The following is a 72089-nucleotide window of genomic DNA, read 5'->3' as shown; positions in this document are numbered from 1 at the left end:
TCCTCTCAGAGAGTCGCCCCAGCCCTGAGGTCGCTTCCCAGGACACTGCAAGCTGCAGTGCAAGAGCTTCCCACTCCCTGCAAGCCCTGCCTTGCATAGACCCGGCCCCAGAGCCCCGCTCCGGGGTGGAGCATCTGGGAGGCCCCAGCGGCTCCACCAGCAGGGATTTGGCAGAGAGCGCGCCCGTCCCTCATCACCACATTTTGGGAGCTGAAGTCTCGGGGATCCCGACAGTAAACTGAGCTGGAGCATTAAAAAGTACAAACTGTAAACTCAGGTGGAACCAAAGCGGGCTTGGAGGAAGGGAAACTCGGGGCAAGGGAAAGGGGCGGGCGTGGGGGAGAGAGTGGAGACAGGAGAGACGGGGGGGGGGGGGGGGGGGGGGGGGGCGACCCACACCCACTAATGTATGCAGTCAAACCACTGAAATGGTTAAAATACAACCAAGCTGGAGCAACACATTCCCTACACACCCATCAGTTATTGTGTAGGGTACACACCCCCTCCTCGAGCCCCTCTCGCCGCACCCCTAAGAGCGCAAAAGCAAAGGGAATCCAAAACCCTAATGGGCTGCCAGGCTTTCCCCCACCACCAAGGTGCAACCCCACCCACCCCCGCTGCCCAGCGGGAGGAACGGCCTTCCTCGGCTACGCCTCCCGGATGAATATGCAGAACCATTCAGTTGTGTCAGGTTTCGGAGGAGGCCTCGGTTAACCTAGTTTCATCACCCAAAGGCAAAACCCGGCCTCCAGTCTGACTTCTGCAGACGTCACTTCGCCACCACAGAGGGCTCTGCCGCGGCTCCTGCTCCCCCACACTCCGCAGAGAGGCTCCCCAGTGGGCCTTTGTGTCTTAGCCAAAGATTTCAGAAAAGGGTGCAACAAATATTGTCAAGCAATCTCCAAAGGAATTGCTATTCTGGAAGACACAACCAATTCACTCAAACATCACGCATTCATTTCCTGAAGTAATAGCCAGGGGAGATGGGGGTGTGGATTTCCTCAGCCTCGAGTTACTGTTTGGCGGTGGACTCGACATCGCAACCCAGGGTTCAAGCGCCAACAATCCTGCCTTCTGCCTCTGGGATGGGAAAATTACCTTCCAGCAATTAGAACATTTCTGGGAGGGGGGCTTCCATCTATAAAAGAATGTTTCTAAGAAAAAAATTACTCGGTTTTAATAGTCTTACTTTAAAAAAAAAAATCTCAGTGTTTGGAAGGGAGGAGTTGGTAATTTGTGGAGTTTGGGAGGTTTTTGTTTGTTGTGGTTTTTGTTGTTGGGTTTTTGGTTTTTTGTTTATGGCTTTTTTTGGTTTTTTTTTTTTTTGGCATCAGTATGTATGAGTAACTGTGCACGTTGTTAAGTTTCCAAGCAGGAATCAGTTTAAAATGCATGGATTCTATTATATGTACAATTTAATCACAAGGTATTTAAAATAGACATTCCCATCTAAAATCCAATCAGAAATCAACATAGTTCCTCCAGGCATTAGATGATCATCTCGATTTTGCATTTGTAAACTGGGAGAAATAAATGTGACTTGTGGATACCAAGAGGTCAAGTACGGCTGCTCAAATATTTTTCTTACAAAATGACGGATTTATTAGACAAATAAGTAGCCCGGCTGATGCAAAACCCCCAGTGATTGAATTTTGACGTTAAGTCAACAACAACTCGAACTACATCAGTGCTTCAAGATTTAGTTATGATGGTAGAGATTACTGAACAAATAAGAGCCAGAAATGAATACAGATTTCTGAGGATCTGCCCCTGGCACCCTCTTCTTGACATTCTCCTCCATATGTTCCCCCTATTCAGACTGTATTATAATTAAAGGACTTGCCTGTGCCTTGCAATTGGAAAAGAACTTTAAAATAATTAGGCATATTTTTCTGTTCAAAAAAAAAGGCAGAGGGACAGGCTCAGGGAGAAAACCAATTGAGTTTCATTATAAATCCCTGCTGCCCTGAGAGTCACCCACTATTAGAAGGGAGGGAGCATGCTGTGCTTGGTTCAGTTTTGTTTTGTAAAGATCTTGCTTTCATTAAGAGTTTTGATAACCTACTCTCCTACCCTTTCCTCCCTTCCTTTCAAAGACCTTTTCTAAAAGATTTGAGGATTTGGGCCCCGTCTGTATCCCACTCACAGTTCGGAATTCATTGCTAAATAATTAAACCGATGGAAGAATTTCAGCAGTGTTTAGATTTTTACCTTCCCTGGGTCAATGACTGCCTCCCACCCCCTGCCCGAAACCCCCGACCGGCTTGTGAGGGGTAAGGCAATGACTGCTGTCCAGGAAGATCCCACGTGAACCTTGTGGGAGGAGAAGGCACCACTCATGGAAGCTTTTGCTCCTCATGAAAGGGGGTTTAAATAATTGAGATTACATTTAAGCCTAAAACAGTCCATTTCTCATCCTTTTCATGGAGAAAGAGGTTGATCTGCTTCCAGTGTGAAAGCTGTTATTTATTCTCCCTGTGACTTCCGTGTTGTAGTAAAATGGGTGACTCAATTTCCATTTAAGTCCTACTGAGCCAGTCAAGAACTCTTTGCTTCCACCTCTTCCTTTCCTTATCCCAATTTTTGCCGGCTGTCATTGGGTTCCCCTTAGTCTGTGTGATTGCTTATTTTGAAAAGACAAATACATATTTGATTTTAAGGTTTCAGTTGACCAAGGGCTTGAGACAATTTCTCTTTGTGACTGGAAATTTGCTTTCTGGATACCAAGACACAGATTGCTAGAGGCAGTAAACTGGTACCAGATCTTTTCTCCAGATTTTATGTAAATACAGTAAAAAGGTCACTCTGTAAAATAAGTTGCCCATCCAGGTTCCACTCGTACTTTGTCACCACCCCCACCCCGCCACGTACACACGTGTGTACTCATAATTTCTTCAGATGTTTTCACATGACGTGCTGCTATTTTTCTAGTCACCTATTGTATACTTGCTTTCCTAGTAACTAAAACTGAAAATACAAAATTGTTAGCCTAAGTGGGAATAGGAATGCATAAGTAGAAAGAAATGTGTCATGATTATTTTGCCATTCCCAGGGCTAAAAAGTTGCGCAACTGAAGCCCTTCTCCGGAGGGGTTGTACATTTTCCCTTCTTCCTGTTTTAATACTGAGTAATACCTTTAGTCCAATAGTGCATCTGTTTGCAGTTTGTCTGGACTTGTTTCTAGACTTATATTTCAGTATGCTCTTTAGGATGCAAAATTTCTGTCAAATTAAAGAGTGCTCATGTCTTCCCGCTTCCAGCAAATCACTTGCAGCACCTAATAAATCCAGCTGGGGTCCCTTCCATAGCCCAATGCTGCAGAGAAATCATTATTGTCCTGCCTTGTTTCATGTCAGAGGCCTCTTCGCCTCATCTGTCATGAAACCAATTTCACTTTATTTACATCCATTTGCTAGTTTAATTACTGTGCTGATGAATAGCCTGAAGGAATTAAGTTACGAGTCTTTGGAAACCCAAAGCGACAGATATATGGGCTACCTTTTAACTACAGGGAAAGAAATGAAGGCTAGAGGCATGCACCAAAATTTAAAGATAATAAGTGTTTCTGCCTAGCTACTCTTGGAATTCCGGATGACTCTGTCTTTATGTTTTCATCATTTCCTGGATGAAATATAATGCTTTGGAAACTCTCATATTTACAGATTGACTGCAGTTCTCTACAATACAATTATCTGCTTCGGATGTATTTACTGAAAGAGTTACAGATGACTTTCCAGTCAAACCAAATATTCTAACATAATGCTAATATTTTTAGTTAAAGGTGTCAACCAGTGTTAACCTTTCCTTGTAACTGGGAACTTATTTCTGTATAAACACAAATTGGTGCCTTTGTGAAAATAAAAAATATTTAATAATCTAATATAATACACAAAGAACTTCACTTATATACTATAAATAATGTAACATGATTTTTAATCGTTCAGCACAATTTCAACAAATTTCTTTAGTGTATTTTTGAATCACAAATAAGGATATTTTAGCTTCCTCTCTCTTTTGTATATCCAATATAATAGACTACGAGGAATCTATGTTAATGACAAATATTTTGTGGCATGGGGAATCTGTGTTCCCATATGTAAGGAGTCAATCATTTGTGTGTGTGTGTGCGTGTGTGTGTGTGTGTGTGTGTGTGTGTGTGTAAACCTAAGATCAATAAAGTTTTCAGTCATTCCATTAGCCTATAAATCAGCTACTGTAGTATAAGTCAACTAATCATGACACTATTAAAAATCATGCCTACTAATCATGGCAGTATTAAAAATCATTTTCAAGAGTATTCTTTCCCAAAATTTATCATTAATTATAAATTGTAAAACATGAAATTGATAACCAGAAATTAAGTCTTCATATGATTCATCACTGACTACCAATTACAATAATAATCTACCTAAATTGACATTGGATTTCATATTTTCTCCATCCTCAGGTAATACTGCACAAGAAAAAATACAACTTTAAAATCTAAGTGCCTACATGTTTTCTTTTATTCTTCTGTTCCTGATATTTTAAAATCAGTGCCTTCATTATATTTCTCTAAAAAATGATGAGTTTATAGCACATGACAAATATATCACCATTTCAGAAATGAATCTAAATTTTTTTCTTATACATTTTATATACTCATTTATACCATTTCCACTTGAGGACATACTTCTAAGATTGTGCAAACTTTCCAAACTATTTATCTTAATAGGAATTTAAAAAAAAAAAACATTCAGGACAAGAGATACTTCTAAACAAAGCAGAAATGAAAAAATAAATGAGGGAATAAGTGCTTTCTCATTTCCTGTCTTCCTAAAAGAATTAAATACTTTTTGCACCCTGCAGACTAGTTTTATTTATCACAAAGCCAGTTTATGGGAAAGAAAAAAAAATGTATACACTTTACATTTACTATCAGAAGACCTGATGGTGATGAAAACTACACTGTCTGTGCAGATATATATTAATAAATTATATATTCATCACAAATCCCCCAGGCATCTCCCTCCATGCCCCCCACAACCTAAACACACATTTGTTCCATTTCCCCACCCCTTGCACTTTTAATAAAACTCACCTACAAAACAACAAACATAACAGAAACAACATTTTTATACGTACAGTCTTGCTTATAAAAGTTTTGCAATCAAGAAACCCTAAACAGAACCCACCAGGTAAAATCTCACTCTGTTTTAATTGAACCCAATACAATTCCAATTATATTTACTAGAAATTTGTGAGCAGTCTTTAACTTGACAGAAAGGAAATCTGGATTTGGTTGAGTTGTCTTCAGTGATTTTTTATACTTTTTTTATGAAAGAAATGGAATGGTAGGGGGTTTAAAATGCTTTCTCTTTCTATTTCCCCTCCCCCTCTGCTCCCATTCTCCCCTTTTCGAAGACCCTCTCCAGCTCTTTTTGATTAATAGATCCATGTGGCTAACGGCCTGACATATGGTGTGCGAAGCAGCTTGAGATAGTACCTTAGGCATCCCCTACGGCCATTAACATATTAGGGGCTTATGTGCAGTCAGACAGTCAGCCCTCATCGAGAGCCTGCGATTTCAGAAAGGCTGCACCCCAGAGCTGTTTGATAGAGAGTTTCAATAATGCACCACTCTTCAATTTTAAGGGAGTTGCTTCTGGTGCGGAAACACTGGGACTGAACTAGAATAGAGTTTAGAAATAAGGACTTACATTTAACAACAACAGTAAAAAATGTGCTTACATCTGTTTGTAGATGGATATGCACGTGGAGACACAGCTTCAAGCTCACAAACACGCACCAGCTCCTGAGTATTATCAGTAAACAGGCAACGTCAGCTGCCTGGATTTATTTTGTTTAAAGATTTATTTTGTTTAAAGTCCTCTTTATACTGAGAACACTAACAGTGCAATAACAGTACAGTTACTGCGAGAGATGATCCAAATGCAAAAACAAAATACAGCATACCATTCAAGAAACTGCTCTGGATCATGGAGCTTGATGTTTTGCCCGAGTAGGATAAATTACAGGTATTTTAACATCTATAGGCTTAAAATGAGAAACAGAAAGGAAACAATGAAAATATTAATTTTAAAACATGATTAAAGATATAGTTGCAGATCAAATCCCTGGAGAGTTAACTCTTGCTGTACAAAATGTGCAAGTTTACAAACAAAAAGTCTTAAAAACTCTGAAAGGTGGGGAAAGCCTCTGGATGCACATATATGCATATGTGTTATGCTATCTAGAAATATACAAGTACGATGGATATTTGTATAAATTGTGAGAGAGATGGTTTTCGAAATCAAAGCAGACATTCCATTTGAAGTTTATTTAATTCCCGTTAACATCTTAACTGAGGCTTGAAATTCTCTGAGCCCAACGTTCTTTTTTCAGCCTCCTGCTGATAAACCACTGTACCTCTTTTGAACTGTATTCTGACTGTTTGCTTGGCAAATAAATGCTGTTACGCCCTATTAAACCTTTTAGGTAGTTTCATCTTCGGATTTCTCAAATACAGAGCTAATAAGGAGATGCTTTGATGCTGCTTTACTTTCAAACTATAGCCTCGAGGCGTTAAAACGCGCAAAAGGTAACCGAAAAAGTAAATTGCCACGAGCAAGGCGCACCCTCCCTTTCAAAATCGCTCCGACCCTCTGCAGTGCACTGCATGGCAGCCGAGAACCGCCCGTTTCTATGCAGAACTAGGTCCCGTTGGCAGCCCCTGGGGTTCTGAACCCATGCCACGTTACCAGGGGGATCTGGAGAGGAAGCACTTTTAAGTTTAAAAGCTCTAGGATCCCTTGGGGGCGGTGATGGACGGGGAGAGAGAGGTGGCAAAGCTTTCCCAAAGTTGATTCCAAGCAAACAAATATCAGAAGGGAAGTGAAGACTAAGAAATGGCAGCTTGATTAAGCAGCCAGTAATAAAACTTTTACATAGGGCAAGAAGAGCAAGATCTTGCTCACAGGCTCTAAAGCTTGTTTCTAATCTCGGACTCTGATTACACTTTGGAGGGAAGACCCCAGGGCGCGCTGATGCCTGGCGCACACTTGATTCCCCCTACACATGCAGACGCACAGAAGCTCTCTCTCTCTCTCTCTCTCTCTCTCTCCCTCTCTCTCTCTCTCTCTCTCTCTCTCTCTCTCTCTCTCTCTCTCTCTCTCTCTCTCACAACTCGGTGGTTGAATATAAGCAAATGAAATAATTGAAGCACCTCTGTTATTTTTAAAGTGGGGTGAAAGTCTCCCACTTAAAACCATCACAATCCGTCTTCCTTAGGTACATTTTCAGCAGAAATGCAAGCCTTCAGGAGTTACCTCTGCCCAGAGTCCAAAGGCTCCTACCTGCTTTTTTAAATGCCTGTATTTCCATGGCTAACTCATAAAACACATTTAAAGCGGGACAGTTGAGCTCCAATCTCAGCCTCAAAGCGCCTTGTCACATTCTGCTTCTCTGTCTCTTCCCTTCATCACAGCGCTCCGGTAAAGTCGCATAAGTGATCAAAATTAACATAAATCATTATTAGTTATTAGGATTTGCTCTAAATTACACTGTGAACATCGCACCAGCCCCATCTGCCGCCCCTGCTCTCGCAGCAATAGATTGCAGATAAAATAAATGTCCTTACCCCATTAGAAGGTTCCTGTCTCTGTAGCCAAAAGCCAAACAAAAGCAATAAATACCGGGCTTTTTTCTCTCCACTATTCAGCTGTGACTCTTTTCATCAGCTCTTCCTCTAGAAAAGCTCGATAGCTGCCTGAAAATATTGCATTTTATATCACCAAAGGGCGATTAATATTGCATTAACTGTATTTAACATTGTTAAGCGCGAGTAATCTACAATGAGTTAGTTTCTGTTGGTAAGTTAAGGAGGCATCAGAACCACTGCAGACCACTTAAGATATTCTTAGAAACGTATTATTTGTCTTACACGTTGTTGTTGTTTATGTTAGACTGTAGCGCGCGATGTTTGAAGTGGAAGGAGCCGTGCTAATGGTCTGCTTAAAGGATTCTGACACTGACTGGAGACAGCCAGGTCCCTGCCTTCATTAAATGTTTATTGTCAACACTTGGCGGGGTGGGGAGGGGGGACTAGACGGATGTAAGTGAATTTCCAAGGCTGGAAATTGTCAATACTTTGTTTTATTCTGATCCACACGTACCAAAGTTTGTATACATTATGCGACACTGAAGCCAGGCGTCAGAGTCCCCAACTTTGGTTTGTAAAAGCGCGCCTGGGACGGGGGGCGGCGGGGCGGGCGCTCGCGGGGCCCCGGCCGGGCCGCTGGGGCGGGATGCTGGTGCCGCGACTTGTGATTTACGGGTTCCGCTCGGACCCGAGTTTTTCAACCTCCGATTTGCGATCCGAGGTTCCCCTGGATTGCCCGGGAGGAGAACCCAGCGGGCACACTTGCTCCTGCCCAGGTAGAATCTTTGCCTGATAAGGTCAAGTTCGTGGAAGCGCTTTGGCGGTGCGCCCCCCCCTCGACTGCAAAACAAAAGCCAAGCTCTTTTTGCTCCAAATTCCTTTCCCCCAAAATGTAGACCCGTTTTGAAAGTTTTGTGGTGTTCTAGGCGTCTCTTGACTTACTCCCACTGGGGAGTGGAGTATTTTTAACCACTGCGCGATACTGGTAGTCCCTGCGCTCAAGGGCCCTTCTCAAGGGCCCTGGCGGGGTGCGAGCGGACCTCGGGGGGCGTCTGGTCCCGGGCTGAGCCCAGCCGGGCCGCTCGGAGGGGCCGCGGCGCTCGCTGCGCATGTGCGGACCCCGCGCGCTCCGTGCGCGCCCCTCCCGCCTCGCGCTCCCCGCGGTGCGCCCGGCCGGCCCCCCCTGTGCACTTGCTCGGGGCGCTGCGGCCCCAGGACCTTGACCCGCTCCCGGCTTCCGCCGGCGCGGCCAGCTCGGCCCGGGGCCGCCGGCCGCGTCTATCCCGCCGTCCGAAAGGAGCTGCGGCCTCGGGCCGCGGGCAGCCTCGGCCGCGCGTCTCCCGGCCCGGGGCGCAGAGGTGCAGACCCGGCACCGCGGGGTCCTCGGCCGCGTCGCGCACGGTCCGGGCGCTGGGGGTCCCCGCGCGCTGGTTTCGGGGGTGTCTCCGCGGGAGAGCGAGAGCCCCGCGTGGTCGGGGGAGGGCGGTCCCCTCCTGGCTGCAGATCTGATCCAATCAGCTCCGCCAGTGGTTTGAAACGACACCCGCCAAGCCGCTCGGCCCGAAGTCCCGCCGCGGAGCCCGGCGAGCTGCAGATGGCCGGCGGGCAGCCGCAGCAGCCCCGCGAGGCCGCCTCCGAAATAACGTCCCGAGGCTGGGGTGCGCCGGCAGCTCAAGTTACGAGGCCCTCCCGGGCCTGCGCCCCGCCCCGGGGAGCGCCCAGATTTCCGGGAGGGGGAGCCGGAGGCCGGCCCGTCCCCCGTCCGGCTGACTTGACAACAATTAAGAAAGTTTTTAATTAGCTTCTTGTTATCATCCGTTTTATTAATTTCCAGAGCTCTCAGACCATGAATTATTCAAGGCGCAGGCCGGCCGAGTGGGGAGCTGCGCGCCCCCGACGCACGTGCCCGGCCCGGCCCGGCCCGGCCGCGCCACTCGCCGGCTGCCCCGGAGGGCGAGAGCCGCCCGGCACCGCCGGCCGCGGGGGCGCGGAGGTTTGATCAAATATTAAATAACGTAATTATGGCGACAAGGCTTATCTCGCAGGTGGAAAAGAGGCGCCCCGTGAGAATTAAAATTCGGCTATTTTTAAAAAAATCAATTAAGCTCACGGTCTCCTCTGAAACCGTCCGCAAGGACTGCGTGGCTCTCACAGGGGGGCTAGGGCCGCGGCGGCCCCCGCACCGTGGAGCAGAACCGCACCAGACAGCAATTGTGCGCATCGCCTTTATCCACCTGCTGGCCACCAGCGCCGTGGCGTGGGGTGCGCAAGGCCAGGGGCAGAAGCCACACCATTCCAGCAGCTCGGACTGCACTGCGAAAGCCCCTCCACGTGGAAGGTGGAGCAGGGGTGCGTCGTGCAGGGTTGGCGGGGAGGGGTGGGGGGAGAGGCCCAGGCCAGGCGACAGGGCTGGGGATGGAGGGCGGGAGCTGGTCGAGTGAGTTCTGGGCCCAAGGTGCCCAGTGCTCTCTCACGTGGCCACGTGTTGGAACCAAGTAGTAGTATCACAAGAAAGTAAAAATCGATGCAATCATGGCAGTGGGTGCCTACGGTTTATTTATGAGTGTAATCGAAATTGAGAGCAATTTTAGAACACGCATGAAACAAACAAAAATCTATCCAGAAGAAGATAGGTGTGTCTTGAGGACATTTTTTTTTTTTTTAACCTATAGAAGTAGCAGGGCCCGGGGCTAGGACTGAAGAGGAAAAGAGAAAATGTAGGACGAATGGATGGCATAAATATGGCAGGTGTGTTTCATGCTTATTTTTCTTTTGGCTTCCCTATTTCATCGCCGCCCGAGTTTCCTAAGAAGTTGAAATACAAGTGAAGCACAATTTCACACTTCTCAAACTTACTATGCAGTTATTCTTGAAAAAGAATCACAGGCACACGTTGTACTTTTTCACACCCAGTGAGTGGTGCCGCTTAGCGTGAAGTTCTGCTCTTCCGAACCTGAAAACTTTGAAAAGTCAACCGCTGAGTGGCAAAGCTTTACACTCTCTTCAGGAGGACGTTTGTTAGTTTGTTTCTTCGTGAACTGACAGTTAAATGCCTTGGTATAGTCTTATTATTCGTCCCGGCGGCCTTACACAGATTCATTCACCAGATAGCAAAGACTATTTCGTTTTGCATAGTTTCCTACTGCATAAAATAGGAAACTCTGCAAAGCATGTATTTTCATAATCTGTTTTATTACCATAATATTGTCTTCTTTTTTATTTGGTAAGGAATTTACTTAATACAAAACAAATGCTTAAGTTCATATTACATACATTGGTCATTCTATAATACAAATGTATTTGCCTGCAACATTTCCGTTTGGGGCAGATTAAAAAAAAAAAAAACAGCCTCTGTAAATCTTTTCATTTGTTCATTTTCTGGTTCTCCAACAATGAAATCCGGTCATACTTTTCTATAAAATAACATGTCTTTTTACAAATGCATTTTATTAAAAACTTTGATGACATTTCAAGTCAGTAACAACAGAAACAAATCAATTTCAATGGAAGAGATCTATTTTTAAAAATACCTCTAGTGCTTATTTTTAACATGAACAACTGTTTAAAATTACAGCTTTTTAAATGTACTATTTGTTTTTTGAACATCAAGCGTTTTGTTTCACAGATCTGCCGGTGAAATTAAAAAGATTTGGCTAAAATAGGATGATTTCAGAATATATAATCCCAGCTATTAACAAACTTTGTACATTTGGCATCTGATCTAGTCCTAGGCCACCAAGTATTAGTGAATCTCAGGCCCCTTCTGCAGCAGTAGGTCGCACACTACATGTTCCAAACGAACAGAGGCATTTGACATGATGCCGGACAAATCAGTGAATTTTTTTTTTTTTAATATTTACTAACCTCCAAAGCGAAGTGATTTAGGTACAACATTTGTTAGAAATGTCTTCAGTTCCAACAACATATATAAACCTGCAAATGCCTCTGCTCTGTCCCCTGAACCTCAGTTCAAATATTTTGGGGATGCCTGGTTACTTATTACCTTCTACCACAGTGAGGTAAGGGCTATGGTTTAAGAGTTTCTGCAGTTAAAAAAAAAAAAAAAGAAAAGAAAGGAAAAGAAACTTTGATCAACACAGGCAACTAATATAGAATTCATTTTATTCAGAGCACCGCTTTTCACATGTTATCTGAAAGTGAATTCTGATTCAGCAGAAAAATACATCATTCTCACCCTCTCCCCTCTTCTCACCCCCTTGCAACATCCTCTCCCTTCCCTGTATTTTTGGTTGAAGTGAGTCTCGTTCGTTAAACGACTCTACCAGGACTTGGCCCAGTATAAATACAAAAATGCACCCAAATCATAAAACTGTTCTTCTTTCAGTTATGTTTTATTTGTAAGTGTACTGGGACACATCCCCCGGTTGTATTCTGGCGCACAGAAATGGTTCTGCTAGAAGTGGGAGGGGGGGAGGTAATAGAGCAAAGACATAACCAAGGAGAAAGCTCAGCAGACATACATGGACAGATAGATCAATCCGTGGGACATTTCAGGATTAACGCTGGCAGTTTGCAACCACTATGTGAGTGTGTGCATGAAAGAAAATATTTACAATAATCTTCCTTGTTTTCCTTTTCTTCTAAATACAAGAATATGACAAGAATGTTGTGTTTTCGGTGAAAACAGGCAGTCGACTGTGAAATCACACTATCCACAAAACCGTCTATCAGAAAGCTAGCCCAGTTTAGTGCTCAGTTTCAAATGCATAGAATGTTTGCCCTGCAAACAATGATATACAACATAATTAAATAAATAATGTCTAACCAGAGTGAGACCTAATTGTGTTTCTTTCTGCACCTTTCAGATCATGCATGGTTTATTTCAGTCTTGTAAAATAGCAGGGTTTTTTTTCCCTCATTTGTCCTTTTTTCGGTTTTTTTTTTTTTTAATGATTAAAGAATGGTCACAAACCATCTTCACATGAGCTCAAGAGTATCTTGTGCACAAAGCAGGCATTTTACCTAACCACCTTCAGCTGTCTGGTCTTCATTTCTCCATCAGCAGTTCATAAAGTACCTTGATAATTACTATGAAATACTATACATGATTTTCTATTTGGGAGACTGGTAGTGCAAATTAAAGTTCTTGCTACCCAACATTTATCCCCAGCAATAAAGTAGTTTTGAATAATAATTATAATAATGAAACGCGGTTGTCCTGCTTCCCTCCCCCACCCCCCACCCCCAACATGCAGAGGCTTTTGAAACAGAGGGTTTTAAATCTGTCTTCCTCTCCTCTGGACATGAGTTGATTTGCTCACAGTCAAGTCCTGCTCCCTTGAAAGCTGAAACTCTTCAGTATTTCAGCGATTTCCTATTCTCCAAGAGAGAAGGAAAGGAGACCTGGAAGAACTAGATGGGTTTGTCTGCGGAGAAGACAGGAGAGTCTCTCTCCTCGTATCTTCCACCCCGTGTGTCTATTTGAATCGTTAGGGAAAAAAATTCAGTACCAAATTCAAACCATATTCAGAAAAAGTAAAGTAAATGAATTGGGCAAGCAAGTTGTGAGTGGGGAACAAAGCTCATTTGAAATGGTCTGTTTTGGAGATTTTTGATATAAGAGCAAAACATGTAAAGGGCGGGGGGGGGCCCTTGATAAAATTTTTATTTTCCCAGAATAAAATATTTATTAGAGAGCCCCTTAATTCTGCCTTTTAGTCAACTTGCAGACTGTGCCTGTCTCGTCCTGAAAACGTGCACCTGCCCATGCCCAGGTCACAGGAGCAGCGGCAGGGCCACAGGGGAAACTGGGACTCCAGCTAGACCAGCAGGCACCGCCATCTCCCCCCCAGCTGCGCCCTGACTCACTTTCTAGCCCCGGGGAACAGCCGTCAGAGTCTCCTTGCAGGGGTGACCTAAGTTAAAGAGGACATGGATAGGGTGGAGGTGAGACTTAGGGGGAAATTAAACCGAGAACAACTAGCTCCCTACCCAGAATTTCACTTTCGGGTTCGTTTGGTTTTCCTATTTTGACTCAGTCCGCACGTGTGGCTGGGGCGGGGGTAAGGATGGTGGCGCTTTCTCTCTTCCTTTGGGGGAAATGAAGCTGCAGGATGCGGCTCCCCGGAGTTAAATTTCTAAAGCATTTTTTCCTTTGCTTTTGTTCTGTTTTGTTTTAGTTGGTCTTTACCTTTCTTTTTCTTTCTTTTTTTTTTTTTTTTAGTTTTTTAAATTTTTTTTTTTAGTGGTGGTTGGTACATTTGTTTTTTATATAGTTCCTTGGTCCCCAGGAGATTTTTGTAAGTGTCTCTGGTCAAAAACAGTCCATTCCCATACCCTTCCCGAGCTTCCCCCCACCCTACCCCCCAGGACCATCCTGCTCCTCCAAACCCCTGCTCTGGTGCCTACTTTCCTTCCCCGACTCCCTGCTCACCCAAACGCCTCCACCCCTGCGTCTCCGGCGTCCACACCCAGCACCCCTGTCTTCTAGGCTGGGGGCAGCAGGGGCAGGGCGAAGAGAGGCGCGCAGGCGGGCGCGGGAGGCCTCCTGGACGCGAGCAGGCGGCGGCCTCTGCGCGCCGGGGTGGAGGGGGCGGGCGGGCGGGCGGGCGGGCTGGGGGCGCGGTGCGGGCCCTGGGAAGCCCCCGCGCGCCCGCTCTGCGCCCCCATCCGCCCCTCCCGGCACCGCCCGCCCTCAGTAAGTGGCGGAGAATTTCATCCGCTTCTGCTTCTGTCTCTGGTTACAAAACCACACCCGCACCACGTTCTTTTTGAGGTCCAGTTTCTCGGCGATGGCCGCGATCTTCTCGGAGGAGGGCCGCGGCTGCACCGCGAAGTAGGCCTCGAGGGAGCGCTTCTCGGGCGCGGCGATGGAAGTCCGCTTGCGCTTCTTCTCGCCCCCGTTGAAGAGCTCGGGCTTGTTCATTTTCTCGCGCTGTGCGCCCTCGGCCTCCTCCAGCCACGCCTGCAGGATGGGCTTGAGCGCGATCATGTTGTTGTGCGAGAGCGTGAGCGACTCGAACCTGCAGATGGTGCTCTGGCTGAGCGAGCCCACGCCCGGGATCTTGAGGTTGGCGAGCGCCGAGCCCACGTCGGCCTGGGTCACGCCCAGCTTGATGCGCCGCTGCTTGAAGCGCTCGGCGAACGCCTCGAGCTCGCGCGGGTCCGTGTCCGAGTCGCAGATGGACGCCAGCCCCGCCGCGCCCACCACGGCCGCGGCCGCCGACGCCGCCGCCACCTGCCCGGCCGCCGCGGCCGCGGCTGCAGCCGCCGCGCCGTGGTGCGCCGCGGCCGCCACCAGCCCGGGGTGCGGCAGCCCCGACGGCATGTTCATGGCGGCCGCCGCCGCCGGGTGCGACAGGTGGCCCAGGCCGTGCATGTGCGGGTGCGGGTGCGCCGAGCCGCCCAGCAGCCCGCCGCCCGGGCCGGCGCCGCCGCCCCCGGGGCCGCCGCCGCCCCGGGGCCGCCGCCCGGGCCGCCGCCGCCAGGGCCACCGCCGCCCCCGGGCCGCCGCCGCCCCCCGGGCCCTCGTGGGCGCCGCCGGCGCCGCCCGCCGCGCCCGCGCCCCCCGCGCCGGCCATGAGCGCGAGCGAGGGCGAGGAGATGTGGTCCAGCAGGTCGCCGGGCTCCAGCGCCTGGTGGTGGTGGTGGTGGTGGTGGTGGTGCGCCAGCGGCACGGTGGACGTGGACGTGCAGGGCACGCTGTTCATCGTGTGGTACGTGGCGTCCGGCTTGAACGGGTGGCTCTTGCCCTGGGACACGGCGATGTCCACGGCCGCCAGCGCCTCGGCCCGCGCCAGCAGCGTTTCGTCGAGGCTGGCGAAGAGGTTGCTCTGCAGCTGCAGGCGACACAAACCAAACCAAAAACCACAAAACCAAAAAGGCCACACGCGCGCGCACACACACACACACACACACACACGCACGCACGCGGACACGGAACACAAGCCGGAAAGCACGAGGAGCAAGGGGAAGACACAAAGCAACCAAAATAACAGCGGGGGTGGGGAGGGCGCAGGCCGGGAGACACGGAGCGGGGGGCACGTTGGAGACGAGACGGGGGGCGACGAGAAGGGGCCGAGTGTGGGGGGGCGGGGAGATGCGGGGAAGAGAGGGGAACACAGTCCGGGGACAGGCGTGGGAGACGAAAAAAGGGGGGAAAGAAGAAATGAAGATGTGACTCGCAGCTGGGGACCCGCGTCACGCGCGCTACACGCACGGAGACCCCCTTTCGGAGGCTCGGAATCGGCAGAGAAAGTGCGGGGAAGTCGAGAGTCGCGGCCCCGGCGGGGAGGCAGGGGCAAGGGGAGCACGACCCGAAGCGCCCCTGGACGAGACGAGCCCGGCGGCGGGGTCCTCTCCCCACCCCCGGCCGCTGATCCCCGCTCCGCGGCCGGCGCGCGCGCAGCAGCAGCAGCAGCAGCAGCAGCAGCGGCCCCGGCCCGGCGGCGCCGGGGAGCCGCGGAGGGGGGCGCGCGCGCGGGCCGGGGCCGCGGGCGTGGGGCGCTTACCGGCGGCGTGGGCAGGCAGGCCCGCCGGATGGCCTCGGAGCTGGAGTGCAGCGACGGGTACTTGTGCTCAGGGAGGGTGGGATGCATGGCAAAGTGCGGCTGCTTGCTGTTCATGGACATCATCCTGGCGGCTGGGCATGTAAATCCACAAACACCCCGAAAGTCCGCGGGAAAAGTGCGCCCGCCGGCTGCCCCGGCCTCTCTCCGGAGGGTGCTGCGCGGCGGCCGCGCCGGGGGCCGCTGCTGCTCCTGCCGCCGCCGGGCGCTGCCTCGGACCGCTGAGCGCGCCGCGCGCCGGCCTCGCGATCCCACTTCTCGGAGCGCTCTAGCCCGGCGCGCCGACGGGATGCTCTCCTCTTACACCTGCGCCCCACTTCTCGCGGCCGGGCCGGGGAGCTCTCGCGAGAGCTCGCGGCCCCGCGGCGCTGACAGGCAGCTGCTGGCTCCGCCGGGCTCCGGCGCGCGCGCCTCGACGCGGCGCCGTGCGTCTGCGCGCGCGCGCGCTCGCCGGGCCGCCGCCAGCGCGTGGGAGTCGCTCTGCGAGTGACCACCAGCAAGGACAGCGCAGGTGAGGCACCTGTAGCTGCCCGCACATGCGCACTGCGCGCCTCACCTTTCGCCGCGCGGGCCTGCAAAGATCAAAAGGGCCAGCTATTGTCTGAGGGAAGGCGCCTTTTAGGGGGGAGAAATACAACAAGGGAGCCCCCCCCCCCTCCGGCTCCCCGCACTGTGGTTTCCGCCCGCACCCCGCCCCCCTACCCCGGATTCTCTCCGGCTGGCCCTGAGCGTGTGCGCTGTGCTGGGGCGCATCTCCTCTCCGGGCTGCCTAACGAGCTGTCACGTCCTGCATCCAGCTGGCCGTGCAAGTGTTGCAGGATGCCCGCGCATTCCTCTGTGTGCAGGGGAAAGAACGGCAGAGACAGGCAGAAGGTGCTGTCTTTTGCTGCAAGAACCTGTTTCTTGCAAGGCTTATTAATAGGTTCCTGGAGAATCATCGTGGTGACAGACGTTTGTTTGAAGCAGTCGGACGCTATTGATTTCCATATAATTTCATTTCCTGCACACACTTTGTTGTTGTTGTTGTTGTTGTGAATATAACTGTGTCAGGCACCGACAGTGACAGCCACTTAGGAGCCACAAGGAGCGTGTGCTTTCTACTCGAGAACCGCTGTTGAAATGGAATTGTGCGTTTCTCTTATTGTTTGTCTCCTTTAAGCGTGTACAAACCCTCATTTCAAACGAGCTCCGGGTGATCTGAGACTTCTGGTAATCAAAAGGAAAAAGAGTTAACAGGGTGTTCTTGGGATTCTTTCCTCTTCTCAGTTCTCTCTCTCCCTCTCTCTCTCTCTCTTCTTCTCTCTCTCCCCTCCCTGCCCCCCCCTCCCATTCCAGGAAAATGAAATCGTTTCAGAGAAAAAAGGGAATGAGACATTTTAAAGAGAACTTTCTTTTCCTTGTCATCGTTTTGCTGCTCTACCTCTTATCCCTGAATGGACGGATGGATCCATCGATTGGACAAGAGACATGATCAAACCACTTTATTAAAAATTATTAAAATGTTAATTCAAACCAATTTGAAAGAATGGGCCCCAAGCTCTGGTCTGGCCTTAACCTATTCATTTTTTTTTTTTTTTTTGGTTTTGTGAAAGCAAAACCTAAACAGAAGAATAAATCAATTAGCCAACCTGTTATATGGCCCTAATGTGGCAGGCAAATCAAGAGCCTCCAGGGAGAACCACATAGTTCAGGTGCTGGAGTCTCCAGGGACTCAGCGCTTGCCAAGGGTGATAATAACAGCCCAGATGTTATCACATCTGCAATGAGAGAGCTGGAGAGCAGCAATGGGCTGTATATGGGAAGCAGAGATCAGATAAATAATCTTTCTGATCTCTCCAACACCAAGGAAGCCTGTGTTTCCCAAAGAGTAGATCTTATTTTAATAAACCTAAATGAGCATTTGCATGGATTTTATCTTTTCTTTGGATAAACGCCTGCTTGTGTATTTAGCATATCCACTCCCTACTCAAATTCCAAGAAGAGACCACAGGCGTCACCATGGTTTTTTCTTTTTCTTTTCTTTTCTCTCTACTGCCCCCGCCTCTTGCAGCCTGAGAGGGGAGTGAGAAGGATATTCACTAGCTGTTGCAAGAAGGAGCGGGGATCCATCCATTATGTGGTCCCCCTGGGAGTGCTAAAAGCAACTTAATCTCTATGGGGAATGGACCAGGAGCAGGACATCGCAGGGGGGAGCAGGGCATCGCTGGGTGGAGCAAGAGAGTCCACTGGCAGTCATCGCTCCGGGTGTCCAGGCATAACTAATCCTTCCTGACACCCTACCGGGAGGTTCCCTGCATTCTCCCCTGGTGGGAAGGAAGTGCCCTGCAGAGGAAGGCCTCTGGGAAGCTGGGCAGAGACCCTGAAGGGGTAAAGATGAGACACATGCAAGCTAATACAAGTTTGGGGCTAGGTGGACACTCAGAGATCAAGGCAAGTCCCTGAGTACCTCAAAGCTCACCCCGGTTTATCTTCCCCATCTGTGAAGGCACCTGTAAACCCACTGGGCGTTCACTGACCCACTGAGAACCCCCTTCTAGCTCACCTCTCTTTGGTCAACTGGAATTCCTGCCCACCTTGGGGTGGATCAGATCTTTGCCCAGGATATCTAGAATTTGCTGGGACTAGAAAGATAACGGCAATTCCCAGCCCAGCCTTCAACCAATGGACTAGAAGGCCAGTTAGGGCACATCTATGTCCTTGACGGTGCCCAGCAAGGTACTTGTCATTGACTAAAATTGCGCCTCATAGGAGGACAAGGAGCAGCAGGAAAAGCCAGAGGGGGTTCAACAAGCTGTGTTAACATGGGCTGAGCAGGAAGGCCCCCAAAGGAGTCTCCTCTTCTTCTATAAAGGAGCTAGAGCATGGACCTGGGAGGTGTGTTGTCCTCATGCAGAACTAGGAATCTTGATCCGGCCTATTCTTTCTCAGAGGCCAGTTATTTTATTGCTCACTCCATTTCTACCTTATCGCCCTTCCGCGAATGCTGCTGAGCATCAGCCTGGGCTAAGGGCAAGACGCTGGAGAGAAAAGGAGGCATAAAATAGGGTCCTTCCCCTCCAGGAGGTGGCAGTCTAGGAGAGTGGGGCGGCTACAGGTAAAGAGGTTTATGGTGCAGGAATTAGACTGGGTGCGGTGCTGTGGGCAACAGCGCTTGGAAAGTGATGCCGGCACACCTCTGCTGAGCCTCAGCCGAGACCCAAGAGTGGCGCACATGGGCGGCGCGCTGGCCCTCCACAAGCCTGGCCCCACTTCCTCACAGGCTAGTGAAAGAAAGGGGTGGTGGGCAGGGCCAGCCTCCCCATATGTCACTGCTTTGTTGCCCCCTTCAGCAACCGTAGTAACTAGCTGGCCCCTGCCTGTGATAATGATGCCCACATGGGCTCTGAGACTTGGCTCAGATTCCTGGGCAGGTTTCCGCCTCCTCCTCCTTGTTTAATGACCAACGTAGACCCCTCCTCCATCACACCCCCATCTTAGAGCTTTGCATTTTATCAAGAGGGGCATAATGAATGCACGGCTATTGATTTCCAAGGAATTTCTGCCCCCAGGGACGGGGAGTCTATCATCTGGATCAGAGACACATTTCTTTCCCTCATTAATTAATTTTCTCCTCCTCCTTTGGCAGCGCCTCTCTCCTGAGCGCAGGGAGCAGACCTGCGTTGGCGGGAGAGAGGAGCCAGGAGAGGGGCGCTGTGCAAGAGCCCTCACTGTTGGAAGTGAACTTTGCCCGCCTTTGACCCCCCCAACACACACACACACGCGCACACACAGCTGTGGCGCGCGCCTGACAGCTGCTGCCCGCTCGGGCGCTGCCCTTCGCCTTGGAGAGGGACGCGGGGAAGTGAGGTCTGGGCTCCGCAGCCCCCGCCCGCGCCGCTCCCGCCTCTCCCCACACACCTCCCGGACTGGGCCCGAGTTATTGCTCGGGACTTAGAGACAAGGTGTGGCCCTGGGAATGTCCATGTAAGTGACAGCAGTTCCGGTGTGTGCTGGGGCGGGGGGGCGGGCCCCGGGCTCTTGCCGGAACTTGGTACCGGCTCTGCCCGCAGCCCCTGCCGCCTCGGGTTCTGGCGGCCCGGCCCCACCCCCGCTCCTGCCCCGCTCCAAGCGCACCGGCCCCCAGGCGGGTGCCCGGTTTGAAGCTCGGTCCGTGTCGCCGCTCGAGCAGCCCCCAGAGCGCGGAGACACCCAGAGCCCAGCCTCGGGGGTCCACGGGGTAAAGGCGCCGGCGGGGGAGGAGCAGGCCCAGCGCTGGGGCTTGCGGGGAATCAGGGGGTTTTAGGTTCCAGAAGCGGAGTGCGCCGGGCGGGGTCAGCCCCCTCCGCTCAGACGCCCTGGGGCGGGGGGCGGGGGGCGGGGGGGGGAGAGTCCCGGCCTGGCGGCTCTGGCTGCGGCTCACCCTCCCTCCGCCGGCTCGGGCCCCCACTGCGACTGCGTAGTTTGCTTTCGGCCTCTCGGCGCCCCCCTTCGCGCGTCCCCACCCGGGCCCTCTGGTGGCGGGGGGCTGGGCTCCTTGCTGCCCCCGCCAAGGTCCCCGGGCCTCCCCGCGCGGTCCCCGGGGCGTGGGCGCCCCACGCCGCCCAGCCTCGGACTCTGGCCCTGCCCTCCGCCGCCCCCGGGCCCAGCCTAGACCCGACGTGCCGCCCGGAGCCGCGGCTGCTCGCTTCCCAGCCCCGGCGCCAGGGGGGCGCGTGCCACTGGGGCGCGGGGGGCTCCCGCTGCGCGCGCGGTCAGCCCCGCTCTTGCCCTGGGCGCCGGCTGGGACCTGAAAAGCAAGGATTTTCCTTGAATAACCGGTAGAAGACCCAGTTTTCTTTCTTCTGGCCGTTTAATGAAAATGCACCTTCCACTGGGGGACAGTTTCGGACGCCGCCCCTACCTCTCCCCTCCCCTCTTCGAGGGCGCTGAGGCCCTCGCGACCGCTGTCGGGCGTCTCAGCACCGTCCCCGCCGGCCATCCTCAGGCTCAGGGCTGCGCCCGTGGAGCTCCGTGGCTCTCTCCTCGCTGCGCGCTCTGTGGCCGGCAAGCCCACCTACCTGTGCAAACCCCACGGGTGTGGCGTGACGCTCCCTCCTGCAAAGGGGCGCAGCCTCCCCCGCCCGCTAGCTGCCCGAGCCAGCTTCGCCGCCGCCCGGGCAGAGCCGGACCCTAGCCCGGCGGCGGGTTTAGGTCCCAGGGGGGCGGCGAGGCCCGCGCCCCGCCCCCGCCCCGTCGCGGCGGCAGAACGCGCTGGTCGGAGAGGGGGTGTCCAGGCCCCCGGGTTTGAAAACAACCGCGAAGAACCCAAACTCTGCAACAGACACACCCGCCCGTGGCCCCACTCGAGGTGACGGAAGTTCTGTCGCCTTCCCTTCCCCGCGCGAGCCGCCCGCCGGCCGCCCGGCCCCGACGCAGCCCCCCCGGGTGGCAGGGGGCGCCGCGGGCGCGCGTGGACCGCGGGCTCCCGGGCTCCGCGGCGCGGGTCCGAGGACCGAGAGGCTCGCGCCGCAGGCTCAGCGCTGCGCGCAGGACTCGGGTCCCCAGGAGGGTCGGGAGGGCGCGGGGCAGCGCGCGGAGCCGCGCGTCGCAGCCGGGCAGTGCGGAGCCGGGTCCCGCCGCGCGCCGCCAGCCGCCCCTCCGCCGCCGCCCGCGCGAGCCCGAGCCCCTTGCGACGGGCTGGGAAATAGTTGCCTTGTCATGGAACACATTGCCCTGATTTATTATAAAATTTTAACGAAATCATGCATATTTTAACAGCCTTTAATCACTGCATGAAAATTTAATTCATGGACTGTAGCGCGTTTAAATAAATGAAGTGTTAATTCATTAGGATTAATTAATTTGTTAAAGGATTGTGTGCAAGGTTAAGGTGGAAAGAAAACTCTTTGTTGGCTTCGCGTCGTCTTCGCCAGGTTTCGCGAGCGGTGATCAAGGGGAAGGGACCCCGGAGAGCCGGCCGTGTCTTCGGGTGCTGCCTGGGTGGGACTGGCGGAGAGCGCCCTCCAGAACGCGGGGAGCCCCGACCCCAGGGGCTCCGGGCGGACTGGACGGGAGGGGGGGGAAGGGGCGGGGAGCGGCGAGGCTGCGGGACTCCGGGAAGGTTGGGGTCGCTGGAAACAGAGGGAGGGGAGCGGGCTCGGCGGCCAGCCAGGCGGGCCAGACCGCACGTCCCCACCCCCAGCACGAAGATGACCCCAGTGAGGGAGGAGAGGTCGCCCCTGCCGGCCCTCGGAGCGCCAAGCTTCGGCTTAATGGACCTATGATGAGCCAGTCCTGCCACCTTCTGAGCCTTCCAGCGCCCTGGGAGCCACTGTCTCGCCATCAGGCCGCCGGCCCAGGCGGCGAGGGCGAGCCGAGAGCCCCGGGGGACGCTCGGAGAGAAGGCGGAGCAAAGGCAAACTTGCAAGCTCAGACTGGAGCAATCGGGAAACCTTTTTCAAAAAGGATCTCTGAGGTTAGAGAATAGTTCCTTCAGCACCTCTCCTGGGACATCGGTTAAGAGGAGAGCTGACACACAGGCAGCGCGGGGGTCCTCTTCGGCACCGAACTCTTATTCATCCTTGAAGACCCCGTATAAGTAGCACCCCCGGGAAGCCGCCCTGCGGCATCCCCAACACGGACACTTCCTAAGAATCAAAACTGACAATTAAGACCTCCCTCCTCACAGTAAGGCTCAGTAAATGGCCAAATCCAATTCTTGCCCTCGAGAACTGGATCTTCACAATTCCAAATTAAGACAAACGAGGCGCATACTTTTAATTATTTGCTTAAAACCGCGTAACATTTACCAGAGAGGGTCTGCTCTCAGTTTAGGCACAGCGAACCTAGGAATCTACCTTGTTTCAAGAAGTGGGGCTTCAATTCAAGGTATTCTACGCTGCCCTTATCGTGCAAAACTGAAGATCACCCTAGTCTAAGCTCCAGATGGGATCTTAAAAGGAATCTGCATCTTAATAGACGCTTCCTCGCTCAGAGTGGGGTTCCGAGAATTAGGCAATAAATGTTCACTGCACACTCTGAGATCATTGCTTAAAAGGTTTTCTCTCTGCCAAGTTTTATTAAAGAGATCGGATTACATCGTGATAGGCAGGCTCTGTTGTAGGACTCCCACAAATAGGGGTGAAAAGACCTTCTTAGGAGACTTAAGGAGAACCGAACAGGCCACACTCCATAAAGTTAAGCTGTTAATCTTACGTTCTCTACAAATATCATGCCAGGTACAGATGGGGGTGGGGGCGAGGGAATCTAGTAATACTAGAACTGAAGAACTGAAAGTCACTCAAATATGTAGAAACAAGTTCCTGAAACATAGGGTTCAAGGACAAAATTCTCCCCTTGTTCAGGGGTGTCTTTGTTTCAAGCCAGTGTAGATACCAAAGAGATAAGAAAACAAAGTTGATACAAAATGGTCTGCTAAATTACAAATCAGTTTCCACTGATTAAAACAGGGAAAAGGCTTGTCATGTTTGGATGGGATGAAAATTTTTAAAATCAACACTCAAGGTCATGACCAAAAAAAAAAAAAAAATCTTATGATGTCACATTCCCTTAACCATATAAGAATGAAGTAAAAAAGACGCTTTTGCAAAGATATAAATTGATGTGTCTACTTCATCACTTGTGTATTTTTTCCCCTATTTTCTGCTATTTAACCCTGGGGGTGAAATTCATGTAAATGTCAGAATAGGAATCTTCATACTTCAAAGTGGCACACTTAATTCCCATAATTGAGCTTCTACTTAGCCGCCGAGTTAGACCCAGAAACACAGACAGGAACTGTGTAGTAGTAGTGAATGCTATTTGACAAGAAACATTCCAAAGTACTTTATAAAGAATCCTTGGAAACCTCAAATCCATTCATCCTTTGGCCTTCGAATGTGAAGTTCTATGCTTGGGGACAGGAAGGGTACTTACCAGGCTCTGGAGTCAAAAGCCCAGTTCTAGTACATGGTTGCCTCCCATTCCAGCTCTGTGAGCCCTAATCTTCCATTCACTTCTTGGTAAAGTAGGGTTAGTAGCTCTTGGCTCTCAGGGTTTGAAAAAGATTGAGCTAGAAGTTTGCAAAGTATTCGGTATCATTAAAAGGTAGTTTTTGTTTTTTTTAAGAAAGTGTACAAATAGGTATATTTTAAAATGTGAGATCATATTTATCACTGTCACAACAAATTTGTTAAAGAATGCAAACCTGTGATTAAAATTAAACTCTGCAGATTCGCCTCAGCAGAAAACTATCACTAGTCTGATTGGATTAATATGTGAAATACTATTTAGGGAGGATGGAACAGTGTTCCTGAAGCTCCTGCGGACTGGGTATTAGTAAATCAAGTTACAGACTATGGATTTCCATGGAACAGGATCGGTGTGTACTTGGATTAAAAACAGACACATTCTTGGTAAAGGAGAGTTTCAGACAGAATTAAAGTGGGACTTTATTTATCCAAATTTACTTTGACCATTAGTTCTGAAAAATTTTTTCTATTCTACATGGGATAGAATTTCTAATGTATAGCTTAACATTGTCAAAGATATTTATACACTGCTAAAATAACATCTCTCAAAATATCCATTGGTTTTAATATACCAGAAAGGCAAGATAATAGTTATTGGAAAATATAGATGATAAAACAAAAATTATCCTTTATATTACGTGGTTGGGGGGCAGTGGAGAGCTCTTATCACTTCTAAAAGTGGAGGGCATGATTCTCCAAATCATAAAAGTGATTTGTTATACTTTTATTGAATTCCTAGAGTCTATTATTACAGGGGGCAGCAATTTTTCTGTAAAAAGCCCAAGTAGTAAATATTTTAGGCTTTATAGACCATATAATCTGTCACAACTATTCAATTCTGCCGCTGCACTGCAAAAGTAGCTATAGATAATACATAAGCAGATGAGTGCAGCTGTGTTCTAAAACTTTATTTAGAAACATTGAAATTTGTACTGCATGTCATTTTTCTGTTATGAAATATTATTTGGATTTTAAAAAACTATTTAAAATGTAAAAGCCTTAGCTTGCTAAAAGTTTTCGTTCACAGGCCTCTCACAAAAGTAGGTGCATACCAGATCTGGTCCAAGGGCTACAGAGGTTGTCAGCCCCTGACTGATAAGATCAAGTAAAAATGACACATTTTAGTGATCTTTATAAACTCAACATCTGAGACAACATCAATGACTACAGTGCTTATGACATCCTTTATTCAATTCACATAGAAAAGCATGCAGTATTAATGTAAAACAGTACAGTATTAATGTAAAATGTTCAGTGCACATTAGATAAACAAGTCATTAGCATACAAACCACTTTTAAAGGCCTATATAGGCATACCAAACATGTTTAGAATAGTATACTTTTTCAGAGTAAATTAAAAATTGTGCTTAGTTCACCTACTCTCAACACCCTCTCCACACTCTTCATGGAAAAAAAATTTTGTCCTACATAAATGGTATTTTATTAGCCAACTGAAACTTCTTTTTCGTAAGCAAGGAAAACAGTCCAAGCAAGAATGCCACCATGCAGAGTTTTCACAAAGAACATTAACATGCAAACGACAACTTTATCACTCCAAAAAAAGCTTCCGGGATGTAAGTGGATCAAGAACTTAGTAATGAGTTGCTTTTGCACCTGTGTATCTGGAAAACAAATGTGTGTGTGCAGGTTTCTCCAAACCCAAAGCCGAAACCAAGAGGGCTCAACTTCCCATTTAGAACACACATAAAAAGGGAAGCAAATGAAGTTACCTGACATAAAACAAATATTTTCATACAGAAAATGTATTCTTCCATACCAACAAAACATTTTTACAAACACTGGCCAACACACAACGTTAAAATGCAAACGTGAAACCTAAAAAAAGTAAAAGAACATCAGACTAAGATTAGAGTGCTATTTCTCCATCATGGCTTTACATAAAATTTAGGCCATAACTAAATAAACATAAATAAAAAGGGTCAGGCAAAAATAATTTCCACCCTAGGAAAAGTAAAAAAAAAACTCAAATGTGTTAAGAACAGTGAATAGACAACACTTACAGGTTTTATTTAAGAAATTCGAGTTCTAACACAACTGAGGCTCATGAAAAGGTCACTGTATTGAACAGTTGAATCAAAGTCCAAAAGAACAAAATATACCCAAAACCAGAAACATAGAATATTCTTTAAAAAGAAGCCCTTTCCCTACCTTTTCTGGTCAAAAAGATCCCTAATGAAAATGAACAAAAGTATTCTGAGTATAGGCTAATCCACCATTGTGACTTGACACTTGAATAAAGATTATCAATTCCAAATTGTATAGAATTTTTATGAGGGTGAAAAAGTAACTTGAAACTTCTATTCCCCTCAGGACAGAAACATAAGTGACACTTTCTAAAAGTGAGTCAACTTTTAGTTGCTTTTGATGGGCTGGCATTGGAAAGGCTGCTCTGGATTTTTCTTTTTGTTGATTGATTCACATTTTTATTTCTCTTTTCAGGCACAAAGGCAGTAGACCAAGGAGACTGAAGATGGTTGTGAAGACTGTGCATCTCTGAAGACATCTTAAATAAAGAGGACCCAAACCTTTGATCTTCAAATAGCCGGTGTGAACTGCTTAACAAAACACCCTGAGAAAACTCAGTCTGAAACAAACAGCTTGGGGGTTTGATTTCCTCAGTCCCTGGGTTAGAATTGGAATGGAGTGAAAAATCCTCATTCATCTCTTGGTCAGATGGGGAGAGGAGGAAAAAAGAACTGGGTTTCCATTCATTTCCATTTTCTAACTGATCGGCAGTTAGAGACCCTTTGGAAAGGTTTGGCTTAGTTCTTTCTTCCAATTTATCAGGCTCCTCAAGAAAATCACTACCTTGAGACGACTTTGACAACCCATCCAAGTCCGCCGATTTAAAACCGCTGTTACAAGGACTCTTGCTGTTATCGGACTCTGACATCATCGAATCCAGCTCCGAGATCTTGTCAAGGTAAGCCGCGTCCATCGACGCTTCGCTGGATGTCCGGGTCCGATTCATTTCGAAAGAGCGAATAGAATTCAACCTCTTGGATGAACACGAGCCTGACTTCTCACTCAATTTTGAAGTGATTTCTCCAACAGAATTTGCTATCGTGCTCCCCTCTGGACTTTCAAAGCCCAAGCTTGGGGCATAGCTTGAGGTGCAACAATCCCAAAATCCTGTTTTGGGGGAAGTAAAGCGTTCTGATTTCTTTTCATTTTCACTTCTGTCGTCTTCTGAAGAATCTTTATTACAAACACTTGGAGAATCACAAAAATCATCAAACACCAATTTTCTGAGGTGGTTTGAGGGCTTTTTGGAACCTCCCGTTTGGACTACAGAGCTCTCTCTATTTTCAGGAGTGCTGAGCTGAAGGCAACTAAGGGACAAAGGAGTGCAGGGAGCTGGGAGATCATACAGTTCTTCATCCTTGTAGAGTACACAGTCACTGGGCTTATTACTCCATTCTCTTTCCAAGTAAGTGTCCATACTTGTATCTGGCACATCTAACATTATCTCCACGCGCTTCTGATACAGGTCTTTGTTCTTAGAACTATTTGGTTCTGTCTTGCTGGTGCTTTCCTGCCTGGCAGAACTGCTAGAAGGCTTTGCCAGGTGAGAACTGGAGGTGGATGTGCCAAGCTGTTTTCTGGCACCGTCACCTTGATTCTTTGATGTCAGAGCCTCCTCACTGCCTTTGCTGCTCTTGCCGTCTGCCGAAAGTGCTCTCTGGCAAATGGAATTCAGAGCTTCCTTCTCTTCACTTGAATTTTTTAGCTGTGCAATTTGAGATTCTAGTTCCTCTATATACTTATCACTTCGTTCCAGGGCTTTCTTGAGGCGATTGGTTTCACGTTCATACTGTTCTACCTTGGACTGAAGAGCAGCCACGGTAAACCTTCCGAACCTGCAAGGGACAAAGAGATAGGTGACTCTCACAACTCAAGTATTTTTTTTCTTTCCTTTTCAGAGTTGAAGAGTGCAAACTGTCTCAGTTCATTCTTGCATTGCATAGCAGTGACATTTCAGACAACTCAATAAACAGGGCAAAGCAATGCCAGGTGTAGGAGCATAGAAAGAGGGTTCCACACTTAAGTAGTAATCCATGTTAGAAAAGAAAGCCAAGATCTAATAGGATACTTTTGTGGTCAGATCACACCAGTGTGGTAGCAGAGGCAGAAATCTGCTGATGATTTCCCACATAAGAGCTGATTTTATCAATTCAGCTCATATATGCATGAGGAGTTATCCCCTAAAACAATGACAAAGATTTATGATAACATTTGAACAGTCGTCTACATCTTGAAATATTTACATTCAATCATTTTCCTATTGCACAGCAGTGTTTTACAATACATTTCTTATACAATGTCACCTTGTCACACATTAAATGCCAATTTGAAATGCAGAAATCTTAGTAGTCCCAGCAGGGGTGGTTTTAAATACTTATTTGGACCCTTTCAATTACAGCCACCCTCCATTTGAAGTTTTTACTTGGCTCTTCTGAACACTGTGCTTTAATTCATTTCAGCTCACCTTATTTTTGGCATTTTACAACTGTGTGGGCTATCAATCTCATTTCTTCCAACTTTGAAATACAGAGTCAGTGCTTGTGGTTCCGATATAGTACACATAAAAACATTTTACGTTTTCTTAAAAGGAACATTTTGCAGAGTAAATGAAAAAGAACACATCCCAGATTCACCCTTCACTCAGGATTACCTTGTTTTTATTATAGACTGGGTTCAACTCAGGAAACAACCTGGCTGGCAGTATATTTGGAGCTGGTGATACAAAGATCAATAGGAGAGTCCCAACTCCAAGGGACACAAAATGTCTACCTTTATCAGACACCAAGGAAAATTCCATCTTTTAGGAAACTGCTTATTATGAGCTAAAAATACAAGCCTTACATGCTAACCCTATAAAAACAACTTCTCTCCAAAGTTCTTTTAAAAATCCTTTTCTTGGGCCTCCCTGGTGGCGCAGCAGACCTTTCCTGGCTCGCCCGCTGCTCCCCTCAGCAGTGTATTTCGGTCGATCTGCCTGTTCTGTTCCCCACTCTGTCCCTGGTGAGTCCTCTCACCCCCCGCATCTCTGGCCTGTACCCCAGCTCTTGTATGCATAAATAAATAAATCTTCAAAAAAAAATCCTTAGGGATTTTTTGGATGAAATTACTGATCCAGCTTGAAGAATTCAGGGACAGTCTGGAGGAAGGATTTTGAGAAAATAACCTCAAAAAATTGCTTGTATCTGTGGGTTTATCTTTATTCTATCTCCTTCCCAATTTAAAAAATAATTACAATTAAGAAAATGTACTAAGTATCAAGAAAAACTATAAAGGAGAAGTCAACAAAATTGCACCTCTGACTATGACTGCCACTTAATGCCCATCACCCCCTCCTAAACTGTAGCTCAATTCACTTTCCAACTCACCCCCAACATAATCCATGCTTTTGTTAAAAAAAGCAGGGGAAAAGGTAAATATAGAGTCATAAAATATTAGAGTTAGCGAGGGCCTTAATAGACACATTGCCGAATATTGATGTATTCAGCGCAATTAACTGAACTATCAGAAAGCAGACTCCCCTCTACCTCTGAAAAAAATGAAGCAAAACCACAGGTTTTGTTAAAGACAAAGGTTATTACAATGACTATTCCCCTGAATGAATTTTGGAAGTTTTTCCTTCTTAATGTTTATGAGTTCTTGATTATAATTACTCTGGCATAATCAAATAGCTCACATATTTTTAATGGCAAAACTATATAGAACATTTATTAATTCAAACCAAAAAAGTGACAGTCTTTCATCTACTTATCAAGATAAAATTCGTTTTTAAGTACACTTTTTATAATAAAGGTATACTCAGATGAAAAAAAAAATCAAACAAACAGTTTAAGATCAACTGTTACTTGGTAGTAAGTCACTGTTACAAAAAGATGTCACTAGGAACTCAGAGCTTACATTCAAAAAGACTGGTGACAAATCAGGAAGGTTTCCCAAAATATGCATAGCTTCTTATTCCAGGTTTTAGTTTGGAATTCCAGAGATAATGTCATCTAACAATGATACTGTATTTGCCTTTATGATTTTTTAAAATTGTGTCTTTAAAAGAAGTAATTTAACAAATGGTTCTGTGCAAAGTCAAAATGATAGCCCTAATCGTGTTTCTGCATTATTTCAGAGAGAAAGCCATCAGAAACAGCAATGGCCAGCAGCAGCGTATACGTGAGTGGGAGAAGTAAGCAGCAGAAGTCACTGATGATGTCAGCTGTTTTCTAGAAGATCACCGCTCAAAATTCCACTTCAATACTTTGCAAGTCTATAATACTTTGAGTGATCAGACCTTTTTACCATGCTAATAAGGTACCTGTGCTGATGGGCAAAGTAAAAGAAATGTGTGGTGAAAAGCATGGAACTGATCAATTAATTCATCAATCAATCCATTTAATTTATTGTCTTCTCTCTCTCTCTCTCCCCATTAGAGTACACGCTTCAAGAAAGCAGGGAATGTGGCTGGCTCCCCAGTACAAGTCCCCAGGTAGTGTATCCCTCATTTAATATTTCTTGAATACTGTCCAGATAGAGCCAATACCGCAGGATAAGCTAAACATTCTTGGACCCCTTTATACGCAAGTTTTATGAGTCACCATACTGCTAAACTAAATGTTTTATACATTTGACTATTTTCCTTTTTTCACTGACACCGAGGAAAGCAACAGAGAATGACACATAAACAGCTTTGTCATTGTTACCTTGTTCCATTAAAAAAACCTCCCATTTTTACCTTAGTAAAAGAATGCAAATAGATGAGAATTTTGATATACCTAGTGGGGATTTTTAGCTTACCCTAGATCCTAAATTTGGCAATGAGCATTTTACTTGATCATACAGAAATAATAATTAGGGATGCATATCTGATGTTATATATCCATGGAAGAAGACAATGAGGATAAGAGCTTCTTTATCTTTGGGTTTTTATACTCTCTTATTCCAGATATTTCACAAATTCCAGATATTTCCAGAGTACATAATATTAAATGAATCAATGCCAAGGCAAGCCGGAGGGATTTCTAATATCATTTACCATACTTCCTTTTCCCGAGCAAATTTCAAAATGGAGTATTTTTATAAACATTCCATTAGAGACCAAAAAGCTTTGATTTTCAAAGTAGCAGTGATGGCCAAAGGCTTCATTAAGCCACAAAAAAACATCGTAGAGCAGTTTGGGATCTGCAACTGATATCAGAAGTATATTCTGCTAGAATCTAGGAGAAGCCGAAGGGATTTTTCCGCTTACAATGTTAACTGATGTACATAATCTGTCTGAGGGTGCCCCTTGTCCTCACAGCCACAGAAGTACAGCATAATCGTTCCTGTCCTACTAGAAATGAATGTCCTAAAGGTCTGCACTTTGTGGTATCCTACCAGATAAGGATCTCTCTAAGAGTGAAAGGCTGCCAGTGGACATGTTCTCATAGGCCATTGCACAGTAGGAAAAGGACTGTCTAATGGGGGTCAGAAGAAAGCAAATGTGGTAAAGAAAAAATGCCAGAACCAAGTATTAAAAGTATTACCCTCTAGTTCTATATTGCCATTAACTAGTTGTGATTTAAGCAATCCACTTTGCCTCTCTGGTTTTCAACAGCATCCACAACAATAGGGATAAATGCAGCAAGCTCAGTGGGTTGTTGAAACCATAAAACTTTAGAGACACTAGAGAAGTGAGTCCACCTGCTTCCCATGTATCTTTGATTTATATCTTCTCTTTTCTTTCTGGGTAACAGTGACCTAAAAAGACAATAATTCTTAGATCTGGACCAATTTTTGAGATCTGGCCTGAATGTTGTCAATACTGATGTGCTTGCTGCAAATGGCTCTGATGTGCACCAATTTCAGTTACCAGAGTTTAGTTAAGTAATACCAGTCACCTAACAATATGGTTCAAATGTCAGTTACCACATTATATTAACATAGTTGTATAAAGGTAAAACTTTGCCACTAGCTCTCAGTGTACAGAACACTATGTAAGTTCCAGACAGGCATCAAGAAAAGTGAAAATCAGTTCATTTCTTTCAAAATCTGAAAGTGACAGGCCACTGTGCATATGTTACTCAGTTCACAGACAGTGAGGATGTAGTTGTGCAGCCACTTGACATTTTATAAAACTGGATAATTAAAAGATGGAACTGACCAAAAAAGATAAAGGTATGGCAAAAAAAAATAAAGGAAAATCAGTTAAAACATAAATATAGTTATAGGTGTCTCCTGTGCAACGACAGAATACGAGCTGACCAGGGGACTGTTGAAACTGCTGTCATTCCAGAGGCCCTAGACTTGCCAGAGGAACTTGGGAGAAGCATGTATTGACATAAATAAGAAAACAGTTTTGACAAGAAGGATAAAGATGTCTAAGGGAAGTGACAGGCTGGCAAAATAGCTTTACATTGAAGCAATATGGAAAAATATCACAACACTGGAAGCACAAAGGAAAAAAACGTTTGATGCTGATGGAAGTGTAGGAATGTGACAAAATTCATCAAGGCATTAGAAGAGATGCTAGCTTTGTGTCATGAGCCATACGATGAGAAGGTAAGCACTATACAGAATATTGTCAAGTTATTTACAAAGAAAACATTTTAATTTGCAATGTTTCTAATTTAAACTGTAGTATATAAATACTACTTTTACTATTTGTTTATTCTCGCATATGTTTATAGTTGACAGAAAGTGTCGATGCCTTGACAAAAATTCCTAAGAGTTACACAGCAAATTTGATTATTTCCCGTTGATTAGTAAGATTGCTTTGCAGTTTTAGCTTGAATGGTCATTTTAAGGTCCTATACAACCATGCTCCGTGAAGATTACCTATACTAAAGTAAGGGCTGGGACATGAGAAAGCCACAGAAGCTGAGTTTGATTTTTTTTAAGAAAGAATAACCCAGTCACAGAATGGATTTTATTATTGAGTCGCTTGTTTATATAGCTGCAACTGCGTATCTTTTCATTTCTTTCAGACTCCCGAGGAATGTATTTTCTTTACTTTAAACAGAGGGGAAGCAGAGTTTCAGAGGGAAGTGCTTTCTGTTGTACAGGTATACCCCACTTTTTGAAAGTTTCTTTTGTCACTTTTACCAAAGACCTATGTGAGCACCAGTTTTTGCAAATCGGAAAAGAAATTCAAAGAGGACTGACCTTCAGCCATTCCTCCTCCTCCTACCTCCCAAAAGTACTATTTCAAAATTGAGGCAGAATCTGCTTTGCAAGCTTTCAAATAAAAAACAGGATTTAAAAATAACAGTGCATATTAACACAATTTTAAGGAAAACTTTTTTCTATTTATTACCCATGCTTCCACAGTTAAAAATTGTGTTGTTTAAAATGCTTGCGAGATACCTAGAGATTCTTAATAGAAACAACCTGAGTGCTAGACACTGCATGCAAATTGTAGAGAGAGAGATTCCCGTTTTTGGTCTCTAATAAGGGCTGACCCACCTACATCTACTTTGGATCCTTATTCATGGCCTATGGCGGTGGACTGTTCTTTACTGTGGAATAAATTCCCTCCTATTTGATAAATATATTTCATTTCAATTCCACAAATACATGCCCTAATTCTGTGCTCCCTTACCCCATGAAAAAGATCCATCTTGATGTTTGCATGACATCCATGAGGACCCTAATCTTTCATGGAAAGAGAACCCTAAGGCATGCTACTTTATGTCTTCTTACAGGTCTAAGAGGAATAAAGGACTTTCTACCTCTTCCAAAATGTAATAACCTTTACAACAACAACAACAACATCTCAATAGTGTAAAAGAATATACAACTATTGTTAGGTAAGAAACAAGCTTACTTAAAAATCTCTGGATTTGGAAATTATATATATGTATCTTCAAAGGATATATACATACTTCTCACTAAAATCTGTTTCTCCTTCCCACCTCAGCATGAGTGACACTAAAACAAAATTATAAACTGTGATCCAGTCACCCTGTCATAACTACTCAGATGACAGTTAATGAGGATACTGTATGCTAAGGGAGGCTGAGGACGGAAAACAAAAGGAGTAGCAGGCATTACCCTTGTTCTGAGCACTTCATAATCTTTCTGACAACCTCACTGCTTAGTCATTAGCATGCATTGCAGGCTCCTAGAATATCTTAACACAATAAAGGCAAATTGATAGAAACCACAGTAACTGTCCATCTCCAATTAGGTGAACATCCAGAGAAGGGCCCCTCAGGCCGCGGAGGAACTGAGTATGGGTGGCTGTCAGTCTGGCTCCAGCGTAGCATCAGGCTCCCCTGACAGTCTACAAGGTCCCCTTTCGGAACAACCAAAGGGCAAGGCAGGATCAGTCACAGGATCAGGCTGGGGTCAAATACCAGGAATCACAGCATTTGTCAGGGCAGAATTTGAGAAACAGAAAAGGTAAGAATAGGTCAAAAAGGCACAGTAGCCAAGACCAGAGTGTTACTGAGGAAGTCAAAAACCTGGGGTAGTTTGAATAGTACTGGCATGTCTGGATACAGGTTAGGAAGAGCAGGTCTGTGACCTAGGAAGGGGCCACATCTCAGCATCAGCAGGGAGAGGAGCAAGGGCAGAAAATCCTGTTTCAAGTAGGAGATTCAAAGAAGAAACCTGTTCCAGAGCCAGGCAAACCTTAACATCGACGCCTCCTTTCCCCTTTCTAACGAGCAGTCTCTGGTTCAGCTTAGACAGGAAAACTTCAGGAAATCCTCTGCTCTCTTCATTTAGAGAAAATGCCAGGGAAGCTCTGATTTTCTGGCCTTGTATACCCTTTGTACTTTAAGCTTCCAGAAAGCTCAAAATCTTAAGTGGTCAGTTCCCTCCAAGTGGCATCACAGAGTAGTAGAGTGGAAGGATATTTATCTTTCCTCCTGCCAGGCCCCAGAGAAGGAACATACACTCAGGTAGATGCACATAATTTGTATACATATATGCATTCCATGCATTTTAAAAATATGGTTTAGCTCCAAAGAACTCACAGAATTACTAGGCATCAGTCATGAAACTGATGAGCATACAATATAAAAACAGTAGAAAGAACAAGTGAAAAGTGATACCCCTGTCAGAGAAGGCAAAGAAAAGGGTATGAGACAAAGGTACAACAGTATGTCAAATTATGTTACATCTGGGCCCTGTGAGAAATTTGGTCTGGCCAGTCAGTTACAAGAAGGGGGACACTGGAGAAGAGGCAGGAAGGTTAAGCTGAAGACATATCAGTGGAGAGCCTCACACTAAGAGATCTGGACTTTAATTTACAGGCAGTCACCGAAGATAATTAAGGAGAGGAATGAGATGATCAAATTTATATTCTAAGATTCAGGCAATAACAAATAAAACTTTAGGGTTAAGAAAGGAGAACAGGCAAACAGTAGAAAGATTGTTAAAAGAAACTAGCAAGAATTCATGTGGATCTAAACTAGTGGGAAGGAGAGTAAGATGGATGATAGAGGCACTTACGAGCTAGGAGGGATAGACTATACTGACCAATTAGGTGTGGGATGAGGAGAAGGGTTGTAATGAAACATAGGAGCCTGAGGGTTTTTATCTTGGGCAACCAGGTGAGGAGTTGGCGAGGAGTAAAGCCATGAAGGATAGGAACAAAGCAAGGGGATAAACAATCTTTTGGGGGGTGGAGTTGGAGAGGATACTGGATACAATTTAGACACACTCCTACACCCCTTTTTTGTGCTGCATGATGTACTAAGGACATAAAATCATATCTGTTAATCCTTATACTGGCACATTATCCACATTTTACACACACTGGTTCAAAGAAGTTAATTTATCAAATGTTATTTATCTATTCATTTAATTATTTAACAAATATTTATCAGGTGCCTTCCAGGTGCTGGGGAATTGCAAGTGAAGGAGATAGGCAGCAAAGTCTTTAACCTTGCAGAGCTTAGGGTTTAGAATGGAGGAGACAGACAACAAACAGGTCTCTTAATTAAATGAAGAAGATAATTTCACACAGTGATAAGAGCTAAGACAACAATACTGTAATATTGGTTGAGTGTTAATGGGCTCTATTGCAAGTGCATTTCAACTTTTACTTCATTTAACCCTTACGACAACCTTAACAAAGCTACTAACATTGGCCCCAGAAGTTACTACTATTGTCCCAAATAGTAGTAGCAGACAAAAACTCAGATAACAATGAAGTTAAATATCCTCTTCTCCCAAATCACAGAGCAAGTAAGAAGATAAACCAGAATTCAGTGCTGCGGAAACTGGCTCTGGAGTTTATGCTAATAATCACACCAATATTGCTTCCCCCTGCCAGGATGTTATTACTATGAGGTCATAGTAAGTGAATAAGGCAGTAGCTGGTGCTGGAGAAGTCGTCTACTTGAGACTGAATGATGTAGACAGGCCTCTCTGAAACTGACAACAGAAAAAGACAGCCACATAAAGATCAGAACAGTCTCAGAGTAGGAACAAGCCCAGCCTGCTGTAGAAACAGGAGGCGGCTAGTTTGACTGGAGCAGGATAAGCTGGAGGAGGGCGAATGCGATGAAGGGGGCCGGCATAGACCAGCTCGTGTAAAAAACAAATCTTATTTTTGAAAAATACTGCATGGTTTTAGGTAGGAAATTAAAACAATTTGATTTACATTTTATAAAAAGACAGTTCTGAGCATGGTGAAATGAACTGGGAAGGGAAGAAAGGGCAAAGTGCAAGCAGGGAAATGAATCCAGGCAATCTGTCTCCAGAGTTAAGCATTCAGCCATTATGCTTTGTGGTGAATTTAAGGTACAAGGTCTTGGGTAAAATTTTAAAATAGAACAATGGAAATATGAATCTATAGTTCAGGCCAAAAATAATTCAGATTTTATTTTGTAATCTCTGAAATAAAGGTAGATGATTATTAAAGCTATGGGAATAGATGAGATGGTTCCAGAAACACAGAAACAGCAAAAAGAAAAGCAAGACTAGGTCACAATCTATGAAGCTTATTCTTTCTTCCTCAGAGCACTTCTGTTCCTGTACTAATAATAGGAAATACTGCTCACATCCAGAGAGTAACTGGAGTCTGTCTCTTCCCCCAGGAGGAGCTGGGCCTGGGTGAAGATAAGGCCTGGGGTGGCTGTGCAGTAAAAGAGCTGCCTGCGGGCAACATTACCGGACCCACAGATCTCACTAAAGACACAGTGATAAGAACACATAACAGTCCTGAATACATATTTATAGAAAGTCATTAATTCAGTTATAACCAAGTTTGATATAAACAACCTACAGACTTATGTAAGCTGACTGTATGCTTTTTTTAAAATAGAGGCATGTTTTTTATTTATTTGTTTCGTTTATACATGCACTGGGTACAGTCAGAAGCACGGGAGGGTGAGAGAATTCACCAGAGCCAGAGCAGGGAGCAGAGCAGGCAGAAGGACCGCAGTACACTGCTGAGGGGAGCAGCGGGCGGCAGGAGAGGTCTGCGCACCATGTGGGACCCTCCTCCGGTGGCCAGGGAGCAGCCGGGGATTGAACCGGCGCCGCCGCAGAGGCCGCAGGGAGCTTCGCAACCCAGCTCGCATCCGCTGCGCCACCGGGGAGGCCTGCTGACTGTATGCTTTTAAGGTGAGTTAGTATCTGAGGACAAGTAACAGCTGCTGCGCTAAAGCCTCAGAATTGCTGGCAACAAGGCACACACCCTGCCTAGCTTGGCAAGAGCAAAAAAAGGCACAACTGAATAGACAAGTCTCAGAGAATGGGTATGGAACGTTCACATGTTTTACAAGTCAATTCTTTATACCTCTTCAAGCTAAAAGATCACGAAGGGACTCCTAACTTTATCAAGGGCAGATACATGCACATTTCCTGGCACAGTTTAGAAGTAACTAAAGCCAAGGGAATTTAAGAACATGAGAAATGCAGTGCTAAAAACTCTCCCTTTCAGCTTCTTTCCGCTCTCGTGTGTCTCACTATGTGGAGGTGTGGCACATTTGGTATCTCCCTTTAAATTTGAGACCGAGCACATGCCTTTCTAGTTAGAGCAGAGACCGATGGGTGCAGTGGAGTCATGCAGCCAGCAAAAGCAGTGGAAATAAATGACACGCCAGATCTTTAAAAGATTATAGTATTGTTTTTAAAATACCATGAAATACATTACTCTTATACAACACGCTCTGCTAAAGACCATTGTTAAAGTTTGAAGTTCCTCTTGTTTACATTAGATCTTTAGTTCTGGGACAATAAATAGCATAGTTGTTTGATGTTGCTATTTGACAAGAAATACCTTGTACTACAGACTGAGCTGTATCTCTCGAATTCATATTGAAGCCCTAATCCCCAAAGTGACTATATATTTAGAGACAGGGTCTTTAAGGATGTAATTAAGGTTAAATGAGGTCCTAAGAAGAAGATTGTAAGCTGAAGGGACTCTATACTTCTAAGAAGAGGGAGAGTAAACAGAGCTTCCTTGCTAACATGTGGATAGAGTGAAAAGCAGGCGGTACACAAGCCAAAAGGGTGAAGCTGAAACTGCCGAACTTTAACCTGGCCTTCAGAGTTGTAAGAAAATAAATATTCAATGTTAAACACCCTATCGCCAGTATTTTGTGTTGGCAGCCCAAGCTGACAAATACACTTTCCTAATCTTACTCCTCTCTACTGTCTAAATTTTAAAGCCTTTGTACCGCCATGCTTTGTAAATGCACAATTTGTAGCATACAAAAAACACTAAGGCTATGTGTACAAAAAAGCATACCTTCATGCCTAACGAAGTAGACAAGAGAAAAATAATGGGCCAAGGCACTTCTGAACCAAGGGAATGAAATGGAATGGATGGATTTTATTTTATTTATTTTTAAAGGGAAGGAACTTTAATACAACTAGGAAACAAGACAGGAAAGGCAAAGAATCTAGTTTCTAAATGAAGCACCCAAAGTTACCTGTCCCCTCGTGGGTAAAACTCCATCCAAATGGGATTGGCCCAGAGCAAGGCCCCAAAGCCTGCCCCAAGTCTAAAGCATCTTCCAGTGGGACCCACAGAAAAGGGTCAGAAACAACCAGACAAGCCCGGGAGGAAAAGAGCAAAATCAAGACAAAAACTGTCATGGTCACCTCCCCATGGGTCTCACCCACATCTGTGTCACCCCATCCACGGCCCAAAGACAAGCGCAGTTTCTTCACGTGTCTCTCGGCTCCATGCGCCTCCTCCTGGCTCCATCCCGCTTCCTTCCTTTCTCAGTCTCTGCATCCTCTTCAATCCCTGCTCAGCTCCACCCTCCCTTGGGTGGGGAGGGAACCTCCCCCTTTCCTGGGGACCCCCCCCCGTTACACCACGTCCCCCGTTGTCTCCCTCTCCACCTCCTCTCCCCGCAGTGGCTCCAGGATCTGACTCTCCTTGACCCTCTCCACTCCGCTCTTCCGTCCCGCTCCATGTCTCCCTCCTCCGCCATTCTCTTCTCTCCTCCTCAGACTTTCTCCTCACTGCTCTCTGGGGCCCCGTCCATCCTCTCTCCTGTTAGTTCCTTCCCGTATGTCAACCTCCCCCCTCTTTTATTCCCCCCCATGGATCGAAAAGACCCCCCCCACCCCCCAAGTTGGTCTGGAGCCTGGGGATCGAACCGGCGCTGCAGAAGCGCGGGCAGCTTTACAGCCCAGCGCTCAACCGCTGCGCCACAGGGGCGGCCCTCCTCCGGCTACTCAAGACTGAAGCTACAAAGGCTGCCGTGGAAGCTGATTTGTGGGATGGATTTTATTTGCTGACATTTACTCTTACAATTTTCTTTTCAACACATATAGGAGCTCTCCTCAGGTGAACCATATCTAGGTACTTTCAGCTTGTTAAGCTTCTCATTGAATCCCACTAGGATTTGGTAAGTTGGTATAGGGTAAATGAAGACTGCTGAAGGCTTATTGTGCCATTGGCCTCTCTGGCTATCACCTGTGGCCTTGAATGCAGGAGGCGCTTGGGCTGGAGTACGCATGCCCAATGGTGGACACCTGGAGTGTGGTGTGGGCATGCATAAGTGGGCACGCCTGAGCCTAGAGACTGCGCATATAAGGGTGGCATCACAGAGAAAGGTGGGCAGCAGAGGACTTTGCGGCAGAGCGCAGTGGAGAACGCCAGAGCCAAGATTCGCAGGGGTCTAGGAGGCCTCCGGGTCCCCTCACCTGCCCCACACTTCACTACAAATGGCGCAGAAAGTACATTAAAAGCCAGCAAAAAGTCACTGAAGGCTCCAGAACTCTACCTGTATGCCAGGATCCAAAGAGAGCCTGCCCTGGGCCTCTCCTGGTGGTACAGTGGTTGAGTGCTGGGCTGCGTGGCTGCCCTCAGCTTCTGTAGTGCCGGTTAGTTCCCTGGCCACCGGCGAGGGTCCCACAAAAAACAAACAGAGCCTGCCCTGTGCCGTCTTGCCACTACTATTGGCCCTAATCAGCAGGATTCAACACAGACAGGTATTGAGCCCTCTTTAGAGCTTGATGAGGGACGGGGGGGGGGGGGAGCATGAGTGTGTAGTGCTTGGTGGCCAGCCTCCTCTCTGTGGGTGCCTCTCTACGGTGAAAGTGGAGAGGCCTGCACCTGGTGGGGAGGCACTGGACGGACACGGGGGTTGAGAGTTCCTCACAGTTCTGCAGATGGTGTCTAGGACAACGCTGGAGGCACCTTGGCACCATAGGGGGCGACCAGTCAAGGAGCTGCAGGAAGAGTTAAAGATGCTGCAGGAACACAGGAGGTGGACAAGGTCCCAGAGCTACAGGACAAGACCGCGAATGGAGGAGGAGACTGCCTGCAAGGACCAGCCCAGGAGCTCTGAGGCCGCAGACTCCTCAGGAAGGAATGGCCCACGACTTGGGGCTGGTCCACGACTTGGGACTGGCCCAGTGCCGACTCAAGGACAATGGTGATGGACTTGGACTAACAATCCCGCTACAGCCTGTGCAAGGCTGGGAGGGTGATGTTATGACTATGGGAGCCTGGGTTGGGAGGGTGCATTTGTACACCCTAGGAGATGAAAATCAAGGGGTGGCTGGTGGCCCTGGTGACTAAGGCAGCTTCTGTGCTGCCTGGCACTCCCAGGGCCACAAGCCAGAGAGGCAACCGCCAGAGTGGAGGTCCCTAGGGGAAGGGGCAGGCCTGAGAGCAGCTGAGGCCAGCGACGGAGGAAGCCCTCGCCCTGTTCTCGGCAGCCAAGCAGGAGATGTATCAAAAAGCCAAGTTAGAGAAAACAAAAGGCTGGAGCCAAGGTCGGGAAGCCCTGAGCTGTTAAACGGCTGAAGGCTGTTAAAGAAGGCAGGTGAGCCTCTCAGTATCACCAGTTGGTGATGCCGTGTTCACTTTGGAATAAGGATGAGGTGCCGAGGAACCAACCTCGGGAGTGGGGTGGGATACCTGGCTCATGGTGCCTACAAGGGAAGAGGGGACAACAGAGGCCACAGGGGAGCTTCTGTCCAGGGGGTCCCCGCTCCACATGCCCGAGCCAGGGCTGGCCTTAGTGCAGGTGCAGGGTCTGCCGGTCACATTGCTGGCAATGAGAGTGGGCGTGACACTGGACATCTCTGGGCTATGGGCAATTAGCCCCAAAATTCAGTGAGTGCATCCAGGGGTGGGTGCTGGGCATGGCCTGGGGCTGACCGACACCCAGAAAGGCCAGGAGGCCTGATGGCCCCTGGCAGGTGCCCTAGATGTCCTGAGAAAAGTGTTCCCCCACCTTGAAGGAGCAGTGCCTTTAGCAGAAGACTTGAAGAATCATCCTCTGGCACCGATGCCATCTTATCTTAGACCCCAGGTTGGTGACTAGCCTGGGCTGAGTGGTATTCTGTGGGACTGTTACATTCAGGGGTATTCTCTGCGTCTGCGGGCAGGTCTGCAGTGTTACCGCCAAGGAAACTATGTGTAGATGGAGCAGCGAAACCTTGAGGGGTCAATAGTAGGTACCTAAGGTGCTCAGGCTTTTTGTGCCTTAGACTTCTGCTGGGAAATCCCCAGCGGATTTGATTTTGCAAAACTGGTTTCAGAAAACAGGCTTGATGGGAGGCACTTGGGGCGTGAGCAGTGTGGGCTCCTGCAGTATGGTGTGGGCATGAGCACCTGTACACTCCTGAGCCCAAAGACCAGCGCACAAGGAAGACTTGAGAACTGTAAGTAGCAGAGCTCTCTGCAACAGCATGCGCCCCCACAAGCCCTGGGTAGAGAAGGGGGAGAGGCCCGGGTAGGGAGGAAGGGGGAGAGCCCTGCACGCAGACGCTCTCCATTACCTGCATGCGTTTCTGATCTGGTAGAAGGCTCTGTCCAGAGCTTTTTAAGTGAAACTGTTCCTTTCCCCTAAGGAAAGGAGTGGAATTTAAAGATGGCAAAACCTAAATATATACGGGATCCAGATGTATGGCTGTTTGAGCAATCAGCGGCCGGGTTTCTTCAGTTCTGATTTTGTTATTTATCGGGTAGGAGCTATGGATATTTAAAAACACACATCTTGGTAGCTGGCATGAAATGTGAAATCTGGTGGGCAACGTTTCAAGAAATAAAAGCTACAAGCAAAATAGCTTTAGTTCCATTGAGCAGCTGTGGGAACGGTAATGGGCAGCGCTAGTGTGACTGGAAGGCAGGAGGCCAATACATGAGAGAAGCAGATTCAAAGCACCCATAACAGCAACACTTCCTAAGCTTATTTCACTAATTTGTCAAAGTAGGACATTATCCAAAGTGAAAGAAAAACAGGGTTGGAGAGTGCAGGGAAGGAACTATTAAAATGTAAAAGCTATGCTTCTGTCAGTTCTCTCTGCTTGGAGTAATTATGGTTTACTCCTACCACTCCCTGACACCACACTTGGTTTTACTGAAGGCAACATTATCTCTCTTTCAATTGATAAGCAGAGGGGTTGTCTGGGTAGGATAAATTTCCATTGTTTGCTTATGCTGGCTCTTTTCCATGAAAATCAGGAGGAAGCCCAGTGGCTGGAGAGGAAGTGTGCAGGGAACACTAACTCATTCCTCAGCCTTTCACCAGTTCTCTCTCAGATGAAGAGGGCCTCCACTGCTGGTCCTGTCTTGTCTCCACCTGCAACTCATGTTTAACTGTTTTATAATTTAAAATCTATATGTCAACTGTAAAGTGTGCCAATAGTTGCAATCTCTTGTTCTGGAATGGAATGAAAACTATCTCATAGTAAAGGAAGACTAAATTCACTTAAATGTATAGTTGAAATTAGTCCAAACTTCAACAATTTCTTACGTTCTACTTCAGATAGGCTTCTTTGTGTAATTGTTTTCAGTGTAAATGTAAGAGGACATGGACTCAAATCCTATTCCTACCACTTACTGGCTGTACAGATTTAAATAAATTCAATCTCTCTGGCTCTACTTCCTCATTATAAACATATTAATTATGGTTCTTATTATTGTACCTTGCCATGAAAAGTACTATTTGAACATTAAGATCTTTTAAGATCTAAAAGATATTATCTTCACTACTTGTTAGCACTGTTAAACAGCTAATGTAAAAACCAAGTGAACAGTCACCTATCTTGAGGCACATAAGACAAGTCTCTTGGTAATCAGATAAGGAAGAAAAATGAAGAATGAAATTCTTCTCACTCAAATCCATTCTATTCCACTTAAAGAAATTCATTATTTAAAATTAGCCTTAACTAAGATCAAGATTTACTAAAAACTAAAGAAAACACTTTTAGAGGCAAGGCATTCTACTTAAATCCACATGATTTAAAGAAGAATCAAATGAAAAAAACTCTCATAGCAGCTTAAAAACTCATAATCTGAAACAATGAACAAAATACATACTTCTGGGGTGACCTGTTATCAACTTCAGCCTTCAGTCGTAAGTTCTCCCTCACCAGGCCACCATTTTCCAATTTTAGTTTTTTATTTACCTTTAAAAAAAAAAAAAAGAGTTGAAGATTAAACAAAAACTGAAACAAAAGTGTCTTGCAAAAATTATATGAGCCATCTGTAATTCTTAGAGTGTTATCAGGAAACGGAACATGTCTTTAAAACTTAAACTCTTAGTCCTCCCTGGTGGCCTCGGGGTTAAGTGTCAGCACTATTAGATCCCAGGCCAGGAAGCTAACCCACATGACACAGCAGCCCTCTCCTGTCTCGCCCCTGTCTCGCCCCCTGCTCCCCTCAGCAATGCATTTTGCTGCTACTCCCCTTAGCAGTGTCTTTCAGTAAATCTGCCTGTTCTGCTCTCCACTGTGTCTCCATCTAGTGAATACTCTCAGGCCCAGCTCCCAGTTTTTCTATGCAAAAATCAAAACAAAACCTAAAACTCTCCACTGGGAATGACATGTGAAACTGTGAACTTGACCAAGTATTTTTAATCCATATTCCCCAAGCAGTGTGCAAATCTTCTACAAACAGTTCTGTTAGCTGGGCGTCATCAAGGAGCGATCACAATAGCAAACAGGGTGTTGTTTTCTTTTCCCTCTTTCACGTAACTGAATACTCGAAGCATAACATGACACCACACAGTTACTTGCAAAACAAAATTCTAAGAATGTGAACTATGGGATTGAATTGTGGTTGCTACTTAAAAATAGTTTTTTACAAAGTAGAGGAGTAATTAGAGGCTTGACATCTGACTGCAGAACTGAGGCTGGGGGCAGCCGCGGCAGGGGCTGGAAGGATGAATGGCGGAGGGAGCCTAAAGGGCTAGCTGGAGGCTTACTGCTGTTCTGGCAGTGGGTGTGCTGTGTTCACATACATTTGAAGAGATGTGAACGTAGACACCTATAATAGATATGGTGCTATTAACCAACATTATCTGAATAAAAAAAGTAAAAAAAGCACTCCTCTCCCACCCCCATAGCTTTTTAGTGATAACAAAATCATTTGCTTTCTGCCCAGAATGTCTCCCCAGTGTCTAGTTCACCACCTCTGGGGTCCTCATGCGTTCTCTTTCTATTAAGGAAAAAAATCCCAAATATGACTCTCTTTTTCAAATTGCATGATTCCTAAAATTTCCCTAACAAAACAACAATTGCTAGAAAATCTAGACGCTCAATATTGATTGTGGACAGTCTGAGAAGCAGAGTCTAAATTTTAGTTTTCTTAAAAGTTACTTCCTATTAATTCCCTAGTCATTTTTTTTTTTTTTTTTTCACTCCAAAGAAAATAAACACTCCCTGGACTGGAACCCAATCTTACCAAAGGAGCAAGAGAAGTTCTTTGAATAGAACTTTAAACAAAGTGAATGGATGACAAAAAGCAATTGTCAACAAAAAAGTTTAAAACAAGATAAAAAAATGTTTTTCACTAATTTTCAGAGCTTCTGTATTTCTTGCCATCCCCCCCTCCTCTCTGCCCCTCAAGGACCCAAGCAGGGCGGAGGTCATCCTTTTGGACACCAAGCCTAACTTTTTCTTTGACTGATCCAGGCTCCTTTGGGCTGGAACCTCCTGCTTATCTCAGTGGTTGCAAATCTACCAAGACACTGGAGACTTAAATCTTTAAGTGACTGATAAACACCATTACTTCCCCTCTGAAGATAAAGGAAAAGTCATTTGCTTCCTTATACACACAGGACAATGAATTAAGCTCCAAGCACAGCACCAGTAAGAGAAGGCACTTAGTGAATGCTTTTTGATGATAAGCTTAAATTAGAAAATCATTTGATTTTTTTTTTCCTCCATCCCCTTCATACTATGTAGTTACATTTCAATATATCTCACTAGTCCCATGGCTCTCTAACATTCTCATTATGAGCTGGCCAGCCTCTTAATTGCCAGAGATATTTTCAAGGTCAGAAGGTTTAGGTGGATAAAGGTTACAAAAGACAGAATTCTGCCTATTTGTTGCATCTAAAGTAATGAATACTTCAGCTAACTATCTTGCATTCTCAACACTGATTAGGTAATGATACTGGCCTCATGAGGGCTCAAAAGTCATCGAGTCCTATAGAAAAAAGTCCATTTCACTCTAAGTAGTCCTTTCATCTCAATCTTTTGTATTCCTGTATTTGACGTATAGTATACAATTTTGTTCTTCACACTCAAGTTTTGTCTCTACAGCCGGTTTTCTCAACTCATTTATGTTCTAGCTTATTGCTAATAACTACCTAATATCATCAGCAGGCACTGAAAATGGGTGTATTAAACATCCCAAATAATTCTGAGGCCTCAGAGTAGCTTTACAAATTAAATTTAACATATAATCATTAAAAGAGCAAAGAAAAACTGTCCCCTCCTTTTACATGTATCCGGACACCATTCGTACATGAAATCATCTCCTTTTAGCATAAGAGGACACCATCATGGATGTATCTGAAGTCAAGCTAAAGGTAGGTGGTCCTTTGGCCTACAAAGCCCTGCTGCACTGGAGGTGCAGAACCTCTAATTCTAATAAAATGATTTCATTCTCCTTTCCTAGACGGTAAAACCCAAGCATTTGCCTTTTTCACCTAAACGCTTTCTTATTGGGTGGATGAAAGAATAACTGATAACAATAAACCCACCACATAAACCAAAAATATTTTCTCGCACAGAGTAGACTAAGGCAGCTCCTCAAAACTCTCTTAAAGAGTCATTGTCCTGGTTCTCCCCGGTGGCGCAGCAGTTGAGCGCTGGGTTGCGAAGCTGACCACAGTCTCTGCAGCGCCGGTTCGATCCCCAGCTGCTCCCCGGCCACCAGAGGAGGGTCCCACATGGCGCGCAGACCTCTCCTGCTGCCCACTGCTCCCCTCAGCAGTGTACTTCGGTCTTTCTGCCTGTTCTGCTCCCCGCTCTGGTGAATTCTCTCACCCTCCCGCACTTCTGACTGTACCCAATGCTTGTATAAATAAATTAATTAATCTTAAAAAAAAAAGTCATTGTCCTTAAGTTTTTACAAAAATAGAAATCAGATAATGGTAATCCTAGTAAAGATATGGTCCAAACCTTTCCTTTTACAGGTAAGGAAATGGATATTTGTTTGCTTTTATGTATACAGAATAGTCAGGAACATTAGCTTAAAAAAAAAAGTTAAGATAAGCCACAAAGAAGGGGAATAGAAACATCCTCTAAATTGATGTCACTCTTCTAAAAGAAGATGCAAACTCATATAGAAGCACTACTGGGCCTCCATTTATAGTCACAAATGGAACCACCTGATACTTCTTGGCAGCTAATATCATTTAAGGAGAAAAAGTTTTCCCATTATTATAAATGCTCATCCAGGGATTTCTGTACATCCCCCACAAATCATCCAATGATGAGTCAAGATAATGGGCTATTTATACTTTTAAAGGTACTTAAAACTTTATAGAATTTTTAAAAACAGCCATAACTTTTAAAACTACTGCAACTTACCTCCTTTAATTTATCCACATCATCTTTCACTTTTTCATATATTTCATTAGCTGTTCTGAGTTTTTTCTTCCATTCTGCTACAGTTTCTGGGTCAATTTTACTTGGATTATCTGCAACTGGAGGTTTGTCTTCACTTTGGCTGCTCTGCATCAAGGTTAAAGGATCCAGAATAGTCTTGATCTGTGACTCCAGGCTCAGATTTTTACTCTTTAGCTCTTCTACCTCTTTCTGCAGACAATCTATTTCATCCTGGAAAAAAATCATGCACAGCCATCAGGTAGACACAGACACTAGTCATTTGTTTACTGAAGCCAACGTGTTTTGAAATTTTACACTCAAAAATCTGTGGCTACAGGAGCCTCCCTGGTGGTGCAAGGGGTTAAGACTCAACCTATGAGGCTGTCAGCAGCTTCTGCAGCACGAGAGTTCGTGCTGCAGTCCACGAACAGTCCACATGACGCAGCAGACCTCTCCTGTCTCGCCCACTGTTCCCCTCAGCAGTATATTTCAGTAGATCTGCCTGTTCTGTTCCCTACTCTGTCTCTGGTGAATCCTCTCACCCCCCACACCTCTGGCCTGTACCCCAGCTCTTGTATGCATAAATAAATAAATCTTTAAAAAAATATGTACCTACAGAGATTCTTTACACATCAGAATAGTTTTATAGCTACACAGTCACAAAGTTGAAATTCTTAAAACATATTATGATAGATAAAATTGGCATTTTTCAATGTTTTTTTTTTTTTATTTCTATGGGTAGGTTGTTGGGGCAGGGTGTGAAAATACACATTTGTAGAGATTTAAAACTGACACCCAAAGCAGAACAATGTAAACTTATTCTACCTCAATAAACATAATTTAAAAAGAAGCCAAATCCAAAGACATATATTGGACATTTACACAGCAGACAATCTGACAAAGCAAAATACTTATTAAAAACTATAGGAGGGCCTCCTTAGTGGCGCAAGGCATTAAGACGCAACCTATGAAGCTGTCCCCAGCCCTTGCAGCAGGAGTTCGATCCCCGGCCAGGGAGCTACCCACATGATGCAGCAGACCTCTCCTGACTCGCCCGCTGCTCCCCTCAGCAGTGTATTTCAGTCAATCTGTCTGTTCTGCTCCCCACTCTGTCTCTGGTGAATCCTCTCACCCCACCCCCCCATACCTCTGGCCTGTACCCCAGCTCTTGTATGCATAAATAAGTAAATTAAAAAAAAAACCACTACAGGACACTGATAACCAAGTGAGGCTGTTGAGGTTGGGGTGGCAGAATGAAGAAAGGGTCAAGGGGATATAAAGGGTGGTGGTCAAATCACTGATTCTATTGCAGATCGTGTACAAAAAACAGATAGTCACATGAATTCAACAAGGAAGCAGATTCCATTTCAGAAGAAAATTCTGAGGCATGTTAACTGCTTTACTGAGGGAAATTAAAAAATACAGTATTTGTCAAAGTTATCTACTCTAGTTTTGTCTGTTATTTATTTGTATGCTTATATATGAAGTAGGAATGAAATCATATGCCATTTCCTCCCACTTTCTTTGTCAGAATAATACCTGCAGTTAATTTTTTACTGCTCTACATGTTGGTTCTTCAATCACTAACATGACTCTTCCAAGTATATTTTCCCCATCTGGGACTGCTTATTATCTTACATCTAGTCACTAAACATTTGACCCAGAACTCTTTTCTGTAAAGCCTTTTATTCATCTATAATGGACACCTGATCTTAAACTAAGATGATTAGAAACGCTGTTGTTAGAAAATAAATTCCAGCTAGCTCAACAGGGCAGTGATCTCCCAAAGGATTAATTTTGATTAGTACCTATTAATGATATTCATTACTTATGTAAGAATTCATTTTAGAGTTAACACAGAAAGTACTATTTACTCTTTTAAATTACAATATATTTCAAGTTAAATACTATTACACAATGAGAAAATTGCTTTATTTGAATATATTAATGATTAAAAATATATAAACAAGAAAACACATGAATGAACACTTATTCATGCCTTTCTTTATTTAAAAACATTTCTGAGGTAGCTGAAATAGCCTCCATATATACAGTTTAACTTAAAGACAGTTTATGTCAGAAGAAGAGATGCATGATATTTCCTTCTAATCAACATAAAATGGCAGCTGGGTTTTAATTCATAAGCATAGGTATTCCATTAGCATGAAACTAATTTGGAAAAACATTGGAAAATAATGTTGTAGGATGAATAAGTCCAGAGATCTAACACACAGCATGACCGCTGTAGGTAACAACACCGGAAATCTGCTGATAGTAATTGCAAGTGCTCTCACCAGGCATACCCACACTTACCCCACACTCACCCCCGCATACCCCGCAGTATCTATTTAAGAATATTAGTTTGACTGAAGTAATCACTTCATTAAGAGTATGAGTATCAAAACAGTTTAATCTGGGCCTCCCCTGGTGGTGCAGCGGTTGAGCACTGGGTTGTGAAGCTGCCCGCAGCCTCTGCAGCGCCAGTTCGATCCCCGTCTGCCAGCAAGGGTCCCACATGGCGCGCAGACCTCTCCTGCCGCCCGCTGCTCCCCTCAGCAGTGTATTTCGTCAGTCTGCCTGTTCTGCTCCCCGCTCTGGCTCTGGTGAATTCTCTCACCCTCCCACGCTTCTGACTGTACCCAGTACTTGTATAAATAAATAAATCTTAAAACAAAACAAAACAGTTGTAATCCTTAAACACACAGAATTATTTAAACAAACATTTTCACATAAAAAAGAGTTAGGGGCCTCCCCCCTGGTGGGGGGTGGGAGGGGAAGCGCACAGCACTTTGAAGCCATCTGCAGCATGAGTTTGATCCCTGGCCGGTCAAGGGGCAACCCACATGACCCAGCAGACCTCTCCTGTCTCACCTGCTGCTCCCCTCAGCAGTGTATTTCAATGAGTCTGCCTGTTCTGCTCCCCACTCTGTCTCTGGTGAATCCTCTCATCCTCCCACACCTCTGGCCTGTACCCCAGTTCTTGTATGCATAAATAAATAAATCTCAAAAAAAAAAAAAGGGTTAGGAAATAGCATATTTCACACTAAAATCTCTTTGGTAGTAGTTGAAAAAAGTATTCCTATTTTACCAGAACTGATCAGGCTTATAATTATCAATGAATTTATAGGCTGAAACAAAGGTTATAGTCACTGTTTACTGGAACGTTCATAATGTCTTGTGGAAGACTGGCTTTCTCAAGTATGGTTTCTCTCATATCAAGTTTTGAAAGAGCAAATATTGACAAAACAGTATGTGTTCTGAGGACAGATTCTGAATTGAAAAAGGGGAAAAAAAGTAAATTATTGCATCTGTTCCTTTTCCCTATTATAGTAAAGGGGAAAGAGGAATTTATCAATAAAGATTTTTTTTTTTTTTTTTTTTTATACAAGCACTGGGTACAGTCAGAAGCGCGGGAGGGTGAGAGAATTCACCAGAGCCAGAGCGGGGAGCAGAGCAGGCTGACTGAAGTACACTTCTGAGGGGAGCAGCGGGCGGCAGGAGAGGTCTGCGCACCATGTGGGACCCTCCTCCGGTGACCGGGGAGCAGCCGGGGATTGAACCGGCGCTGCAGAGGCTGCGGGCAGCTTCGCAACCCAGCGCTCAACCGCTGCGCCACCGTAAAGTAACATTTCATTGGATGTTTTATTCTAAGAAATCCACAGACTGCGATAGCTTTGTTTTACCTGTCATCATTTTAAATGTTAATTATTCTTTACCTCATATTCTTTGTGGAGTAACTCAAGTCTTGTTTTCCGAAGGTGCTTCCTGACTGTGTGGCTTAACATAGGTTCACTTTCACTCGTTCCTCCTACAGGGAAAAAATACACATATATAATTTTCATTCTGATTTAGGGAGCATAAGAATGAAAAGCCCTTTTCTTTTGGCTAAATATTAAGCCCTTTTCTTATGGCTTAATACAGTTCCCCAGTTAAATTCCTTCCCTTCCCCTTATATACACACTTAGGGATACCATGTAGGCCTTTATTTCAATCCTGAGAAAAGATAAACATCAAATAACACCATAAGAAATACCTTCAATAAAATATCACTTTGTGTTTACTTACTTATAATACATTACTATAGGAAACTCAATGAAAGCAAAGGTTATATTTTATTAATTATCACATTTGGACTATAGTAAATGCATCAGTTAGATAATAGTAGACAACTGTTAATGATAAAATCAACAGTTATATTTAACCAATAATTTATATAAATATTATTAATATATTTCATATATGGCTATTAAACATATATTGCCTACATATGATAGACAGTATGTCTACATTATTACACTCAAGGTATTCATTCAAACATACCTAGTTACTTGTAACACAACTGAAAAGATTCAAGTGTCTTTTCACTGATTCTGATTTACTATAAGTCACAGCATTAACTGTTTGATCATCATGACTCATTAAAAATATCCTTAAAGTGAATTCTTCCTGAGAGTTTTTTAAACTGGTTACCTTCTTGGTATTTCTTAGCATCATGATAGCAAAGATATTTTACAGACATTCCTTTTTCAGGATAGTCTATACACACACAAGGAAGTATAAACTACTGTACTTGAGGGTATTTATGAAATTCACTTAAGACATTAATGAATGAAGGCAAGAGAAGGGATATAAAGAGAAGCTGAGGTAAAAACCATTCAAATTATTTGAGTCACCAGAGCTCAAATTCTGCAAGAAAAGACTTGACTCTTTGGTGACAGGTAAAAAGTAAGGGCAAAGAGGTTAACACTGCAACATGGAGCCCAACAGAGAAGGCTTCTATCAGGGTTCACCCAAGTACCCAACAAACCTTGGGTCATCGATGCTTCCTATTGCTAACATCTTACTGAAATCTATTTTGTCCTAATTTGGGATTATTACAATGAATTCTTGAGTTTTTTGAAAGGTATTTTCTATACACAGCTAATTATAGATTTACTTTCAGTTTTTCCAAAAGCAAAGACAAATAAAAATCACTTACATTTTTATAATCAAAGAGAAATAACTTCTATGAGCAAAATAAAAGCTGAACAACAAAAAAGTTCATTAAATGGCTTATTTTTCAAGGGTCATATAGTCCAAGTTTGTCACCCATCATACCTATACTAGTGGAGCACTGAACATTCTTTACCCTTAATCCAGACTCTCATTCTCCCTCACCTGAGCAAGAGTCTCCTACTTGACCTACTCATCTTCTGTCTTTCCACTGCAGTTCAACCTATATATATCATCACCTAAGTATTATTCCAAAAAGCACCTTTTGATTCATATCACTCCCTTGCTCAAACCATTATGTCCACCTCACCCATCTTCCAACCCACAGCCCAAGTCCCTAATTTAGTTTGTCATTTAAGATTCTCAACTCTAAAGTTTCAATTTACCTTTTTAGTTCTATTTCAGTAGGCAGCCCCAAATTGGATTACTGTCAATCCCAAACATGTCTTTGTTTTCCAGTTTCTAAATCTTAGCTCATGCTAGTCCCTCTGCATGAAATGCCCTCCCCAGTCTTTACCATTTGAAATTTTATTCCTCCTGAAATCTCTATCTTAAAGGCCACCAACTTCATGAAACCCTTCTCGACACTCCCAGTTAAACTTACTCCTTGTCTGAATTCTCTGGTACTTTCTGGGCCTTAAACATCTGCTTCTTTAAACTATTAATACTTTGGCCCTCTTGCACAGCCTCTACTAAACTGTAAATTCCATGAGGTTCTAATATTTCTTGTGGCATTCTTATAGGACCTTGTGTCCCAAATCGCCCCACACATAGATTATACAAATTACTATTTCACCCATTATGATAGTGGCAAAATAACATCCTTGAAAGTTGTTTATTTAAGTCTTCCTCCACATATACATTATTTACAGACTTTTCCAAATGTATTTCCATGTCTTTATAAAATGGGGCCCTTACCGATAATCTCTTTGCAAGGATTTTCAGGAGTGATGGGAACTCTGCAGGCTGGACACTGGCTATTATTCTTCAACCACAAATCAATACAAACTGAACAGAATACATGGTTGTTGATGCATATGACAGGCTGGCGTACCTTTGAAAAGAGAAACATTACTTTCAGTACAGGACTACTGCACTAGTCCTAACTAGAATCCCAGTATGGCGTAGAATAACTGCTTCCCTAGAATACAGCAGAGTAGGGGCTTTAAGAGGGAGCATCTAGGACTTAGAAAAATGTTGTTCCTGTTGACCACATTGTTTCATATATATATATATATATATATATATATATATATATATCTGTTTCACAGATAACTAGGTGAATCAGAGATAGAGACAGAAGCTTTTGACATATAAAATGGTTTTATTTGTTCCAAATCACATTCATGGCCAAACAAAAATACTTTTCCACTACAATGGGAAAATTTACCTTCAACTATTCTATTTTAGAATCATGAAGGTTCTTTCAATATCATTTAGTCCAATCACTCATTTAGTATTTGAAACCTTCTGTCAATTCATTCCATTACATCACAAACAGCAACCAACCATTAAGCACTTACATCTTATTAGAAATTCCCCAAAACCAGAGGCATGAAAGCTTAAACAATCCTAAAAGGTAAGAGTCCCATTCTCAGGTGGTTTATAATCAAAACAGCTAACAATGCTGACAGAAATACCAACATACAGCAAATACACAAATATTTGGCTTCATTTCAACAAATACAAATAATAATACATTATTATTTATGTATGCTTACCTTTTACAAAGAGCTTTCACATGTATTCTTTATGTTTTGGCTTTTTTTTTTAAATAACTGAGGTAAACAGAGTAAATATACTTTACAAACAAGGAAATTAAGGCATGAGAAAATTGTGGTTTGCTCAAGATTAACTGGGTATTTTGTCTGCGTGTAACTGTTTCATCAGGGGGAAAATCAAAGAGAGTAACTGCCTGAGTTTTTTGCCTAGTATGTGTGTTTGCTTACCTATGTATCTTCTCTGTTAGAATGTAAGCTCCATGAGAGCAAGAACTTTTTCCTCTAGTTCATTCTTACACCCTGGTGCCTAGAATACCGCCTGATAGGTAGTAGGTACTTAATAAAGGTTTGCTGAATGAATTGTTATTAAGACAGTATTTAACATTCAATTAGTTGGACAATTGGCCAGAGGGACTGACGATATTCCTCAAACAGCAGAACTTTAACTATAAAAAACAAAAACAACATAGAAACACTTAGGCTCTAACTGTGAGTTTCAGAACACTTTATAGCCATTTTCAATTATTTTCCTGATCTAATAAAAACAATGCAATCATTCAGTTTTCTGCAGACCGGATTAGAAGAGCAAGGGACAGCAAAGGAAGCACACAGAGAAAGAAAAGACAGAAACACCACACACCATTTCCCTCACAGAAAACACGTGAGCTGTTCTATGTCTACCTCAGAAGGATACTCTGAGTATTCATTAACTCAAAAGGGGTTCCTACCCACAAAGAAATCACAGATGTGTGAGGACCCGTGCCTGGCAGGTGATCATTCACATGGCACTGCCAAGAACCCTCTGGCATAAGTCTAGCTCTCCAAACTCAGATGCTCCCTGGTTATGAACACTAACATAAGGAAACTAAACAAGAAGATAATTCAGCATGGATTTAGACTTCCTTTTGGAGAAACCACACTCATTCAGTTCAAAAATCTTGACAGAACTGACTCAAATAAGTGAGTAAAACCAAGAAGGACAACTTTTCAAACTCTTCTTCCAAAGCGCCCTACAACAGCAAGGACGGAAAGCGGATATGGGCTTACCCCGGTCAGTCTCTCAAGCAGCAGACAGGCCTGGACTTTCTTTGCAGATTTTGATCTTTCCGAAAAATTCATGTGATTTAGAAATTCAGACCATAATATATCACGTGTGTTTTAAATTTATCTGTAAGTCGTGAAGTGTTTTAAGAACAAAAAATTCTAGTGGCAGGAAGACTACTGTTTATCCAGTAGCTTCCCTCAAGGCCACATATGCGCACAACCACACCTCTATTCCAGCCACACTCTCAGAAGTATGCAGACCCCAAATTAAGAAGCTTGCCAAAGAGTGACTTCCTTGAACTTTCAGAGGATTTTCAAGTCACAACCTCATCTCGAAATGGATGACAGCCAATGGCCAACAGATAAATCTGTGCGCATTATTAAAAGAGATTCAAGCTGCTCTCCCTCCTTAAGGACACATTTAAAGGCTTCTTCTTGTTCTGTGTATTTGTGCTCCCACAACAAAGATCAAATGTCTCCCTCATCTAAAAAATGGCTTTGAACAACTCAGTGGACGGTACTATCATTAACTAAGGTGAGAAAGACAGGTATGAGCAGCTTTCACATGTGGTAGGAATCTAGAATTGTTTGGCCTTGTTAAATGTGTGAGGCCAAGCCAACGTTTCAGTGGACAAGCCTGGCAAGGCAGGCTCTGAGGATCACTGGCACACAAGGCAGGAGACCCCTGCACATACAGAAGCGCTGGAGATGAGGATTCCAGCAGGCCCAGGAAGCAGGGCACGAGCCACAAATGGACCTGAGAAGGAGGGGTCTGTGTGGGAGGAGAGGGGAATATCCTCTCACAGAAGCCAGAGAAAAAGGTTTTTCACGAGGGAGACAATAGCCAACTGTCACACACTGATGACAGACCGAGTTTCATGTGGACGGAGAAGAGACTGTGGGATTAACCGCGTGGAAATCACGGTGATTTGTTACTGACAATCACTGCTCAGTGAATGGTGGGGTGGACACTTGATGGGTGCGTGAGAGACAATGAAAGGTGAAGGTAAGAAAATACAATTTTTCATGTTTTACTGTACAGGAAAGAGCATGAAAATGAGGTCATGGGGCCTCCCTGGTGGCGCAGCGGTTGAGTGCTGGGCTGCGAAGCTGTCCGCAGCCTCTGCGATGCCCGTTTGATCCCCGGCCACCAGCGAGGGTCCTACATGGTGCAACAGACCTCTCCTGCCACCCGCTGCTCCCCTCAGCAGTGTGTTTCATCTGTCTGCCTGTTCTGTTCCCCGCTCTGGCTCTGGTGAATCCTCTCACCCTCCCATACTTCTGACTGTACCTAGTGCTTGTATAAATAAATAAATATTTTTTTTTAAAAAACAAGGAAAGAAAATGAGGTCATGATAAGGGGTGCCAAAGGGAAAGATGCAGTAAAGAGAGGCCATGAATGCTGGAGGAGCACAGGGAGGGGCCACAGCACTGGAAGCGAGGCCCCTAAAACACCAACAGGGAACGAGATTCAAAGTACAAGGGGGCTATTTTGGCTTATTCTAGACAGGAGTGAGACTGTTCTGCCACTGCAGCAAACGGGAAGGCTGGGGGAGTGAGAACGCATACAAAGGGGCTGGAAGATGTGTGGGCGGAAAGACAAAACTCACAGTAACAACCGTTTCCATTGCTTCCATTTTGTCATTAAACATAAGGTGAGGTTACCAAATGGAAATGAGAAGGGAGGAGAGATACTCACTTGAGACAAAGGAGAATAAGGTAGTATTTTGAAGAGTGAGAAAATAAATTTACTAGACACACAGCCAGCAGAACGGCCAATCTGGGCTTCCAGTTGATGTCTGTGGTTTGACTGTAAAGGAGCAACAATTAACACAGGTGTGTATTTTTCTTACTATTATTAAGCTGCTCGAGTTCAGGCAGGAGCAGACTGGCTGGGTTTGCCCCAAGTGGGGGCTTTGCCAAGGAGGAAGGGAAAAGAAGGGACTGATAACAAGTGACCACGGGAAATGCGTACCCGAGTGATGATGACAGGGAACCGAGCATCCATGGAGGGGTGCCCCTAACTCAGGGATGCTGGGGAACAGGTATGACAGGAAGAGGATGAGAGAGTGAAAGGCTTACAGGAAAAGTGCTGAAGACAGCAAAGCTGCCTTCTCTAGCATTGTGTCACAGTTCTATCTGACACAGAACTATTTTCTCTCACAATCTCATCTGTCACATGGCCTTAACCTCTCCCCTATGCTAACAGTTCCTCTAAATCCTAGAACTCAGTAGTAGAGCTGAGGCTTCAAGAGACAAACCTGGGGTCAACTCCAGCAGGAATGGCAGACATCAGTTTCTGCCTCAGAAAATTGTGGCTTAATCTAGCATATTTTTGATTCAGGTGTTGTTAAAGATTTAATAATGTCACATTAGCAGAGAGATTTCCATACAGCAATCACTAAAAAAAAAAAAAATCCAAAACCCACCAAAGATAACATTATTATATCTAAATGCCCAGGAGCCAACTCCATGAGAATCCTTCTGTTGCCTTATCTATGTTCAAAACAAAACTAGGCCTTCTCCACACATTCGCTCCGCCTCCTGCACACTCTCTTGTCTAAGTCCCTGGTGCTACCACTTCACCGGGCTAGAAGACTCAGAGCTGTCTGAGTCAATCTTTTCCTCCCCACCATGCAATCTGTCACCATGCAATCTGTATCAAGTCTAAGAAGCCACAGACTTTAACATGCACCAATATTTTCCATGCTACTAAAACACAGGAAAGGAAAGTACAGGTTATTATGAATGTAAGCTACACCCAGATTTCAGAGACGTCATAAAGCAAAAATGAGTGCATCCCGGAAGTCAATACAGGGCAAGTCTACCTCTGGGGGTACTTTCCTCTATACCTTCTTTCCCAGCTTCACCTCAATAATGAGCTCAGTTCTCATCTTTTTCCCTGATCTACTGCAATGCCCTCCTCCCACGTTTCCTTGTTTGCTCATGTTCACTTCTCTTGTCCACTTTTTATATTGATGCGAGAACCACCTTCCTGAAACATGGGTCAGCAGTTTTCACTGTTCCCCTGCAATGCAGAAACGGTATTTCCCTGCGCAGAGTTTTAAGCACAGCATTCAAAAAAACAACACAATCTTGATTCTTAAGCATCCATTCTCTTGATTTACTATTTCAATACTCGCGTCCACCTACACTTCAGCCACACGAATCTACTTGATGTTCACAAAAAAAAAGAACACAAACAACAACGGCTCCATGTCTATAGTCAGCGCCTTTCCTTGCTTGTTATGTCCTGCAGGCCTCTAGCTGAGCCTCCCCAATCAAAATAAAATCCCTCCCACATTTTTAAGATGAATCCAATGTAACCTTCTCTACAAGGCAGTCACTCACTATATCTTCTCAGAATTAACAAGGTCTTTGTCTGATTCTCAAAAGGATAGTCATACTGCATTGATTTAATGTTTCTTTCCATGGTTGTGCTGTACCTAGAAAATTGTTTACATCCTGCTTTCCCTACTAGATTTTATGCTGCTAAGGGATGGGCAGTGTCCTGTTCATTGTTGTATCTGCCTTCAGCACCTAATACAATGCCTTGAGCACTCCAAAATTAATAAGGTTTTTGATGTATTAAAATGAAGGACTGAGATAATGCTCCCAAAAGCATAGCAAGAAGCAAGAGGTCAACTGACCACAGCCAAACTGAAAAATCAAAAGTCTAACCTCTCCATTTATTCTGCCCAGAACCACCATGGAGAGGTCACATGGCTTTGACTTCCAAGAGCCAATGGTCATGTCACCCACAGGAGAATCATTTTCACTGCTCAATACCTGGCTTTGTCACAATCATTATGTTGGTACTTTGAAATAGTTGACTTATTTCTCTAGACTAAATAATTATCAGGTGATGACTTCTAAACAATGGTTTAAATTTAGCTTAGGGGAACAGAAGCATAAAAAGGAGAAATGACTATTAAAACAAGTTACTTGTTTGGGTATAACCCACAGGAACAAAATACAAAGAATCCAGCTGTCCCTCAATTTCCTGTCCTCCTATCTTCTTCTACCCAGACCCCACTATATACAATACCCAAACAGGCACATAATTTTAATAAGGTCTTCCCAGGATATGAAAATGATCGCAATTTGCTTGTGTTGGAATTTATATCCAACTCACTCTCAATTAAGACCCATGGCAACAACACATGAAATAAGAACATGTAAAACAACAATGGCAAGGGAAAGTGACACAGAATTCCAGACTCATCTGGAGTAGCATATGCAAGTGATATACCAAGATAGCCACCTTCAGGTTGGTGAGGAAGATCAGGAGGAGGAAGAAAGAGACAGCAGGTGTGAAAAGCAGGTGCTTCCACAGGAATGGGCCTGAGGGGGTAGCCCTGGGAACAGAAGGATTAATGCTACCACATCTAATGCTACTATACAATTCATTTCCTTTATCTAAGGATGTATCTGTTTTAAGAACTTCTAGGACTTGGGAATTGTATGGGGACTATAACTAAGATGAAAATGCATACATTGTGCAAAAATGCAAAATGATGTAAAAAATATATAAAATAAAAAAATAAATTGAAGAAAAGGAAAAAAAAGAAAGAATTTCTATCACTGAGTGGGAGGGCTCCGCAAACAAACATGAGTGTGGGTCCCCAGAAAGCACCAGCCTGACTGCAAGGCTGTTGGATAGTGGAGACCCCCGCCCCGATCCCCTTCGTAGACAGAGTGATGGCTCCGAAAAAAATTAAAAGAGGTAAAAAGAGACAAAGATGGTCACTACATTATGACTAAGGGGACAATATATCAGGAAGATATAACACTCATCAACACATCCTTGCCAAAAGAAGCAGCACCAAAACGTATCAATTATCTATCAGACAAATTGAGAAGAAGGAATACTACCAAATACATTTTTGAAGCCTGCATTACACTAATACCAAAACCAAAGACAACAACAAAAAGAAAACTACAAGCCAATCGCCCTAATAAACACAGATGCAAAAATCCTCAATATAATACTTGCAAACATGTGCTGATCCAGTTTTCCCAGCACAATTTATTGAAAAACTTCCCTGGTGCTGGGAAAATTGGACCACCATAAACAAAAGAATGAAACTAGACCTCTACCTCACAGCACAAAAATCAACTCAAAATGGAAAAAATCTCTGAACATCAGACCTGAAATCATAAAATATATAGAAGAAAATATAGACAAAACACTACATGACATACATACATCTCAGTAACATCTTTAAAGACTCATCCCCCAAAGCAAAGAAAGTGAAGGAAAAGACAAACAGCTGGGATTACACCAAACTGAAAAGCTTCTGTACAGCAAAAGAGACATTAACCAAAACAAAGAGACGCCCCACTGATTGGGAGAAAATTTTTGCACACAATACAACTGATAAGGGACTGATCACAAAGATCTACAAAGAACTCACATGGCTCAACAAAAACAAAGTAAACAATCCGGCAAAAAATGGGCAGTTAAAAAGACACACCTCCAAAGAGGAAAGAAATACAAACGGCTGACAGGTATACGAAAAATTGTTCAACATCACTTATAATCAACATCACTTACAGTCACAGAAATGCAAATCAAAACCACAATGAGATACCACTTTACACCAGTGAGAAAGTCACACATTAAAAAAAACTAGCAACAACAAATGTTGACAAGGATGTAGTGAAAAAGGAACTCTCCTATGCTCTTGGTGGGAACGCGAACTGGTCCAACCACAATGGAAAGCTGTGTGGAGGTTCCTCAAATTACTAAAAATGGAGCTACCATATGACCAAGCAATTCTACTCCTAGAGATCTACCCCAAGGACACAAAAACATTAATTGAAAAGGATACCTGCACCTCTATGTTTATTGCAGCACTATTTACAACAGGTAAGATATGGAAACAATCCAAATGCCCCCAAATAGATGAATGTATCAAGAAGTTATGGCATATATACACAACGGAATGCTACTCAGCAATCAAAAAGATAAACTCATGTCATTCACAGCAACATGGATGGAGCTGGAAAGGATTAGGCTCAGTGAAATAAGCCAGAAGAAAAAAGAAAAATATCAGATGGTTTCACTTATAGAAGGAATACAGGGGAACCAAATAAGGGATCAGGAAAGAAAATAATAAATAAACAAAATTATCAGGCGACTATAAATCAGAAATATCCTGCAGGGTAAGGGGAGGGAGAGGAATCAAAACAGGGGAGGGAAGAGCACAAACGACTACAGTGATAGTACACAGGTGAACTGGTGGTGGGAATTTTACAGGGACTATAAAGAGAGGAGAAAGCAAACACTGTACAAAAATGAACAACAATGTAAAATGTAATAAATAAATAAATAAATAAATAAGAATTTCTACCACCAAAATCCCTTTCTTAAGAAACATACATACATTGGAAGTCATGTCTTAAGATGCTGTCATTAATATTCATATCATCCTAGACTCACTAGGAATAAGTTTAGGACAGGAGTTTCTCAACTTTGGAACTACTAACATTTGGGAACAAAGAATTTTCTGTTGCAGGAGGACATCCTGTATGCTGTGGGTTTAGTGAGCAGCATTCCTGGAGTCTACCCATTAGGTACCAGTAGCATCTAACCCTGCTTAGACATTACCAAATCTCCCTGGGGGGTGAAATACATTCCCACCCCCTTGAGAAGCACTGTTCTAAGATATTCACATGAATTATTCTAACAACCTAATGAAGTAGGTAGTATTAAATTCATTTTTAGCTGTGTAAATGAAGACTCAAGGAAATTAAGTAGAACCAGCATTCAACCATTCAAATGTGATTCAACTACAAATTGAGTGCTCTTTCAACTAAGAAAGTTGTGTCTTCCTTAGAGTAGGGTTAATAAACAATAACCTGGGAGTAACAGAGAACATATTTTTTGCCTGAAAGCAGCAAGAGACCAGGATCAGTAGAGGATGCAGAAAAGGGGCATTTGATGGAGGTGATTAGGGGCTGGAGGGGTGGGGGTGGTTGGCAATTACACTAAAAAATGAACTCTTCCACCCTTGAATCCTTTGTCTTTAAGAAATAATATTCTTGCAACTATGTCAAAATTCCAAGTGTTTCCCTAGTGACACCTGGAAAGTATGAAAAAGGCTGAAGGGTAGGAATGACTTCAGAAGAGTTACTCATTCAATCAGAGGAAGCTTGCAACTTTTCAAAATAAAACTCCTAGATAGTGACTGCTATCTTTTAAGAAATGTCTGGCTCTGGACAGAAATTCAGGTTCTAGAACTTTAAAACTGCGTGATCCTGAAAACCGTGTTACTTACTGCCTATTGTTCTGGGCCCCCATTCCTGCTTAGGTAAATGGAGAGAGAATAGGTTTCCCCTCCCCCACTTTATCCCTACCTGGAATGCTTTAAGGATAAACTGGAATGTCATTTGTGAAGTAAATATGTCAGCTATTACATACCAACTCCGATAATTATTAGGATACAGCAACTCTTCTTTGAGTTAATTTTTACTATACACAAAGTATGTAAAAGCACACTACTCTTATGCTTTTCCAAAAGTGTCTGCATTCTTCATAATTTAATCTGAAAAAGACAGAAAAATGCCGAAATTGTACTCCATATGGCTTTTTGCAAAGCAAATTACTTGTGACAACTATGTGCAAGGCCAGTTCTCAAATCTACTCTTTGGAAGTGAGAGGCAATCAAATCTCAAGTGTGGGCTCACTGTCCCGAGTTGATGACTTGCTGGCTAACCAACAGCCCCCCAATGTGAACACTGATTAATGAATTTAATCAACATAGATAGAGTGAGGACTCTTCAGTGCATAAAACTTTACCTGTAGGCCCATCTTTTCAATATTTTTAGTCAACAATATGGGTGGAAAGCAAAGCAAGAGGTCCTTCCTCAAAGAAGGGATCCTTTCCACAGAATTCTTAGTAAGAAATAGTCCAGCTTAACACTGAACACTTCAAGAGACGGGCCCCCCATGGTAAGGAAGTTGATTTCATCTAATTATTTCAGCCATGCTTGTCACTCATGGCAAAACAGAGACACGGTCAATAAAAGTATTACATGCCACTACAGTTTGGCTTCACAGCTTGAATCCTAATTGAAGAGATAAATGCCTGGAATTATCTAGAGAAAAACTGGTCTGCAGCGTTCTGGGAGCAGTAGCAAAATGTCATTTTAACAGATACCCTGGGCTACATCATTCTACATTTCTGTTTGCTGGTCCACTAGTCAAAAGGATGGGAAAAAATTAAGGCAAGAATATTTTATATATAAATCATACCACAGGATGGATCCTAAATTTGTTCAGGTTCTTACAATACTGGCAAAGCTGGGGCCTTCCTGGTGGCGCAGGGGTTTGAGTCTCAGCTATCAAGCGATTGCCAGCCACTGCAGCATGAGTTCATGAGTTCAATCTCTGGCTAACCTACATGGAGGCCAGGGAGCTAACCCACATGGCGCAGCAGACCTCTCCTGTCTCACCTGCTGCTCCCCTCAGCAGTGTATTTCAGTAGATCTGCCTGTTCTGCTCCTCACTCTGTCTCTGGTGAATCCACTCAGTCCCTGCACTTCTGGCCTACACCCACCCCAGTTTTTGTGTGCATAAATAAATACATAAATAAAACTTAAAAAAAATACTGGCAAGGCTGTTAAACATATAATAACTGAACAGAGAAAATCCAACTTTAAAGCTCAGATTGAGATAGCTGGAATAAATGAAAAATATCTCACTTTCTGATTTTCAGCACACTTATATGCAATACACAGCACACTGACTATGTGCACAGTTAGGCTCTCAACACAACTTCTTCCCTCCCTATTCTTCCCCATCCCAATCAGTATTTATCTCTTTGGATTTAAGGTCTCCCCCATTCCCACCCTCTTCAAGGTAATAACCACTTTTTTTTTTTTACACAGTAGCCCTTGGGGGCAAATGGACCTTAAATCTGATGAACAATGAAAAAAGAAGCTTGCTGATGGCAAGACTTGGGGATAAATGGTGAGGGCACCACAGAATGATTACTGGAAGAAAGCTAGGCAGCAAGGACCTCAAAGCAGATCTCAGAGGTGGCCAGAGATGCTGTGTGTCAGGGAGGTGAAGGTATAGAGGGAACACAGAACTGCTCCAGAACCTGCCGTCTTTAGTACCCCAGGAAGGGGGAGTAGCATAAGAAGATAAGATTTGTTTTAACTACAGAGAAGGCAAGAGTTATACGGAACCAGTTAAAACCACTGGATGTACTGTGGCACTTTCAAGAACTAACAAGACCCACAGTGCTGGGAATACAAATCTTTACCCAGAAGGGTACCTCAGTTTAAGGGCCTGCCTCAGTGCCCACAGTAAAGGTTAACATTTCTTGAATATTATTATGTGCCAGATTTCATGCTAAGCATGGGACTTTACTCCACTTAATCCTTCCAAAAACACCAGTGTAGAAACCCATTTCATAAATAAGGAAACTGCATTGAGAGAGAATAAGTAACTTTTCCACAAGTGAGTTGGAATGCCTACATTAGAACTCATGCAGTATGAACACGGAATTTAGGCCCTCAACCACCATATCTTTCTGTCTCCACAGCAGACCATTAAAAAAAAAGCCTGTTTACAAATTGTTACTCTTTTATTATCAAATTTCAGTTTAGAATAAAGATAACCAATGGGTGAGGTGAAAAGACACCAAAAGTGTCATCTGTCATGAATAAATTCAAGTGAGTTAAGTTTATTAACTCAAGTGAGGTATTAATTTCCAGAAGACATGAATGATAACACTAGCGGTTCAAATCTTAAGCCTTAGTTTTAGTTCAAATGCTAAACCTTAGTTTTCCTATTTTAAAATAATGGGGAAACCATTCCTATCTCTCCACCCCATCACTGGTGAAAGGAGTCAGTGAGACAATTAAATGCATTAAAAGCATTCTGTAATCTGCAAATTACTGCATTCTATTAGGGCATCACTTTACTAGTTAATCACAAAAAGCCTAGGTACGGAAACTCAAGCAGGCAGAACAATGCACAACTACAAAAGTCAGCCTATTTGTTAATGCAAACTATTTAGAATGTGTACAACCAACACCGAGGGAAAATTATTTTCCAAGAATATTTTTATAGCTTTTAGGGCTATTCTTGGCAGTAATTTACTTAGAACTGAACATACATTATGGGAATATCACTTCAGAAGATAAACACAGGTTGCAGCAAATAGAAAAGTCATCTCCTCCTCCCAATCCTGTATGTAGGCTGCAGTATGGTAGGCAAAGGCCAACTCAAATACCAACTTCCAGGATCCCATTCTTGATCTCTCCAGCCAGAACAGATCAACCTTTCACCGCACAGTACTATTGCTCCGCATTTCATTCTGCGTGGTATCAACACTAAAGTTGCTTCCAAGCCTGACTTCCTACTACTTCTTGAGCACAGAACCCAAACTCCTAAGGCCGGTAATCAAATGTTTGATCTGTGAAGAAAACATTTTATTTTTCTTTTTCTTTTTTTTTTTTTAATATTAAATTTTATTTTTATATTCCCCCATACAATTGCAAACGCCCCATTCTGACCCCAATCCTTCCCCTCCCGCCCCCCACCCCCCAAAAAGTGTCTCTGGTTTATAGTTTTTTGTTGATTTTGATTTTCACTTTCTTATATTCATTTTCCTGGTCCCTTATTTAAGTTTTCTAGATTCCTGCTATGAGTGAGACCATCCGGTATTTTTCTTTTTCTTTTTGGCTTATTTCGCTGAGCATGATCCCTTCCAGCGCCATCCATGTTGCTGCAAATTGCATGTGTTTATCTTTTTTGAATGCTGAGTAATATTCCATGGTATATATGTACCACATCTTCTTGATCCAGTCATCTATTTTTGGGCATTTGGGTTGTTTCCAAAGCTTAGCTATTGTAAACAGTGCTGCTATAAACATAGGGGTGCAGGTGCTCTTTGGAATTGATGTTTCTGTGTCCTTTGGGTAAATACCTAGGAGTGGAATTGCTGGATCATATGGAAGCTCTATGTTTAGTAGGTCCAGAAATCTCCACACAGCTCTCCATAGTGGTTGGACCAGTTTGCACTCCCACCAACAGTGCAGAAGAGTTCCTTTTTCTCCACACCCTCGCCAACATTTGTTGTTGCTAGTTTTTTTAATATGTGCCATTCTCACTGGTGTGAGATGGTATCTCATGGTAGTTTTGATTTGCATTTCCCTGATGACAAGTGATGTTGAACATTTTTTCATATGCCTGTTGGCCATTTGCATTTCCTCTTCAGAGAAGTTTCTTTTTAGCTCCTCTGCCCATTTTTTGACTGGATTATTTTCTTTGTTGTTGCTGAGTCTCATCAGCTCTTTGCAGATTTTTGTGATCAGTCCTTTATCATTAGTGTTGGGTGCAAAAAAAACATTTTATTTTTCAATCCTGGACTTTAAGCTGTAGTTTCGGTCTGAGCTTGCAGGTAAACATGCAGTCAAGCACCCCCCCCCCACCCACCCACCCACCCACCCACCCACCCACACACACACACACACACACGCGCGCGCCATTCAGAAAGGGGGGAAAATTTGTTCACAGCATCTTCTCCATTCTTGTTCTAATGACAAAGAAATGCTCATGCAGCCAAGCACCACACACACCCAGACAGACAGACAGACACACACACACACACACACACACACACACACACCCCATTCAGAAAGGGGGAAAAATCTGCTCACAGTATCTTCTCCATTCTTGTTCTTAACGATAAAGAAATGCTCTTTTAAAAACCAGGCGGAAGGCACAAAAGGGAGTGCAGAAGACAGATGCATGACAACCTTCAAAACTCCACTTCTAATTCAGAAATACTTTATCTAGTTTCACAAACACAGGCACCTCTTGCCTCACAAAGAGCAGGTATTCCATTCGTGACTGTTCAGTTCTGGGAATTAAAAACCACACCCCTCATTCTAAACACAGGTCAGGGGCGCATCCTCCTTACTTTCCAAATCCTGAGCCAGGAGAGCGGAGACCACCCTCAAGGCCAAGGAAAGGAAAGCATCCTGCAAAAGCAAGACTCCCCACGGGCACGCTAGGCCCAAGACGACGAACGCTCTAGTTGTGCCGGGGACCAAGGAAGCTCGGGGGGAGGCTCCCTGGAAATGTGCTTCCAGCCCTACAGCGCCCGGCGTCAGGGGCTGCACATGGGACCTAAAACAGACCCGCGATTCCCTTGGGCTCAGGCCTCTTCGACGCCCGCCGCGGGCGGACGCCGCCCGCTCACCCCGCCGCCCTCCCCTCAGACCCAGGCCGCTGTCACCCCCGTCCGAAAGCGCCGGGAGGAGCCCACTCCTCGCGGGCGCCCCCTCCGGGCCCAGGACGCGGCCTCCCGCCGCCCGAGGAGCCGGGGGAGCGCCCCCGCCGCCCGCGCCCCGCGCCCGCCGCGAGCGGTGCCCGCCGGCCCCGGCCCGCGACCTCCGACCCGGCCCTGGTCCCTGGCGGCGCCTGGGGCCCCCCATTACCTTCCCGAGGCAGATGTGGCACGTGATGGGCAGAGTGAGCGACAATGTAACGTTCTGCACGGTCTGAGCCATGGCAGCGTTCAGAATCCCGCCAACACGGAAGTCCCGCCGCCGGCGGCTTCTCCCCGGCCGGGGCCGCGCGAGGCCGCTACGGCAGCCGGGCAGGGCCAGCCCGCCGCGAGGGACGGAAACGCGCTTCCCCAACGCGCGCTCGCCGCGGCGCCCCCGGCCCGCGGCCCCCCGCTCCCCGGAGAGAAACAGAAAGAAAGAAAAGCCCCCCGAAGTTTCCCGGCTGCGGAAGCTGCGGATTTTCCCAGGGTGCGGAGGAAGGAGATTTAAATTGGAAAGTTTAATGAAATAGTTTAATTTAATTAAAAGTTTAATTTAATGACATAGGCGAGGGGACGGAAACGTCACGTAAAATCCCCCACGCTTTCCCCCGAGGCGGAGGGGCCGCGTGGAGATCAAGCCCCACGCGGCCTGAGGAGGCACCCTGTGGTCAAAGACCGGGGAAAACGTTGTCTGTGCCTTTTGAGTTTTCCAGTCCTCGTGAAGGAAGGGCCCGCCAAGCAGCAGCGATGTCTCCTGTTTCTGAAGAGTTTCGCAGTTTTTTCCTGAAGCACTTTCACTGTGGACCCTGGCGGTTTCCAGCCACAAGAGGTGTAAGGGTCGAGGACACACACTCAGCTTTGCACTCACAATTGAGGAAGCTGCAAATGGTGCTCACCAGCCTCACACCGTGAATGCATTGTCAGGAGCCTTAAAAACCACGTCAGGTGCACCGTTGCTTATGAAATGCAGCACGGTGCTGTGAACTCCAAAGGAGATGCGTGAGGATACATTAGTATTTCCTACCAAGCAGAAAGAAGTACTCTAAAAGCTCCCAAATAAGTCTTGGACATAATAGATTTGGAATTTAACTGCAATTTCCTTGCAGTGACTAAAAGCCCATGTGATCAATTTATGCAAACATGCAATCTGTCATTGGGATCATTAAAAAACAAAAACCACAGTGGAACTACCTTTAGTAATCATTAAGAAAAACAGGCAGTGTAATCACAAGAAGGAGTAGCCTGGTTGTTAAAAGAGTCCTGGACTTAAATTGAGGGAACGGAAATCGTGGGACAACTTCCTGGATTTACTGATTTCATACAGTTTAGCCTTTCTGCTTCTTAGCTTCCTCCTTGGTAATTTGTGTATAAACCCAGGCTCCTGCCTAAGGTGATATTTTAGGGCCTGCATTCCCACCTTCTGAGTGGAGTGTAGAACGGAGAACGTCCTGCCTCTCATCTCTGTCTCTGGTAGCAGGTTAATGTGTGCTTATGATCATGTCTATGACTGCACCAGAAGATGAAATTGGAGCACCTAATAAGTAACTCACTTGAAGAAACCCACATCGGGTTCAGAATTGTCTTATAGGTGGAAGTAATATCTCAGTAACTTCATTTCCCAGCAACTGGAGGCCATCACGTGCTTAGAGTTTAGAGAACTGGGCAAAATAGTCAAATTAATTCCCTGTTTAATGGGTTTTCCCCCCCAACATGCCTGCTGTAAAGTTCTGGTTTGGCTATTTCCTGGCTGTTTGAAGGCAAAGTCATACTTATATGGGATCTAGAATTCATGTGTTTTGCTAATGCATTTTTTCCTACTCCTGGCTATAGAGTTCAAGTCCAGAATTGGGAAACTCCAGATTATTCACTATCATTCTAGTTTGGCCACTTCCCCATGGTACTCTGTTCTTTCCTATTGTCGTCTTGCCCAGGCTTATACCTCAGGTGATATTTTAGGGTCTGTCATTCCCACCTTCTGGTGGAACGAAGGACTGAGAATGTTGTCTCTCATTTTTATCCCTGGGAGCAGGAAGACAAAAAAATAAAAAGAAAGAAAAAAGAATTCCATTGTTACTAGGACAAGTTCATTCTGAACCATCTTGGTAACTGGTATTAATACTTAGTCACAAAGATTTTAAGAATCATAACCTGCTTTTTAAATATTATAGAATGTTAAAATCTGTACTGTTTCCAAGATCCCTCACCATGTTACACAGCTGAACAGTGCTTGTTTAGTGCTCTGCTCAAATAGCTCTTATTGTACTGATCATTGTTTTATAGTTGATTGTTTATGTGTTTGCCTAGTCAATAGATTGTTTCTTGAGGTCAGGGATGTATCTGGTTTATTTATTCAATAGTATCTGGTAAAAAGTGATCATTTCACAGATGATAATATTTTCCTTAGCTAAAGTCTACCTTTATTAGCTAAAGTCTACCGTAATAAAGGTAAAATATACCTTTATTACGGTAGACTTTAGTTTAAATGCTTTAGTTTAAATGTTGTCTTTATTTGTGTTTCACTTCAGAATGGGAAAGAGTATTGCTTTTTGCTAATTATAAGAATCATACAGGCTTAGCGTAAGAGATTTAAGTCGTTAAAATATATAAAATAATAAGCAAAAATTCCTCTATATTTATGCCACACCTCTCTATCCTGTGCAGTAATCACCATTGAACATGCTAGAGCATATCCTTGCCACACAGTTTAGTTTGTGTATTGTGTTCATAGCTACAAATAGGCTCATACCATAACTTTGTTCACTAATGCTTTGTGGTTAAACAAACATACATGCAAGAGTGCAGGCACACACAAACATGCACAGACACACGTATCTAAATAATACTATTAGCATTACAGGCTGATTAGGACTTTTCTCTAGATCCAGATTGATTCCAGGCCAATTCCCAGGCTTTGCTTTTAATAATGCAAATAGCTTGAGGTCAGAACTAGCACTTCTCTGTGCTGTATGAAGGGCATTTCCTTTTTTTTTTTTTGGACAACTCATGTTGTCATGGCCCAAATCACTAAGTAATGCTGCCATTACTCTAATAGGAAAACAAAGATTACAAGGCTCATTGACTTTCTGCTTAATATCTTTCTCAACTTCTCAGGAACCTCTGGGGAGTCCTGTGAGCTGAGGAGTTCTAGCAGACTTAGCACCTGGGATAGAATACTATTTCCTTAGTCCCTAGAATTTAAACTTTTAGAACTAGAAAGGATTTTTGGGATTTTTATACAGGTCTTTCTTTTCACAGATAAGGAAAATGAGGCAAAGATTAGGGAAACCCCCAGATAATGGTAAAATTGGAGTTAAATCTTAGGTTTGACACAGACTTTCTGAGATTCTTGGCCCAATGCCTTTGCATAAGTGCAAAATGTATTATTATTAATAAAGTAGTTCAGTAATAAAAAGTCAGTCATAATTGAATTTCTTTGCTAAGAAAACCATCAAACAGCTATGGAACACCTTTTACCCCTTGTTTAAATCAGATTCATTTTTATGATAAATTATTTAAAAGCAAGTTTAAAAAAATATAAAATCTTAAGTGCTATTAAAAATTGATTAGGAATGCATTATTCTTTCATTGACTGAGTTCAGATTGTTTTTTAATTTTTTTGGTCAAAGCTAATAAATTTGAGTAGATGTTTCAGACAGACGTTTTGTAATCATTTGGTCATCAGTCAATTAATCACAACTTCATAAATATTGATTCAGATTACATTTATTTTTCATTCCTGAAAGACCGTCTTTTTTTTTTTTTTTTGGTTTTAAATTTAACCACCACCCCCCAACTTAGATTGTGGTTAACAAGAAGAAAACTCATAAAAGTTGGATGAAAAATTAATCAGGGGTGCTGGCCCAGTTGCGTGGATGTCAGGAGTGGTTCTGTCCTCTCACAGGCTGGGAGTTCTGAGCTTAGATGCTCTAGGTGTGCTCTGACGGAGGCTTGTTTCTACAGCAAAGGAACCTGGGTTTCTTTTGCACTGTGCTATTTTTTTTTAAATAGATTAATATATGTGCTCCTCATTCATTGTGAAACTGCTGGAAGTTAGCATTTATCCATTTAGGGTATTTTTATATAAAAGTATTAAGGAACAACTAATTCAAAGTGTTATTTGAGGGAGCTTCCATTCCAGTGCAAAAGTGATGCTGCTCTGGCTGGGAATCAAACTCTGGCCTATTAAGCAACATTTGAGCTTTTCATTTTAAATCTACACATTCAGTTTGTGTGTAATCCCAATAAAAGTGATTGCAGGATGAACAAGTGAATGAATGATTTGTTGTTACACACCAATATTTAAATATCTTTTTTATGGGCCAGCCACTGGTGTAAAGACTGGGTATACAACTATGAAGTAAGCAAGATCTCTGCCTTCATTTATTCATTCCACAAATACTTTATTGACTATCAATGATGGTGCTGCCACTGCACTACTAAGGAGCTACTTTATAAATGAAACTCATGAGCCCGATTTTCCCATTCCATCATAAAATGCCTATTTCTATAATAATTTCTCCTCTGGATGCTCTGATTGTTGGTTAGCCTCTGGCATTGTGACATAGCCAGTTATGTGTTTTAAAATGTTGCAAATTGGGTGATTG

General features: G+C 44.4%; 2 protein-coding genes and 1 long non-coding RNA gene across 3 annotated transcripts; 1 reads left to right on the top strand and 2 right to left on the bottom strand.

Annotated features, from left to right (window-relative positions):
- Positions 1–14294: 14294 nt before the first annotated feature.
- On the bottom strand, positions 14295–16233 carry POU4F1 (POU class 4 homeobox 1). Its single transcript, XM_037528598.1, is given in 4 exon segments — positions 14295–15059; positions 15062–15108; positions 15111–15438; positions 16111–16233. Coding segments are annotated over 4 exon segments (1263 nt in total).
- An 8858-nt stretch (positions 16234–25091) lies between these two features.
- OBI1 (ORC ubiquitin ligase 1) lies at positions 25092–67780 on the bottom strand. The gene is made up of 6 exons (XM_037528844.2): positions 67655–67780; positions 53346–53481; positions 51152–51243; positions 47418–47666; positions 43915–44003; positions 25092–28036 (listed from the first exon to the last, which is right to left on the bottom strand). Exons 1-6 carry the CDS (start codon positions 67724–67726, stop codon positions 26521–26523), a joined length of 2154 nt encoding a protein of 717 aa, XP_037384741.1. The 5' UTR covers positions 67727–67780; the 3' UTR covers positions 25092–26520.
- Positions 27798–34251, top strand: LOC119259869 (uncharacterized). The gene is made up of 6 exons (XR_005128596.2): positions 27798–28057; positions 30316–30497; positions 30617–30672; positions 32458–32723; positions 33149–33226; positions 33866–34251. It is a non-coding gene; the product is annotated as an uncharacterized LOC119259869 (long non-coding RNA).
- Positions 67781–72089: the final 4309 nt, after the last annotated feature.

This window comes from Talpa occidentalis, unplaced genomic scaffold (genome assembly GCF_014898055.3).
Source record: "Talpa occidentalis isolate TD23 unplaced genomic scaffold, MPIMG_talOcc4v2.1 talOcc4.5, whole genome shotgun sequence".
NCBI lineage: Eukaryota > Metazoa > Chordata > Mammalia > Eulipotyphla > Talpidae > Talpa > Talpa occidentalis.
Note: the sequence above shows the minus strand (reverse complement) of the source record. Positions and strands in the feature narration are given on the sequence as shown.

Excerpts from the sequence above, each read along its gene's own strand:
- OBI1 (XM_037528844.2), bottom strand. The coding sequence starts at position 67,726 with ATGGCTCAGACCGTGCAGAACGTTACATTGTCGCTCACTCTGCCCATC. Across the intron at positions 53,482-67,654 it reads GCCACATCTGCCTCGGGAAG|GTACGCCAGCCTGTCATATG; the intron begins GTAATGGGGGGC and ends CTCTTTTCAAAG. Across the intron at positions 44,004-47,417 it reads ATGTGGATAAATTAAAGGAG|GTAAATAAAAAACTAAAATT; the intron begins GTAAGTTGCAGT and ends TTTTTTTTAAAG.